Below are 60,948 nucleotides of genomic sequence, written 5' to 3'. Positions count from 1 at the left end.
GCGAAACTCGAGCAGGTAATACGCGTATTGCTGCAACTTTGAACATTCGAATTATCCCTTTAGGCACACGCAATCTCGATTCGAACGGAACAAAACGCCGTTGCCACACCGAGGACACACACACGCAATCTCTACGCTCTCAATATGTATATATGTACATATACATGATACACGTGCCCCCCCTTCCCCCGTTGGCTTTCGACTTCGTTCGTATGTACACTAATTTTTACAGGACACTTTTTATACACGCGTTCTGTTCAATATTACACCCCCCCACCCATCCCCCTTCCACGTCGTTCTATATATATATACACGATTCGAAAAAAACTGATGCGCGTCTGTGCGATCACCACCACACCTAATCAACGGTTCGCCTCGGCTCCCCTTAATTCACCGATCACCCACAGGACGGCAGTGTGTGTATGTTTTTCTTTTTTTTTGTTTCGTTAATTCGTTTACCTCGCGCCCGATGCTGAGCTTTGGAGAATTATATTCACAAAGGCTCGTACAAAGAATTTTCAAACGATCCCTGGCACGTGTATTTACAATTATCATATTTTAAAGACTAACGGGCGTTCTCACGCGGTTATTCCCCGTGTGGTATGCCTGAAGTATGATCGTTCACTGGACAAATACTGAAGCGCCTGTAGGCGGCCAAATAGAAAGAGGGACACACGCACCATCTGTCACGGACGAAACGCACGAAAAGTATATTACCGAAGAGAAAAGAAAAAAGGAGTGTTATCGATTATCGAGCAGCGTTTCTGGAAAGAATCGCTGAAAAAAAACACGTTACTCGGGATATTTTCCATCTGTAGACGACTCCACCCCCCTACCGTCCAGAGCAGAAACGATTGCGCAATGGTCCCCCGCCCCGTTGACGCCGATGGAACTGTTTACCCTTTCGTAAGATTCGAAAATAAACGCGGAAGCCAACAGAGAAAATCCCCGGGGGGGGGGGGGGTTAAGGTAATACGCATAGAAGTGTTCGAAAGAAATTACGCAAGAATTTAAAACGAAAGAAGGGAAGAAACAAATTAAGAAACGTACGACTATGAATAATCGAATTACGAAAGTGAGAGGAACGAAGACGCGGATGTTTTCTCTTTTTTCAATCCCCCCCACCCCCCTCGATAGAGTTTTGTTCTCCTGATCTTTTGGTGTGAACCGGTGCACGGCACCGACCGCCGATCGTGAAAAAAAAAAGGAGAACAAGAGAGATCGAGGGGCAGAGAGGAAAGATCGTATATGTGTGTGTCTGACAAGAGAACCGGTTGCCGATCGAGAGAAACCAATGGAAACTCTCGTCGGACTTCACATCAGAATTCCTATCGGCTATTTTCACGCGCGCATGGCACGACAACGACGATGACGTGCCGATGGTGGTCAGAGAGATGCTACAGATACACGATTTAAAAATTTCACCTTACAGGACTACAAATACAGAGAAAGTAATCGAAAGTTCGAAATTGCACGTTTTTGCTGTCTTTTTGTTCTTCTCCCTATCTCCTCCCATTCACTCCCACACGCAAACAGACAGACAGACAGGACATTCGCACAACATGCACACGGACGCACACTGGATGAGATCTGCATATCATACACCGACAACTTATCCTCGTAATTCGGCCTACAAACTAACTTACGCGAAAGAAAGAAAATAAGTATTTCTACGGGAAGAATAATACCGACGTAATTTAAAAAAAAAACTATCTGCTTCCGAATAAAACGAAAAAAAAAAATCCAACGTGTATCATGTTAAAACACCGATTCAAAAGTAATTTTGGTCAGTCGATGCGTTCAAATGGGGCTTGTGGTGCTCCGGGTCAAGAGAAAGGAAACGAAAATTTTTTGTGCAAAGAAATTAAACTATCGTTGTCAAGAGTTTAGTTTATAATGTGCACAGTCGAAACTAGGCGCGACATTGTTGGAACGAAAATAAAAAATAAAAATAAAAAGAAAATATACAATTCACTGTCGGCGTTAAACGAACGAGAATTTTCGTGTTCCAAATGTTAGCTACCTGTTCCATTTTGGACTGAACAAAAAACGAGGGGAAAAATTTGTCTGACTTCGCGTTGCTTGTCTAATATCGGATTAGAAAGAACCGTAGACGGTGTTTCCCCTTTCCAATGGAAACCACAAGTCCGTAGGTGAAGAAGAAGAGTCTTAGCGATAGTCTAACGACAAACTCTTTGTTATACCTTAATAGATTATGTAAAAATTAATTTCGAATTTGTCACGTGTAAGAATTCATCATAAAAATCTGTTAATTTAAGCGCAAGTTATTGCTCGATAATGAACTTTTCTGAAAGAAAGAAAAAAAAAAAAGAAATTATTACACATACATCAAACATACATATCAGATCATGTTCTTCATCACTTCATTCGCTCGATCACATATTTCACTCCTTCATCAATGAATTATTCTCGAATTCCAGAGAATTAATCTCATCTGTATACACATAGGAAAACTCGTCATTTATATCTTATCGTATTACTTTGCAGAAGTGTTGCAAAGCTGCGAAGAAAAAAAAAAAGAATAAGAACACCTTCGATAAAATAAGCAAGATAAATAGAAACGAAAAATTTCACTTGGAATCGATCTTGCGAGGACAAGTTGATTATGCCCCTAAGATTCTCAACGAACTTATGGATTACACCAAAAGCACTGAAACCTTAACAGAAACTGAGAACGACAAAATTAATTATCGATTAATAGTCATTAGTCAGAGACATACTGAACTGATACCTAGAGTTTATGCTAAAGAGCAGTAGATGAATATATGCGACACTTAATGTTTACCATCTATGTGTAAGTAATTAAAGTAATTCCTGGCAAATAAAGAAGTGATAGCATAAGTTCTATGACAAAACCATTGTAAAGATTTGTTAGAATTACTTTAGAAAGAATTCCGGACGTAATAGAAAAGAATAAAACCATATCTCAATGTTCGACGGCGCTACGTCGTAGCAATTTTGACCCGTATAAAATAAAAAAAACGAAGAAAAAAAAAGAGAAAACAAAATCGATTATAGCTATTGTCTCTAAAAATAGCTAATGCAGCTTTGCCTGTGTCTTCGTACCATTTCGTCAAACATATAATATTAAGTGTATATATGTGTGTATGTGTATGTGTGGTGTGTATTTTTTTTGTTGTATGTGTATACGTGTAATGCGTCTCTGCAAGTTAATCATATATAATAATAATCTAAAATACATACGTTTATATCCTCATAGACGGCGCATAATAGAATCGTTACAAGTTATCATATACTTGAATCACGGTTCGCGGCGACAGACGCACCTGCGTCAATTATCCCCTTAATGTTTTTTTCTTTCGTATGCTTTGTATAATAGCTTCAAAGAACAAATACAATGGTTCGTTTCTTTGTTTTTCCTTTTTTTTTTTCACTCAGCATCCCATACCGTGAAACCGAAGACACTGGTGCCCTGAACTAGTTGCATGTTTAATATACTCGTATCGTCTTTTGCTTGAAGATTGTGTTATCGCGCGTTTGTTCCTTGTGTTTAAACACTTTATCCTTTTGGTGTGGGGTTTTTTTTTCTTTATGTTGTATGTGTATTCCCGGAACGAGCAGCTTGATATATCACGTACAAGAGAAAAAATACATCCTTAAATCCAATTGGCGAAGGTACGACGACGATTATCGCGGGCCTGTCTCAAATTGTTTTTTGCTTTTTTTTAGGAGCTTGTTGTCACAGTGTGCAACGGTCCTCTGTTGGTCTTTGGGTATCAGGCTTGGACGTTTAATATCATCTTCAGATGATTCGAGATATCGCAACTCCTGTCGGCTTGCTGGCAACTGGTCATCATCAGTCTCGTGGTCCAATGGCTCGGCGGTTTCGGAAGGCTGGCCGGTGACGGTGGCTCGGAAAACTTTGCACCCGCGTAGAAGCTGTTCGTCGGGCTTCCCCGTGGACTGTACTCGTACCGTAGCGGTGAATTTCTTGTGCTCTTGGACGAACAGTGTGGACTGCAGTTCAATCGACCACTAGAATTCCTGCCGTACGATCGTCCGCCGTTGAAGAACGTCGACGACTTGATCGCGCCGGAGCGATGATGGTGCCGCTCGACACCGACGTTCGGTGACCCGTGCCGTTCAACCTTGTTGTTCAGTTTCGGCGCCGAATTCGTCATGGCTTCTCCGTCGTCGTTGATTTCGACCTTCCTTGTCACTCACAAAGTCAACCAACCCGTTCTGCAAAAAACGAATCATTTCGGTCTTAATCTCGTTTGCTTTTAAAAGGCTTCATTAAAACAGAAGTCCGACACCATTTGATAAAAACGATAAGGATCGTCAACGAAGTCAATTCATGTTTCTTATATCAACTTTGTCGCAACGTCGTATCTCGTGCCCAACCGAATTGGAATCACGGGGCCCAGAAATGATAAAAATTCTTTTTTTTTTTTGCGTCAAAGTCAAGAACGAAGTAAAATAAACGATTTTTTCATTGTAAATAAAAATATTTATACCTGCGACTTGTAAAATGGAATAACGTGAGCAAATTGACAAAGTTCAATAGAATCATTGTTTTACCGTTAACGTAGTGAAATCGATAAAAATAAATGTAAATCTTCATGTAGTTTTTGTTTCTAGACATTAGTCTATGAAGGCGTGAATAATGAACCGTATGATAATTGATTAAAGATTTTAGAAACACGAAAAATTTATTTTTGTTGGAACATTTGGCGTAGAAGAGTTGGTTTTTATTAATACTTATGTCCTCTTTAGTACCTAATCTTTTACAAAAACTTGGTTTTCTTCTAACTATGTATTATTATTTGAATGTATAATGAAATCCTGTTGTATTATTTTCGGTATTTTATTCTTGTTCTATTATGTTGATGTGCTATTAACAGCTCTTATAACACAGTATCGAGTGGCGACTTTCTTTACAGACTGCTGCCTACGGTCAACGTCATCACTGTCCATTTCAGGGAAAAAAGTTGCAAAAGTATTATTATATATTTATAATTGCGTGTAATGTTGAATACTTGGAATAAAGTTTCAAAAAATTTATGTCACGTCCGTGTTTACAAAAATTTTACTACGGACAAAGAGTCTAAAACATCTATTTTTAGACGATCAGCCGTTTACGAAAATTTTCATAATTACTTTTAATCGATCGTGTGATAAATTTCAAGTGATTTCACCATATTACCACCTTAAGAATTATTAGACTAAATGATAAAAAACTTTTATTTTTCTGTTGAAAATTCATTTCTATCAGACAGATCTGGTATAGTTTACTGATAAGATTATTTTACTAGATATTGGGTGTTATCATTGAGTGTAATATTTTTCATTAAATCTAAACAGATTAACTGTCACTATTATTTAATCTGTACTTATTAAATTGTTGCCATGTGTAATTTGTGTCTGGACACAATTTAATAAACAGAATTCTTGCAAATACAGTGATAGTCATAAGAAAGTTTAACACAAAAACAAGTTAACATTACAAAACCAAATATAAATTAACAGAAAAACAGACTTTACGATTACAATTGATTTCTAACAAAAATATACATTATGTAAAGTCAAAGCAATAGTACGAGTACATATAAAAATTATAAAGTATATATGTATTTTGTTTACAACCATAAGAATAAACATAAACAATGAATGCACTAAGTATGACTATATATATAGAGAGTATATTGAAACGTAGCCTCTTATACTATTTGTAAACAATTATTTAAATGTTAGTTACCATATGGTAGTCATACTAAATGAACGTTTACTTTCTCCAACTTCAAATATTGCTCACCTAGCTATTAATTGTTGAAAACATAGTTCACTACTTGAAAAAGTAGCTGTTATTCTAAAATATTTAAACACAAGAAATTTCTTTTGGAAGTTTGATCCTCTTCAGAATTGGAAAAGTATTTTAAAAATTCATTGCTCCTGTGTTGGGATCAAATTTTATTTACCAGTAGTGGTATTTTTCTGCAAACCTTACCAAGTAGATTTACTTATAACTTCTATTAACATTATTCGCTATCAGTGTTTGCATTCATGTGGATACTGCATTAGATGTGCTACTAACACAGATATATAAGAATAGTTTTATCAGATCTATTACTTTTACAATGTTATTAGCACAAAACAAACATAATTTTTCATTGTTTATAACGGAAGTATTTCACGACCAACTCAATAAGTACTACATATGTTAAAAATATGAATTTTAAACTTTGTTTTGACCGGCACTGTATAGGAAAACGGTACGTAATTAACCACAGTATATATACAATTAAGCTTACCGTATTATGTTCGCGGGCCACTTTTTAAAGATGAAACGAAAAAGTTATCGGTGGTATTTGTGTTCAGTGATTTTTCTAACTGCGCAATAATCTCGGGATCCAGGGCAAAAGGGTAGGGGGAACGCGGAGGAATAAACTTGGTGGGGTGCCCCCACGAACCTCCTCTGTGAGCGCAATGCTACCTCGCCCCGCTCGTTTCGAGTTCTCTCGCAGTCCTCCCTATTCCTGTTTTTTGCGAATTTGACCACATTCGGTGACCGTTGGCCACCTCTTACACTTTTTTTTTCGCCCCACGAAATGAAAACACACGCGTCGTCTGACTTCTCCCACTTCTTCTCAACGCAGCTGGAGAGGCGCAAGATGGCGGACACGAGTTGTTTGTTTTCGCTGCCTCCACGGACTCCTCACGCAACACGAATCACCGTTCGGCAACGAAGCTTCTCCAATTTTTTCCTTTCACCCACACGCACGCACGCGCACGTACACATATATTCGTAAACGTGAAATTTAACTTTGTATCGTAATATCGCGTACGTGACTGTACATGCACGCGCACTAAACAACGTTCATTCTATATGTATCCTTGGGCAAAAAGCTTATGGTCATTCTCTCTCATGAACAATCTCCGTGGACCTTCGCACCTTTTCGTTTTTCTCTCACTTTAACCTCTTCCTCTTCGCTTCGCCGACTCACACAACGCACTCTCTGAAACCGGATACTGCGATCGAACTCGTAAACTGTGTGCTCCTAAGCACGATCCTTCTCCAACACTGTCTCTTGCCTTTGTGAAGACGCAAGTCTATCTTAAGGGTTATGAACGGTCCCCTCTATTCAGGCTCGGCCAATGATCGACAGCGTTTTCATTCACGTGACCTATTCCGTCCAATCACGGCGCTTCTCTATCGACTATTCTCGGCTCGCTTCGTAGAATTGATTATAACACTTTAAAGATGTGTTGTAAATAAATTTTTGCAATGTCGGATATATCAGAAATTTGTTCAACTTTTTGTTGCTCGATACGCTGATTTACCGTGTTATTCTTGAATGAAATTATTGGAAAAACTGATGTTATGTATAACGATCGGAAGGTGGTGGGAAGCCGATTGGTGGGACGCAGTAAAGCACGACACCTCGTGACACTGGTCCGAATTTAAGAAATGGTTTTACATCCCTTATTGTTTCTTTTCTCGTTTGTAGTCTGCGAATGTTTATGCATGTTTAAATCTTTATATATTAAATGTCGTAACCCAACAATAAACAAAAATTTTATTTACTTTATCGATACGTCTACTAGGTTGGAAACCAATAACCAAACTTTCCATTTCATTGCAATATACATATACATATACGTTCAAAAATATTATAAATGCATTAAATCTGTGACGTATTTATCAGATTGGCTTCGTACAATGTAAATGAAAATATGTACACGTTATATAATGTTTTAATATATCAAATGCGTACGACAGAATACGTAATGGAACAAGAAACATTGTGACATGTATTGATCATGTCATTCAAGTTTGTTTCAGTATATCGAGTTTCGTTATTTAAATTCATATAGTTTCCAAGTCATTCGAATTCTAATTTCGAGAGTCGACACGGGATGACTCGTAAAAAGCAACGATGCAAGAACTAAAGGAGAAGTAGTCTATGGAGACATATGGTGGGGAAAATGACCTGCCTACCATTCTCCCACCGCGACGATCTTTTCAAACTCGTCGAGCTATACATGTGCAGCATACGCTGATGATGGGGAAACATGGTACGAGGTGGAAGCGCTTGAGCATCATCAACAAAGATAAAGAAATACGTTCTTCAATGCAAGATTGGGAAATTCGGTGTGAATTATCGTTTGTTGTTCGAGGAAAGCTTAAACAAGTAAAAATAAATTGAAAGGAAAATATTTCACAAGAAATTAAACATGGTGTCGACATTTTTCTCCGTCGATATCAGTGCAAAACAACGGTGACTATTGCGAGAAGCAAGCAAGTGGTGCCGCCATTAAGCTACGGCGAGATATCCGAAGTTCGCGAGAGGCTTGACGTCAGTAGCCAAGAACGCTGATAATCTTGCGACGCAGATATCGCTACGCGGAATATCAGGTGATATCCTCGGTGGTTTACGGTCGAAATTAATCAGATATATGAACGCATACGGTGGTTTATGGTTTAATATACGGCCTCGAGAATATTTGTAGGCCCACAATGGGCGGGGTCGTGGCTTGGGTCGAGTGAGAGACATGGAGCGACCTCAGTGTTCTCAGTGGTGAGTTGCACGGCCATCGCCGACCGTCGGTTTCGCCTAGCGCAACCAACGTTACTCTGCTATGACATCGCTCTGAAAATCCCAGATTATCCCAGTAAAAGGTAGGAGTTTTCCCACCGAAATTTGGATGCGCGCTATCTGTCTTTCTCTCTTTCTGTCTATCTATTTCTCTATCTCTCTCGCTCGCTCGACCCTGTCTTCATTTCACCCTGACACGGTGTTGAGCTGTCCCTCAACACTTCCACCATCGCTTTTATATACATACGTAGTAGATATCCCAAATGCGTTTTTCTGCTGACTGAACTTGAAATATTTTAATCATGCTACATCGTCGTCCTCGAAAATTTTCGTCTTCCCCACTTCCTTCTGCTTCGTTTTCCTTTCTACCTCCCTTTCTACCTCTCCCACCATTCCATACCTATTTTGCTCACCCTTCGTCTTTGTCCGTTCGGTTCGTCATTCGTACTTATATACTTGGCTTTCATTGTGGTAATTCCCACCTTCGATTTTTAATAAGTGTCTCATCGTAAACAGAGGATGCACAACGTGGCGAAATTCTTCTACGTGCACAGGGATGGTTTATTAGAATATGTTTAATCGCACTGGTGCATGTGCGTTGTACCTTATGGTTTTTATACCGATAACAACGCTGCTGCTCTTTAATTCATCCAGTATGTACATATATACCTTATCCTCTATCCTATTCGCATTGAGGTCCATGTATATAGGCACACATGTATGCGCGTAACATGGGTTTGTTTATATGACTGTTTCATAATGTGTGAGCGTGATTTCAGGAATGAATTGACTACACGGAAAGTAAAACAAAAAGTTTATATACCGAGTGATATGTCATAGTGAATACAGTGACACTTTCTTGTTATCGAAGCATTGCAACTTTCGACCTGGAGAAAAAGCTGTCAGGGTATTTGTCTCACTTCTGTTAATGACTGTATAGTACAAATATGTTATTTCATTTAATATAATTCTAATAATTCAGTAATATACAAAGATGTTATCGTCGAAGATTGTTTATTGTGCCGTCTATTGCTTTTCGTACTTGCCCTTGTTCTTGACATGGAAATGTGTTGTAACAAGCATGTTGTTATTTGGGAACCAGAACATTTTTATTTACGTTAATACAAACAGTGATTTTGAAATTATTTTGGTGTGCTTGATTCGTCTTTGAAAAAATGCTCTATATACTATATTGTATACAAAGCATCGTAGCAAAAGTTATATGATTTTAAGGTTAGGAGGAGTACATGTCACCATTATTTTTCATAGATTGCTTATGTACTTAGCTGGGAAGGTATTTTGAAATTTTTTAAACGTACACTGTATATTTTTTACGTAAAACAAATGAATGGAACATATTCTATTGTTTTGCTTTAAAAGGAAATTACTTTGAACTGTTACTACGCATATACAGATCTCAGCGCTGCGGAAACAGGGTGTTTACAAATTGTAACATTAAAACTTCGTTCTCGTAGTCTCGCAGGAACAAGTCGTAGGCAACAATCGCGATCTCCTTACCGTTCTATCAAGTCCGCACTCATAAATGCATAGAATTTTTCAAAAGTGGTTGTAGGACGCCTAGCTCATGCATAAAAGTTCATACGCCACCGCATAATACTAACAGGAATCCTTTATTTATAACTATAATGTTTGATTCACCATTGAACGTAATTGTATTAGATGTATCAATAAAAAGTCCACCATTTTTTATCAAATCTATATGCACTTACAAGAAAATCAGTGATCTATTCTGTTGTTACGATATCAGTCACTTTTCTTCAACACTTGATACCATATTATGTTCAGAAAATGGAGGGGACCTATTTGAATTTTATTTTTTCCTAACATTGATACATCTAATATTTTTATGCAGAATGAATAATTATGTTTATGCGTCATAGATAGATTATATAGTATAGTTTCTTTTCAAATACAAGCGGAAGATTTTATTGCGTGAACCGTTCGCTCCTACGAAGCCATCATTCCCTATAACCTCGAGCTCAACCCCAACGGTGGTGGTTGGAGCCTCTAAGTATCGGATAAAAGTTTCGTGAAAAATAGGTTCTCATCGCCGATGGAGCTGGGAAAAGTTAAATTAGAAAATTACATCCGCGACAGTCAGCATCGTCTCATCGTCTTGTGCATATCCTACGAAACGTGAACCACGATCAAGTGACTCCGCGTCTACCACTTAACGTAGTAATAATAATTTGAAAAGAATTATTAATGATTTGCTTCGGGAGAGAGAATCAGTTTTCTCAGTGTTCTATCTCTCAAAAGGCTGGTTACAATACACACCAGCCACGCAGTATTTCGATTCGATAGGTGAAAGGATCAAGAAGCCTGCAAAAAAAGAATGATTAATGCTAAACCAAACAGGGGTGCAATTTTACTCGAATAATAGGCGACGAATAGAAAACATTGTATGCATCAAATTTTATCCCGATGAATTCCGTTTTACGAGATTTTCTCCTCAGAAATAGCCTGTACAAGTTAACCCATGATTTGGGGATCAATGAAATGGAATTTTGGCCCAGGTTTTACGTGATTGTGAAGCGTTGTGGAGCGAGACCCGCAGTATGGGAACCGCATCGACGATAACGCGGGCGTCATGGCATTAGAGCCACAACGTTCTCTCGGGTTCTCGTGTCAACACATTCCCGACGCCCACGACGAGTGACGCATGCGCCCTAAGCGCCTTGTCGCTCTACCTCCTTCTTGCTCCTTCGGTCAACCCTCAATCCCTCTCCTCTTCTCTTTCGCTGATTCACTTGCCACTGTTCTCTCCTCGTTTCTCTCTCCCTCTCTTTCTCTTTGAGCGTCCACACAAAGGCTCCCTTCTATTCCTTGGATACGCCCCTGGCTTTTGTACGAAGCACCCTTCTCGCCAGCCCAGGCCTCTGGAAATGTCTAATTCTTACGAAGGGTGCATAGACAATGCAGATCGTTAAAATAATTTCTGACTTCACAGGATTTCCTCCTTGTACAACAAGGAACCTTCGAAAAGTTTGAAAATTCACCAGTGTTTCATGCACCTCCATTTCCAAAGACGACCGTCACGGGTTCAGATCCATGGATCGTGACGGCCCTGGCCGGTAAACCTAATCGTTCACCCTCCCCTCCATCGCTGAACGTAGCTGGGAGTCCCCTCCTCTTCCGCTCCCACTGCACACACCAATTTTCCAATTGATAAGGGTGCACAGTTGATACAGACTAACCCTATCCTTCCATCCTCTCTCTCTCTCTCTCTTGCTGTCACTCCGTCTTTGTCCCCGGGCCCCTCTTTTCTCCACTGTTAAAGTTAACATCGATAATGTCGGTTTGTTTTTCGAAAGCATGTCGAGAGCCCCAAGCCGCGCACCGTAGCGGTTTGCAGTTTCGAATGGAAACATTCTGCCCGAGGAGAGCGTGAGAACTTCTGTCGGGATATTTATGAAGTAGCGTTTTTTCTTTCTCTTTTTCTCTCTTCTCTCCCTCTCCATTTTCTCATTTTCGAGGGGAGGCTACTTCTTTCTCCTCTCCTTTCCTGTCGTCGATATCGGGAAACCCGAGAGAGAAAAGTTTCGCTCGATGTTCGGTATCGAGCGGAGATCCGGATAAACGAAAGGAGGGGAAACTTGTTCCTAGCGAGGCAGCCGGAGCCGTACGTTACGTAAAATTAACAATCATGTTCCGAAACTCACTTTCCCGTCTGGGATTTCGGGAGAGGGAAGCGGATGGCATGAGAACGTTCTGCGAGTCTGCGAGTCGACGTCGGGACGCCTCGAGAAACGAAACCCCGGGCCACGCAATGCCTGTCCTTTGACTCGCGATGGAAGTCTTCGGGACGAGCTAGTTCTTTTTCTTTTCTTTTTTTCTTTTACTGAAACCCGACGCAAAATGTAGTCGACGATGAACATGATATTATAATATTCAGCCGTGAATTCTTCGTTATTTTGTTATGTTCCTTTTTTGGAATTAAAAGTCAATGGGGATATCTCAGTTTTCCTAGATTTTCGAGTCGAGCAACCTTGTAACTGCTAAACTGCAGATGTTTATGCAATGTGTGAATACATTTCAGACCCTGGAAATCATTTGATTAATCTGTAGACAACTTGACAATTTTATGATTCCATTTGTATTAGTTTGTTTACAATATTTACAGGGGCCATAAATGTATAAAATCGGTCGTTTAATAATTACATACAAATTAGTTTTCTAGTAGATTTTGAGTGACCCGTTAACCGATCATTGTCCATGACAGCGTGTAACATTGAGGATAGCTTGTGCTACCTTAACCTCCTGCCAATGCCGGGTCACTTTTGACTCGTTGTGTCCTAAATATACGCATGATAGACACGCTGTAGAATGCAAGAAAATTTATTTAATACCTTTATGTTAGCAATATTTTATGTACATTGTGCATAAAAATAAAATAAAAAGTAAAATGTTTATGCTTTTCAGACATATTCAATTTTTCCACGTGTTAAAGCTATTACGTAATGTTACGTACTGACGGTTTAGATCTGGTTTCCAAAATATATATATATATATATATCGCACCCCTGCAAGAAAATTGTCACAAGTTGAAAACATGTAACTTTTGAGGACAGCGAAAAGAAACTGATTCATTCACGTAGCACTTCATATATTAAACAAAGTGACACTAGGGGTCCACATAATGTAACATTTTTCTGAATGATGGAACTACGTATTGGAAGACATTTTATGCAATGAAATGAAAATAGACAATTTTTTACTTGTGACACTTTTCTCGCCAGGATGCGATATATATATAATGAAAATTTTGGAGTGGGTCATAATCGGCCCTGTGTTGGCCTAAATGCGTTGTTATTAGGTGGTCGATTGTTGGTTATTACGAGGATCAGGTTAGTTCTCCAAATGTAGTACATTATTTTCCCCAAGGAAATCGGAAAGCCATTTCCAATTAGAATGATCCGGCTAGATTACAAAAAAAAGAATGAATTACTCATTGATACAACTAACGGACATAAAGTTCAGCAGCGATCGCATAAGTCCAGCGGTTCGTATATACCAGCCAGTAAAGAGACAGAATCCCTCGGCTCTTATAAAACACTTATGTAGAATAAGTTGAGCTTTGACTCGATGCGTGACGTGTATGACAGCTGTGTGCAGCGACGTTGCCACGTGTGTCGACTTTGGCTTGACCAAAGTGGCCAACTTTGCTGGCCAAGCCACGTGCATTCTGATTTTTCTCACCATTAGCCGCGTATTATTGTTATAATATACAAACCGTCATCGCGACGGTGCGCTTTTGCCTCAAAGGTGTCGCTCCGATTAAACGTCGTTGCGCGCAACTTCTTCGATATTGTGCAAGCATCGTGCGATCTGAGTATAACGTGACAATGCTCCGAGCAGCACGAGCTTCATCCGTCCGTTCGTCCCTTTGCACGCCCGCCTCGTGATACGACGGAATGAAACACCGCCACGAAGAGAACAAACTATCCAGACACTTCGCCCGTGTCGAATTTCGAAGGGTCTTGCTTACGTGTACTCATACGTTCCCATCCGAAGCCCCCGGGTATTATTATTAGGTCCAGTTAATAAGTTCGTTCGCCTCCCGACAACGTATATACGTCTACGGTTAGATCGAGGATTCGCAAGAACCGACCAGCCGCCATCTTGGATTGCTTTGCGTTTAATCGACGAAAAAAAAAGAAACTATGGTCTGATCTAACAATCACTAAGAACATTCGGAGTTGCAATTTCTGTATCAGATGTGTTGGTAATTTAGAAATGAATTAAACACTTTATAAAGCTTCATCAAACATAATTGTAGCTCTTGCACACACGTTCACTTCCGCCATTTTGTTTGGGCAACGGTGCCTCACAGATGAAGGTTAGGTTACCAACATTTCTGGTAGATACAGTGTACTTACCTCGTTGATATGACATTAAAAGATATAAGATAGAGATAGTAGTCACTATAAAGAATACTAAAAATGTGAGCATACTTCGTTAGAATGTCTGAAAATGTAAATATGGTAGAATTATAGCCGGCACACATGTATGACGATGGTCTTTCAGCTGTCGCTGGTAGCAAGCACGTTAAATTGTCCATGTTTACGTGATATCTGTTTTACGGTCACCGTGAGTAATGTACGCTCTTGAAGTTTCGTTCCCGTATTTTCGAAACACCCGGTATGGGGCGAGTGACCGTTCCGTGCTTCACGAGGGAGGGTATCCAACCTCGTGGAAAATGCTTCGTTCCACGTCGAAGTACCAGAACTTTGGTCTGTTTACTTACTCGCTCAGGGCTGTGCCAGCGGGGACCTAGTATGATCTTCAAGAACTGCGTGGGTGCGGCCTTTCCCCGGTCTCGAAAGAAGGGGGACCGGATTCTCTCGCCCCTCTCGCCCTCTATCTCTTTCTGTCTCTCTTTCTTTCTCTCTTACTGTCTCTTCCATTCTCGTTCGTTCGTTCGTTCGCTCGCTCGCTCGCTCAGTAGGTCCTACCTTTTTTTTTTTTATTTGAAGGTCCCTTCATGCTCGCGGCTTTAGCATCAGCACTCCCTCGCTTTAGGGTCGCCCCTATCTTCCTTCCTCTCGGCTACCCTTCACGATATTAAACCCTGTAGGACCCAGGGGTGTATGTATTTGGTTGGTGCAAACGAAACATTATTTTTCCCCAACAAACTGACAGATCACAACTATTCGTCCATATTATTATTCTTTTTTTTTCACGGTTTTTATTGGTAGAAAGTTAGCGGCATCTTTTGATGGTACCTTCGTAACGCCCCTCTGCCACGAAAAACTTACAGTGCAAACAATGGTTTGTATTTTAAAACCGAGATTAAAAGAGAGTAAACCGGATGCACGATACACTTTATGATCCGAGTCATTATCTTTTTTGTATTGTTAGTGCTCGAGGCATGTGGTTTCACGATATTTCAACTTAAAATACTGAAGCAATGGGTAGTAATGGTTAAACAATTGTAATGCATAAAAAAGAAAGATACGTTTTTACGTATTCGAATCTCTTGTAGTAAATATCGAATGGAAAATTTACTATCGTTTCAACTGGAGTAGTTCAGAATAAACGTCAATATGAAACCACTGTACGCTGTTTCTATTCGTTAACTGTCAATGGAATAAAATGGTGCCTATCCCAGTTGTTGACAAGGGGTTGATAAGAGTCAGCGTTATCCTTCTCTTTTTTTTGCGTTTAACTATCTGTGTGTTTATGGACAAAGGGGATTGTAATATTAAACACTGATAGAGATATCGTTCGATTTACTATCTGCGAAGGTTACGAGATCGTCTAGAAGTGTTCAGGGATTATGTTGTAAAGTACAACTGTTTCCTTTTGTAATAACTGACAGAAAATTATAGCTCCTGATGGTAATACCGCGTTATGTTAAACAATTATTTATAGATCGGTGGGAAGACAAAATGCGGTTATTGAGGTTCCTGTCCCACTCGAGTCATTAAAATTGATCCCGATTCAACGGAAGATATCGAAAAACTGTATATCGCAGTTACGAAACAGACGTGACACGTTCTGTTCAGTATCTCGCTATGTCCATTTTTCCTGTAGCAAAGAAACGTCATTTTTAATCGGAGGGAAAGTGAACAAGGTGTTTCAAATTGTAAATTTCATACCACGTAACCTATGCACTCCCCAATGTACATAATAATACCGAATGAAGTCGACTGTAAAAGTACAGAAGTATTAATACATAGACAACGTTTGATCGACGTCATGATACACTGTTATGTGGATTACTCTCTAGTGGAGAATCAAAAATACATTGTCTCTACTGTCTTGATGTATTTTTAGAAATGAATGTTCGCCCACATTAGACCGAGATGAGTAGAATTTGCATGCAAATAGGGAATAGCAAATGGAAATAGTTAAAAATTTTATTACAATAGTAACTGAGAAATAGGAACAATGTACTCGTGATCGGAGTGGAATTGGAAAAGGTTTCGCGAAATTCATCTTTTTATTAATTTTCTGTGGTTTTGGTCGTTTTTAAACGTTATTGGACAAATAATATATTTTATAAATAGTAAAAGACGTGTTTTTACGTTAAAGATCACGTTTCAATAGTCTCCCTTCAAGTCCTCTAGCACCACACGAACGCTGTATATTCGTTACTCAACATTTAAAATCAACTATTATGCCCGTAAAACGAATAAGAGACGTATAAATAGTACGTGACTAACGGAATATCGGTCAGTGTTTTATTAGAGTTCGGAAAGAGCGGACAATGTATTTTTACGAGTCAATTAAACTGCGTTGCACAATGAAATCTTTCAGAATGACTGGTTTTTGCTTCCTCACGTCGATTCGTTAAGGTTACGCTTTTTTTCTTTATCAATCGATGATCAACTTCATTTCAGCATGATTAAATACTGATATTGAGACTGAGTTTCCTCGGAATTTTATAAAGTCGAATTACATAATGAATTAAGAACTGAACTAGAATAAGGAAGATTCACGCGAAAACATCTATAAAAGAATATGAATAAATATATAAACAGAACATAGTTGAACACAGAATTTTAAAGACAACTTATTGGAATCAAGGTGAAACTTTACTACACCCTTTACTCACAATAGTTTAGCATTACCTGCAATATTTTCTATATCCAAACATCTATACCAAATGTGAAGAGGATTTAACGTAACAAAAAACATATTTACTACATCTCTTTTTTGTTCTATCTGGCTATGTATGAATGTATACCATTCGATAGCTATTAATGGAAGATTTTATATTTTTAGAAATGTGTCCGTTGTTTCCGCAAAAATGTTAAGCTTCCAGCATTGGGGGAAGTTCCCCTACGTATCGACCTATCCGTGGCGTAGGCGGCGCAGGGCTCCGTAATCTCATACTACGTTCCTGTGAGGGCTCTCCCCTCCACCGGAGCCACTTCACCCCCCACCACGCGGCCACCTCCCCTTCCAGTCTAGCGTACCGCGTTTCGTCTCAGTCTGTCGCGCGCCGCCATCGGGTGAGGTTCTGTGCCCTCGTGTGTATTGCACACGCGGTGGTGGTGTTCTTTCACGTACGCTCGTGGTGTCCGTCGTGCCGACGAGCGGACGCGCGTGTGTGTGGTGTGTGTGTGTGTGCTCTGTGCGCGCGTGCGTGCGTACGTACATGCGTGTGCCTTCCACGGTGTCACAGTGTGGTACGTGCGTCTGATACTATCCCACATCGTGGCCCTTTGCTTTCAACCGTTTGTGCACACACACAGAGACACGGTGTGTGACATCGAGGGGCATGACAGCGACGCGGGAGTGTTACCCCACACGGTAGGAAAAACTTCCTTCTGTCATACCTTTTTTTTTCTTTATTCTTGCGCCGTGGCGTATATACCTTATTAACATTAGCGTGGGGGAGGGGGGCAGAAAAGCCACTAACGAACGAGACGACGTAGTAGCCGTGTGTTGGACCGTGTTTCGAGAGAGAACGGGCACATTTGGCCACGAATGTTTTGCCCGAATCGATACGCCCTCCGGCGGGCATTTCGTATCGTGCGAAATTTACACCGGAAATGCTTGTCTTCGCGTAAATATACTTAAAGATAACGATATACTGAAACGGTCTACCCAGTGGGGCCATAAAGAAAAAAAGGCGTTAAGCTCCGACGATGAAAATCGAGAGTCGTAAAAGTAGGGGGAACCGACACCTTGTCTCTTAGTTTCCGGTTCAGACGAATTCTGAAAATGTTTGAAACGCTGAGAACGGTACACTGGCATCGAGGATCTTAGCGGGGCTGTGCTCACAAAAGGAGCTTTTACTTCTGACCCTACTGGGTTTAGTATACCTCACTGTATCGTTACTTCCAGGTATATACACCGGAAATGCTCGTCTTCGCATACGTACAGACGGTGGAAACTATATAGTATGGTTATAAAGTAGTCCCTTGACAAGCCGAGCCTATTAATGCCTCTATACATTATTCTGTTGTAGAACACCTCAAAAAGATAATATGTACCGGTAACTAACGACCATTTTTTTGTCCGTGGAAGTATACGGTTTATCTAGCATTTGCAATACGAGAGTTTATTTCTGTACTTAAATAGTCAGTGACGTTGAAACGGCTAGAGGAAAACGCATGAATTTGAAATTGAGTTCGAACAGTTTGTACGCCCCCGAATGACGTCCAAGAAATTTTTATCTAGCTAGCTTTTTGTTTTTCTCCCAACGCCCCAAAAAACTTTGCGATTCACGAGTATTTTCGCTCGTCAGTTATCGTTGCGTTCTATTCGTTCCACCAGGAGTACACGAACTCGAAACAGTTTGAACAATGAACATCGCCGCTAGAATCTGATAGGCAGTATACGCATATTCTCATTTTCTACGGTTATCTACCGATCGTTTCGCTCTCGGGTTCTCCTGTGTTTCGCCAGTTCGATGCTTCTCCCCGACTCATGCTCGTCACGCGTTCGGAACTCACGGAACAAACAGAGCTTCTCGCTAGGGGAAATCGTGTGCCTTGGTTCTATCGATAACTCGCACGGATACGTTATTGCGAGAGAGACCCCCTCTCGTATTTTTCTCTGTCAATGTCTGCCTGCTGCTGCTGTTGCCAGCGAATGTCTCGTCGGCTGTCCAAGGTCTTGTGCCTTGCGCTACGATAAAAACGGCACAGAGAGGCATCGATTCGAAAGAAACACGCCGTGTGTAAAGCTGACGTTGCCCGCGATACGTAGTTTGGTCTTTTTCTTTATAAACCGGGCGCGTTCGATGTCAAAATTTTTCCTGCGACGTAGTGCCTACATCTCACAAGTCACGCAGGGAACTCGCATACGCAGGGAACGTACACGGAATAGAGGAACTACACGTCTGTGTGTAAGTAACGTACCATATTTGAACGAGACAGGTTCTAATGTGTTAGATTATTGCCAGTGACGTCGTACAGTTTGTGTGTACATTTTATTCTTCGCGATCTTTTCTCTGGGACACACTGTTCGTTGTATCAAGTGTATTGACTTACGTATTCGAATAGTTTTTTTTTGTGCGTGTGTTCGACGATCAGCGTAGTACCGCTAGTGAACTTAGGCGCTATCGAACGGACGCGTGTGTGAAATATCAGCTAATATTTGTGATTCTGGCGCGATTTAAATTTCATTCGTTGTCCGGTTGACCTGACACATCGTTCTACCCGTGGAAGGAAAGATAGTCCTGTTAGGAAGCCGTTTGACACGGTATTTGCTATTCCTGTTTCCGCCGATAATGAAGCAAGAAATCGAACCGATGCACACTCGAGGTCTTATAAACGAATACATTGAGTAGAACGAAAAATCCATACCGACAAGAACACATACAAAAACTCTCCCTACACCTGAGCCTTTCAGGAACTATACTGATCATTAGACTGTTGATGTTTATGCATTTGTAGCAAATTTTCATGTGCAAAAGGTAGGTAAATAAAGATAACAATGAAACTTGATGATATTTACATATTATTATCAATGGAATAAGACATCTAGTGCAGGAAACGAAATTCTGTCTCATTTTTACGTTCACAAATTAATGCCTGAAATTGTTATTTTCCATAAGGATCCACAGTCTACCGATCACACATCCCCACGGTAATAACTACCAAAAACTAATAACATTTGACACATTTCACCATTGAATTTGAACTTCTCGATGACGAAACAAACAAAAATTATTCATTTGAAATACTCCGAGATAAATATGTTAAAGATGTTGATCACTCTCAGATAGGGTAAACGGATAGAAGTGTATCATACATAATCGAAAGATCTGTAAAACTATTTTAAAGTGGATGTGTACTTTTCTTTATCCGCTGTACACTTTTGCTCGATAATTCAGACTTAAAAATCGCTTCCTGCGAACATTTACCATAACCTTCTTTATATGCACGACGAAAAACATGCGTCACTAATTAGACCATCGATGAAAATTTAGCGCACGACTGTTGTCTCATGCGAAAGAGACTGAATAATGTAATTTTTGTCGTATACAGGTCTCTCTGGTCGGAGGACACATTTAAAAGACGCAAGGTGTGCGTACAGACGTGTCCCACTGTCCTCTCCGTCCTTATTCTTTTTTCTCTCCCTCGTTTCCCTTCCGCGGTTTCTCTTTCTCTTTGCTTTGTCAGACGGTTCCTACCCGGCGATCCATGGTTCGCCCATCCGGCCATCCAACGAGAGAAATGCGATACTGTCGCGATAAACAATGTGCTTCTTCTTTCTCGTAACGTCTCCTCCTCCTCTGTTTCACGCGTTGTCACGTTCACGGAATTTTTTTAGTTCTTCGCCTCCCTCCTCCGTTCTCGTAGAGTACCGAGATCAGAAGATTGCGTGGTTGATCTTAGCTTCAGGATCCTCGCTTTTGAGTATCGATTTATTTCGCGAGCATTACGCAAGGAGATTCAAGTACAAAAAGAATTGTCATTTAATATTTACATTTCAAATTTGCACCGTTGGAGTTGCGAAATTACAGGTTTAATATCGAGTAATTTGTAAGGAATTGGGATATGAAATATTAATTCATTTAGAGTTCAGTTTTACAATAAATACTCCGAAGGTAACTGTGCTGCACATCACTGTTATTATTCTTACGATTTTTGAACTGTAGCGTGTGCTTAGGTCTTGTAGAATAGGGTCTACGGTGTTATACGCAATTTTTGGTCAATGACGCTCCTAAATAATTTGTCGAAATTTTTCATGCCTGTTCCGTATCACCTAGTAAGCATTTGTAGTATGGGCTGAAATAATCAGAGGCTCGTGAGGTAATGGAATTTAGTTGTGTTGAATTGGAGGTGCCCCCTGGTAATTAAATTTTGGAGCGCAGTAAAGTTGAGGTTCACTGGCTTGATTGAGTTACTTATAATACTGGTTAATTCGACTACCGATGATGTATCAAGTCGGTCGAAATATAATACTCAAATAGTTGCACCGAATAGACAATGCACCATTCAAATAATAAACTGTACTGAGAATATTACTTTGGTATTAAATCGTTGTTCACGGTGCACGTTGAATACTATGTAGTTCTGGTAGTAATATTCGAGTATTTAAACGTTCGAAGTGCTGCTCGAGTACTCATCAGTGCTTAGAATATTTAGACATGGGGTAATGTCCTTTACTATAGTGGTAGTACAGAAACTTTAAGCACTCATATTTGCCTTAACATATTTATTTATTTTTCCTTACGAACCTTTTAGCATACAATACGTTTACATTAACGTTCGTCGTTACTCGCGACAATGGCTCCCCGATTACGACGAAGATAAGCTTCTACTGAAAAAGAAGTCTACTCTAGCCATATACAGGGTGGTTTATAAATTCACCAGATCAAGAATTCTACGGTTATTCGACCCATCTAACGACATTATTGTCGAGTAACAAAAAACCCAACCTCCTGTCGACAAAACCGAACATACACTTCCTCCTTCCAGCCTCAAAGTCAGTGAATACTTAAGAACCTTTAATCTTTTAAACGCATCCGTCTTAAAAACCGGTAAATTGTTGGCAGCTTAACGTTCGATGGCCCCAGTGTACATACACACTTTACACGCACACATACCCAGGCTTTGACAAGGTTTTATAAAAAGAGAACTGTCCATGTTCCGATCGTGGACTTCCCCCGCGAGCAGCAGCAGCCTACATCGAGACCCAGCTTCCATCAGACCCATTCTCCGCAATAATACGATCCCCTATTAGAGCCAGTTTAGCAATTACGCCCGGACAAGTATCGTCGATACATATTTCGTTACAGCTGCTAGCGTAGCGGGCGTGCACACCTTCTCAGAGTAGATACAGATGCAGTAAGAGTCAAAATCAAGTACAGTAAATACTCGATAAGTGTTCGATGACTCCCCGACACTCGCAACGAGAGATCGTCCAGGTGTAACGCTGCTTTCCTGATGAGGTTTAGCACATACGGCCATTTGTTTATGAAGTATTTAATGTTCCCGAGGAGCCATCGAACACTCATCGAGGATTGACTGTATAAACCTTATAAAGGTGAGGTTCTTGTAATAGTTCTGGAGCATTTCACCATTGTAAGATCATGGTAGTGTAATAACAGTTGGAAATTATTTCCATGACATTTTCGGGATGAATAGGCGGTTAAAGAAATTCGAAACTATATCCACAGAATTTTTGTAAATCAGTTGATCATGGTGAATGTACTATTATGGGTTTGGGACAGCATGGAAATCTCTGGTGTAGAACCAGTTGATTTTTATTCATGGTACTATGGACAAATTTGGATGTTCAAATATTTTCAAATCAAAATGTACAGCAGAGGTGGTTCAAAAATTGTTTCCTAGAGAACTACCTTCAGTCGGTTAGATCCCACTTCCACAATCAGCAGATCTGAATGTACTAGATCAATGGTTCCCAAAGTGTGGGTCCCCAAGTATGGTATCCAAGAATAGCTGCGAGGGGCCACGAAAGGTGTTACAAAATAAAACAAAGAAGCCTTATTAACATACATTTATTTTGCATTTAGAAAACAAAAACATTAACATTAGTTACGACCATCTGGAAGGTCGCAAGCAAAAATCCCAAAGACTTTGGGAACCACTCTAATAGAGTATCTATGTTAAATATTACGATTCTAAAAATGAATATACCCTGCACACATTCTATGTCTACACTCACTTTTGACTCTCACAGCATATACCTCTGAGATGTCGTATTCTTTCCGTAAAACGCGATGGGAATCGAAAGCATTTTCTTTATCGATCGACGGACATGGATGTGGTATACAGTTCACGCATTCTCGGTTTCGAAACGAGAGAGGCGGCCAACCAACCAACCAGCCGCCAGTCTCAGAATATATCCTCGACGGTGGTGGTAGAAACCTGGTGTTTGTGTGTGTGTACCGTCTGGCTGGTGAGAACGCGGCTTGTTGCGAGGGACAGAGAGGCAGGTGGTGGCCGAAGAAAGGAGGCGGCAGGTCCACCTGGGTTTTTCAGGAAGTGGTGGACATCCACAGAGGAACGGTAACTACGGGCTCCGTGAGTAGTGTCCATAGTTGGAAGGGTCCTGTGTCTGTCTGCCTGAGTTGTGTGCGATTCGACGCTGTGTATACACGTCTTTCCTTCACGGAACGCCATCAAACGGACGTCCTCGACTTTCTGACCTAGCCCAGACCTAACCTCTCCTCCCACCATCGAGGAACTTTTTCACCGTCCCTGTTTTTCGGGTCGTGTCCCCTTCGAACACAAGGAATTTCCTTGAACACGGTCGTTGGTCAAATATGATTGGGTGGAGGGGGTACAACGTGGGCCGTGACGGGCTTATTTTCGTTTTACAAGCGGGTCTCATCCGTGAAAGTGGCGCGCGCGATCGCGCTGACTCTCCGTTGAGACGTTTCCCGAACATTTGAAATACACTAGCAGAATTTTGAGGCGAACAAAAACTCGTTTCGTCGAAACAGGTATATATATTTTTATACCGTCGTTTGAGCAATAAATAGGGCCCCTGTAGGTGTGTGCTTGACACTGATGTGTATGTATATGTATACCTGGGGGCCTGTGGTAAAACTCCTGGGCCCCAGCGATTTATGTATTTATTGATCCCGAATAGGAATTAGAAATAAATAGGAAGATTTACGGGTTGAGAAGTGTATATGCACGGAAGACCCTGGGTTATAGGATAGATATGCTCCAATAAATCCTTGCCGTTCGAGATAGCGGGATGGTCAGGTATAAAAGGCAAGAATATTTTTCCAGCCGTGGCTGCGCTCGGCCGTCACGTTTCCACCTCTCCTGTACGGGGGTGTAAAAGGGGTTAGGTGTTGGTTCACTTGGGTGGAGGGGTAAGTTAAGGACAACGGTAAACATTGACGAATTTTCGATGCCATCGAAATCTGTTGATAATGGTCATTTATCCCGACCTGAATGCGCAGAATATGACGGGAATGAATATTTTAATGCTTTCAATGTCACCCACGTTGGGGTTACTTTTAGTTCAGGACTAGGATTTGAAATTTTTAGTTCAAGACTGGGATTTAAAATTTTTAGTCTGAGACTGGGATTTACATCTGAAAGAGTTAATAAACATTTATATTGAACATCTTAAAGCTCTGGACACCGATGATAAATTTCTGTTGGATTTCGAATTTTATAAAATAATCGAGCCTCAGTCCGTAGATCAGTTGTAAGAGTATAAATAGATTTGCATTCGATCGACAGGAAGTCTCTCGAGTGTCCTGCCAGCAGGACATCTGAGCTCACCGAATGCAGATGCTTCGAAATTTCGGAATATTCTCGTGTTTCTGGTTTTACTTATCGTCTCGAGATCGTATTGCCAGATCCGGCGTAAGAGCGATTGTCTTTTGTCGAAGCATCACGCTCGAAAATAAGTAGGCATATTTCCATTGCAAAGGGGGAGGAGAACCGTACCCTCGACGCTCTCTGAAGTTCACTGTCGTGTTCTCAGCATCTCTTTATGCAAGTTCGTCAAGACTCTCTGTCTTTCTCTCTGCGTCACTCCCGAGGCTGCTGTTGTGTTCCCAATGGTACTTGCAGTTTATTTATATCGTACCCGATGTCTCGCGTTGTTGCCACGCATAAAAATTCACGAAGTGTTTACGTTAATCTGCAATCCCCTCCCCCCATTCGAACACGCTAGCGTACCCAAAGTATCTGGTGACACTTGGCCCGATCTGATCGAAAGCCTTTTATCGTCACTTATAATCCGAACATCTTTAAATCGACGCTATTGACACGATGGAAGAACCATAATACATTAATTTAATAGTTGTAGAAGTGGATTTTTAACCGATAAATCACGCACGATCGCAATGTCATGCCGACTGTGGAGGATATAAACATTGTACCTGTTCTATGTTATACTATAAGAAACTAGATTTTATTGTAGAATTTATAATGCAATTAAGAATGGAATTAAGTACTTGTGTACACCACACGAAGTAAACATTAACATTGTTAACCACAATGTTTGACGTTTGTTTATACACTCCAAACTAGTTCTCTGTTTTTTCCAGTAGAGGGCAGGTCAATTTCTTCAGATCGCGAATAATCTCTGGGATTTATTCATACTGTTAAAACTGTTCAGAAGTTTTTGATACAGTCCACCCATTTGCTTCATCTATCGGCTGATGATCGTGGTCTTCAGGGGTACATCGAGCTTCGGAAAGCTTTCCCTGAAGAGTTTTTCCGAGTGTGCCCTTTAATTTTGTCCGTGTGGGTACACCTTCCCCTGGCCGGTCGCAACTGCTTGGTAGCAGGGCTGATTCATAAATCGGACTTTCTTCGCCGCTTTCCACAAGAGCTAGGCCGAGCCTTTCGGGCTGTTTGACTACTTGCCGATCCCCAGGCTAGACGGAGGCGCAATTCATCACCTTTGCCCTATTCGTAACAACAATGGGGACTTATTAAGCGCCTTGTAACCCTCTGTCCAGGAGGTCTCTACTTATTATTGTTATATACTATTTATTAGAATCAGTTACTCGCCTTATTCCGTTGAATAGTTTGAAACATTCCCCGAAGGGACCCTGCTTAGCTCTTTCAGAGGACATATAATGACTCCTAACATCGTTCAATGATTTCTCTGTAACTATGGAAAATTACTCGTAATGGCGTCATTTTTAAATCGCTAACTCAGACCTTTTTAATCGCTGTATCTTGTAATCGAACGAAAATTGGACATGCAGGTTCTTAATTTCAAAAGAAGTTTTCCTGAAATATGCAGAAATTGTTGGATACTCGTAGGGCCAATTCTGATTTTTAATAATGTCTCGTCGATCAGAAAATTCGACTTGGCAATCGAACGTGAAGCCTTGATAGCTCGTCCCATTGCGTTTCTGTGTTTATCGCGTTATTGACGAATGTAGTATCGTATCGCCGTGAAGCGATGATGCGGACATTTCTTGGCGGTGTGGATAGATTAACCTCTCAACGTAAACGTTCGACTTCGATACTAGCCGACACACAATCGGGTGTTTTTCGATCTGTGCTCGAACTTCGTTTTCAAACACGATACACAAACATACACAACGCTGCATAAGTATTCGTATTTTTCTTACACCTTCGTGGGAAAAACACGGATATAATAACAAGACAATCTTTTAACTCCAGCTATTGCTATTGTTTGCATTTCACACGACATCGTACAGTTGATACCGAATGATGGAATTCGTACACCAACGTTGAATAATATAAATAAAAACGTAGTAACTAAAGGTCGATGAAAATCGATTTTCTAGCGACTTCAGAGGTTCCTACACGTCCCGTAGCTGCATCTACTTCACTTTTCATGACAAGTTCCCATTATCGGTTGTGGAATCAATAAAGATGATTCTTCGTATAAAGATACGCACAAAACAGTGGAAGAAAATTTGTGCACTTTGGAAGAATTCATCGTCTACTGTGCTCAGTATACTAAATAGTCGCAGTGCGACCGAACGACGGGCTCCGGGTCCATTTAGACCCAAATCTAAATTCTGTTATTTGGCATTCCAGTGCAAGGTTTTCGATTGAGATTCTTGCATTATTTGTAAATGCTTTATTCACTATTATTGTTTATTTTTACAAGTTCATTTTCTTTTTTTATTATTGCTAGTATCTACTATAACAACGAATACACAAAATATCACATTTTTTTATCGAATATGTAGGTCCTTCTTTTTTTCCTTGTATGTTTTTGTGTATTCCATTGTTTCCTGTTCTATTCCTTTTCTATTTCCTCGTCATAGATCGACCTTGAAAATTCCTCTTTTCTTTTCTTCTCGAAAAAGCCACCCCCCCCCCCGAGTCGACAACGTCTCTAATAATGGATCACCCTGTATATAGGTAAATTAACGTGGTAACGCTCGAGCGTGTTCCCTTGGCCAAGGATTGTTGCGTCTCCGTTCAGACCTACGGATGAGAGAGGATCGAGAGCCTCCTACTCCCTCGAGGGGCTGCCCACAATATCCATCATTATACCGGTGGAAGGGAAACGTCGGGGATGGTTCCTCTCTGTAATTCGCTGCTGCGGTATGCGGGCACGATGACGCATACGGGCCCTCTCCTTTTCTCTCCCTTTTTTTTTCCTTTCTTGTTCGTCTTCCTCCGCACTCCATTGCCCGTGAAGTCCTACAACAGTTTGAAGAAAAACCACCGGGGGGAGGCGAAAAACGACTCGTAAAACTCGTGGGGCACCCTTGAGGTTGGTGGAAATTTGTCGTTCTTTTGTGGCGCGGGTATGCGGGCGGGTATGCACCAGGGCACATCCAGTTTATGGATAGATCCAGAGAGCGGCTAGAAATTTTCAGTGAGGGTCGGCGGCGTTCGTTTGAGTTAGATTGACGAAGGTTTGTTAATTGCTGTCATTGGAGAGAATTAGGGCTGCTGGTGCGGGCTATATTTCGGGGCTGTTACGGTAGAATTTTAGTCGAGTCGCTGATGTACAATGAAAACGGTGTATACAGGGTGTAACGAAAGTGTTGTCCCGGAAATGGGTCACTCGAGGGGTGGTTTGGAACAAATTATTTCCGTGGCAAAGATGTTGTTCAAGGCTTTGTTAACGAGATATTAACGAAAACGTCCGACCAATCAGAATAATACAGTTATATGGAGACTTCGGAATGTCCAATTAACGATCGAGTTAATTTTGTTCCTAGAGTTATGAACATAGGCGTAGACAGGTTATCAGTCTGGGGGGGGGGGCAAGATCCAATTTTTTTCTTCTAAGGGGGAGGGGCAAAATCCAATTTTTGGAGGGCTGGCTACGCCTATGACCACGACAATTCTGTCCAACACTGAACAACGCAGTGAATCCTCTTCCAATACTGACGAAAATCCAACGTTCATCGTGTGAAATTCCCAATTTTCTCGTTCTCTGAACCAGAAGTGCGTGCCTCCCCTTTGTAAAACAAGGTGTTGCGTAGAACGGTTGTACGAGTACATGTACGTTAAACGTACAAGGCTCGCCGGGTCGTGGGACTAATTTCCTAAAGGCAAACTGCATAAGAACTTGTTAATCATCGGCTGTGACCAAGGAACGCAGATGCACCGACAGGATGCGTTTTTCTACCCTCCTCTCGCCACCCGTTCCACGGCTGAAGGCAGACGCGTAAACAAACCGGGGGCTTTTCTCGCGGATGCGTACTGTACTTATAGGGAGAGAGCCAGGTTGTACCGTTTCCGGATTGTTGCTTCGGTCCGGTTCGTTTATTTCGTCAAACCAGTAGGTCCAGTTTAGCAGGGCTAAGTGAGTACCTGTTATACCATACGGTCGCATAAATTAAGCTCGATCATGGTTGATCTTGGCTGGACCGAGGGTATGTGTATACATTGGGTGATCAAATTGTTACGAACACTACGATTGTATCACTCGTTTGAATTTTAATCGCGAACGGGAATTCAAAATACAATAGTGGCTTCTTTATTACAGAACATATTGTTATGTTTTTACTGATGGGTCCAAGAAAAAATGTATCTCGGATGAGCTTTTTGAAGATTGCTATAGAGATTTCTTAAAATAAAATCTTTTTCTTGGATATTATTTTGAGTATTATTTCGTTTGCCGAATTTGCAATAGAAAAATAACAAAATAATTCATTGTTACAGTCATTGTCTTGTAGAGTTCAGAAATGTTAGAACGTCCGAGAGGATATATGATTTCTCCCCGAATTTCGGTTCAAACCGAACTGACCCAGCCACCGCCCAAGACCTAATAATGCAGGCGTTGCAGTTTCGGCGCCATTCGAACGTTATTAAGTGTCTCTTTAACGGGAGCGTTAACAGTTTTCCCTCGTTTCCGTGAAACGAACAATGGGGGTTCATTTCAATCCGTTTCACGGAGTTCTTTCCCTCCCTACCGAAGACAACTCGCGATCAGATCCACCCGAACAGTGGGGCAGAAGCCCAAAAATTAGCGAATGTTATTAAACTACTTTTTGATAAAAAATATTATAATTATGTAGTGATTTTTTTGCAAAAATATTCCTACCACAAAAAATTGAAACTTTATTAGCTCAAATTATGAATTTACAAGAAAATATGTGAAATAACGTAATCCCATGATTTTCAAATTTTTTCCTTTTTTTCCCTATTTCATGGGCACTGTGTGCGTCAAGGAGAGAAACGATTGCGTTGCGAGAGAGGCCTTCAGGTTGAAACGAGGATGCGTTGAAATATTCACGGTCCACTCGAACCGGAAGATGGCCGACAGGCTCTTGAAGGATTCTTTTGCCCGTAACTAGCTGCCGGCGAACACTTTCCCGCAACGAATAACATTTTCTCAACTTGCCTGTAGCCGGTATTAAGACAGAAATTGGACCTATTCGTTCGGACCTTTTCGATTGGTCTTATTCCTTTGGACATGATTCTTTCGACCTACTCATTTGGACCTTCCATGACTAGACCCTTAGATACCGAAGCTCCACAAATCTCTATAAATCTTCGATACAACCAATAAGTAATGAGTGATTTTAGATAATACTTCTTATTGACTCACCCTGTGTATCAGTATCATAATTTCAAATAACGTTTTAAATGGTCTGCCCGTTAAAGGGAGGAGGGATGGTTAACCATCATCGTCGTTGAAACGACTATCCCCTAAAATAAATACACACCAATCAACAATGTCCATCGGCTTCATGCGCAGCAACCGCATACTCAGGCAGCCATGGTGGGCAAACTCGGGGCGTAGAAAACAGAAAATCCATCGGTCCGACCGGAACATCCTTTGAGGAGACCAAAGTGGAAATTTCTCTGCCGTCTCTGTCTCTCTCTTCCACTCTCAATCTCCTCCTATTTCTCCGGTCGTGTCCCAGGTCTTGTTCCCTCCCTTGAGCTTCTCTGTCTCTCCTCCACTCATTCACTCTCCTTCTCTCTCTGGGGTGCCAGCCAGTTTCGTGATACGAAGCGGCTTGGATCGATAGAGTGCAGCTCCTTCGAGTTCTCTCTCCCCCTCTCTGCCTCTCTCCATCTTTCTCGAGCTGGTGATTCCTAGAGGATTCGAAGGAATCGATGTTGTATATTCGAAGAGAGGGACCTAGGGTCCGACGGGGACCTGTGCCCTGGCGTGTCGCATTGGGGACCCTGCCTTTTGTCGTTTCGGGGCTTTTAAGGGCTAGTCAAGTGGACGACACGAGAAAGTTTCTCTGACGGACCGCCACGTCCGTGAGACACGGCATCGCCGTGCGCAACCAGCTGTCGGAAAAATCGAAAATGCAGCTGCTCCGTCCACGACCGGCATAAATTCGGAGGGCCTTTGTGGGCCCGGGCGGTGGTGTTCCTTCAGGTCCAATTTGATGCCTGGGGCTCGGTGTCCACGGGAATTCAACGAACCCGCCAGCCCCCACACCCTTTGGAGGCCGTATACTCTTGATCAAATCCTTGGGTCAACCGAGCCTTGTTGGATCCACTATGGGACCAATGTTGAATTTCTGTTATACAGGGTGTCCCACCTAGTCTGAGCCAGACCTGGATAGATTTTATTTGAAATGAATACTAAATAATTATTTGAAATAATTTCTTTCAGAATAGTATTTTCAATACTGTTACATGGGAATGAAAATATTATCGATTCATTTGAAACAATGGGAATTTCGAATAATGAATTATTTTGTTGATTTTGTATTTCAAATTTTGGCAAATGAAATAATGCTGAATGTGATATGCAAGAAAATGATTTTCCTTTAAGAAACAGGGACAATCGAAAAGTGATTGTATTCTATGGCCGTTCTTGGGGTAGAACTATGGGTTCCCTCGGTCTCTTTGATGGGATTATCAAACTTCTCGGTGCATGAAGATCGTCTGGTGACCCCATTCGAGCCAGCTTTTGAACACATTGTTGTCTCGCGAACGGTGCAAATGTGTCTCTCTCTCTCTCTCTCTCTCTCTCTCTCTCTCTTGCCACTGCTACTTCGTCCTCGGTTCGACGGTTTTTGCGTTTGCTGCTGTTTGTGGTGGTGCTGGGTTCCCTTGTGAGAGCAGCAGCCCGCTACCACGAGAGAGGAGTTTAAAGGTAAACGGGTTTCTCGCGGACAGACCGTGCCGCCACATTATCGGAGGACTTCGTCAAGTCCGTTCTCTCTCGGTCACGTGTACGGCGGTGTCCCTAAACGATTCTTCTTGTTGCTAGAATGAAAAGTCCCTAGCTGTGTTTCTAGTGTGCAAAATCCCTCTGTGGTTCTTCTTCTTCTTATTCGTACAGAGGTCGTGGCAGTTTATAGCCTCATAGAGAGACCTCGTCACCCAGGGACCATAAACTGTTAGGTACTTCATCTTGGTAATTGAACGAATATATGATGATTGATGCATGGGTATCATAAGCGCTCGTATTCTCATAGAGAGGATCTGTCATCATTAGAGACTAGAAACCGCCCAGGGAATTCGTTCTGGTAAATGGAGGAGTTTATTACGATTATTATATGTATAGTGGCGTACGCCATCGTACTTAGGTACGTCATAGGTATCATACATTATTATAGATCGTTATATGGTGTTGTGAGCCATCACATATCATCGTCGAATATCATTAGGTATCGTGAGGCATCGTACACTATCGTAGAGTATCATACGGTATTATAAGCCATCATATAATAACGTAGAATATCATGAGGTATCATACGCCATCACACGCTCTCATAGAGTATCATAGGCCATTATATGGTATCGTGGGCCATCATAGACACACTATCGCAGAGTATCATAGGGTATCGTAAGCCACCATATCAAACCATTTTAAGATATATACTATCGTAAAGCGTCACACAATATCATGAATTAACAAACCATACCTGGTGATGCTGAAACATTAGTATACTATTTTAGAAGATCTCAGAATTATGAAGTGATCGCTACCACTAGGAAACACCTATTCCAGACGCTGTGGGTAATGAATGAGATAAAGTACGTGAGACTCTGGGGAACTGGGCGGATCTCTCTGTATAAAGCGGTAGTAAACTTCGGGTTTTGACCTGGAAAACATTAATGCACTTAACCCGGGTACTTACACAACTGTACAAAAGTCCCTAGACAAATGTGGGTGTGCCTTTTTTGAATAGAAGGAACCACAGAATCATGGAATTAACATATGGATTACCAACTAATATAATTCTTTAATGGGCACCCCACAATTTTATCTTTCGTTATATATGACCAAGAACATTGTGATAGCTGTAAAAATTATTTTTTATTTATTTAGTGAATTTTTTTCGTATATATATTTTTATTTTCTCTTTCTGTTCCTCGGGTCATTGAACATGAAATATTTCATAAACTAATGGTCATATGCACCGGAAAAAAACATCTGCTGAGGCTCTACTAAACCTCATTTAAAAAGTCAGCATTACACCTGGATATCTCTCCATGTCAGTTCCCAGGAGCCTTCGAATACTAATCGAGGATTTACTGTACTATCCCTGCTCCCGTGTATCAGCTTGCACACATCGAACAACACGTTCACCACGTCTCCATTTCAGTTTCGTAGGAAATTTAGTTACATGGTATTGCTACACCCCTATATGCAACCTTCCACCTTGCGAAAAGTCACTTCCTCACAGAAGTATCTCAACCATGAACGCACAAGTGGTCGTGTATAGTCACTTTCTGACATTTTACTCACACACATATATATTCTATGACAAAATTGCCTCCGCAGAAAAGTGTTTGGAGGCTCTCTGTTCAGGGAATAGTGAGCTAGGAGTATATATCGATGGATAATTTCGTTAAACGCGAAAAGCAGGACGGAGATAGAACCTTGTGGGTGCTGCCAGGCTCCTCCTCCCGCAGCTGAAACTACTCCCTCGAGAAAATCATGGCGGCCCAGCGCTACAAAGCCACCACCACGAGGTTTTTTATCATTGTAAACGAAGGGATGTACCTATCGGGCCGTTAAACAGCGTTTCATAGCACCTGCCGAGTTCACCTCGCGTCTCCCCCGTTAATGATATACAGCCCCGCGAAATACGTGGCAGCATATGGCGCACAGAGCTTGTACACACGTGCGCGTCTGTTGCGTTATCTTCGCCCGAAAGGAGTGAACGTCTGTCGGCCACGGTTTGATATCGTGAAAACTAGCGGACAGTTGGTGAATTTTTTTTTTTTTTTCTAGCGTCTCTTGTTAAGATAAACGTAATCGATACAGCAAGTATATCAGCTTTGATCTGATCCATAACGGTTTTCATATAAATATATCACTATCGACTTAAGTATTGTTGATCATAGGGGATACCCGACTTATTCTCATTAGTTTCATTTTCCGTCACTAGTTGGCGTATCGAAATTCTGACTTACCCTATACAAGGTATACCGGGTGGATATTGTAGAACAGAAAAAAAAATAGAAATACTTTGATTCGTTGGACAGACTAATTTCCACCACGTCCAAGTGAGACCACCGATCAGCGATCACCAGGGGTATAACGTCGTTGTTATACAGCCTTTCTGTTCCAACAAGATATATATTCGGCAACATCTGGCAGACAGTTTCGCGCATATAGCTGGGTTCGCTAGAACGTTTTCTGGGTCCTTTGTGTGTACCCAGATCGGGCGCCTCGTGGTTCCCCGATCCTTTTTTTTCATTTTTTCGGTCTGAAGCAGCCAGAGGAAGATAGAGGGAGAGAGAGAAAGAGAGTGGAGGCCTCGGCCACGATCTCAAGTCCGAAGAAACGATTAAGTGAACCGGAATATCCAGGCCCCGTTGCTTCGGGCCCCCAGTTTCTCTCTCTCTCTCTCTCTCTCTCTCTCTCTCTCTGGTTTTGTGCAGGCCGTGGCCCCATCAGAAGGAAAAAAAAAAACCACCAGGCCCGGGTAGCAATACACACGAGGCGCAGGGACCCCGATCGTAGCGAATTTTCGGGCCGGATCCTCGACGCTCTCTCGACCCTGACGGATTTGAAGAAAAAAAAAAAGAAGCTTACAGAACTGCGAGAAGACACGTTTCGCGAACAGACTTGAACTTCGTCGAGAGCCACGTCGGTTTGAAACACCGTAGTCTGCTTCATGCACATGGGTTGTTCAGTAGAAATATTTCCAGATGCAGATATTACGAAAAAATAGACTATTCTGATTCGTTGGGGGTATACTTGGTGTGTACAATTCGGAATCACAGTAAATCTCCGATTAACGCTCGATACTCGCTTTGGAACAGTTATCGCAGAGGGACACGATTTCTGCACTTTATCAACTGCATTTCAGGCCGAGCCTTCGGTGTTGAACCCCTTTCCTCAATAGTCGGGGTGAAGTAGAAGTATTTAACGTAGAGATCCTTCCGAGCAGTTATCGAGACTTTACTGTAATGGCCGAAAAAAGCGTTCGATCACCCACAGAACACGAGGGGTCAGTAGTTTTCTCTAAATTTTACCAATACCCCCCCCCCCAAATAACTAGTACAGTCCTGCTAAGAGGTCCAAACAACGATCATCGATATAGGTCGACAAGAATAATTCGTCATCTACCGCCTGATCGTGACCGAGTCACACACACGTTTTCCTTGAATAAAACGTTTCTGAAAGTTGTGCATGCTCGCGAATGGCAGACACGGTTCGAACGGTAGACGCGCGCGTCACTCGGCGAGTGACTCGTAGGAATTAACGATTACCAGCCCCGGTATATGTACATGGTGGCCTCTGTTTATTCATCTTTCGTAAACGGAAACGCGACTATGATGGGACTGTGTAGCAGGAGAGCGGTGTCGAACGAGCAATAGATGGCGGAGGGGGAGGTTTCTGTTAGCTGCCCGCGGTGTATGTAAATTCACGACGGCCATCGGTTGTGCAGTCGTATCGGAAGTAAACTGGGACACTTGGGCCGTTGGGAGTCTAGTCGCCAGGTGAACCACACGCGACATATGCCACGATAATACTGTTTGACAAAAGATAGACAACTGATATTACCGTGGCGGTGGCTCGTCTCGATGATTCGTTGCTTGCCCCTCCCCCGATAGAGGCGATGGATCATTCGAGACGCGTATAGGGTGGTTCTTTGACAAATATTACAATTCAGCAGCAAGCACAATTTCCCAAGTTTCCCCAAAATATCCCAATATTTTCTGTAATGATTCACGATCTACGTAGATATTTTACGTTTCGATTGGAACTGCAAGTATTCGGATATTCGAACTATTCGAATCATCGTAACAGCCTTAGTTTCTATTTGGTTTTGCATGTTGAATGACCTTGGTTCTTATTTATCCAGTCACACGATGACACCCTGTATAAAAAATTAACATGCATCCTCTGGTACTCCACTTTGCATGAAGCTTTTCTACCATATCATCTCGCACAACGTCTATCTTGCACATCCTCACCTATCGGTTTTTTGTGGGATCATTAAATTTTCGGTTGTCCAGAATGACTCTCAAAGACGCTTCTTTCAATTTCTCACACAGACACTCGCGCAACCAACCAAACCGCAGCCGCCCCCCCCCCCCAAACCGCCTTTCCGAGATCCACGCTGTGTCCAACGACCGTCTTGGATGTTCGCCAGTCTGTTTAACTCGCCACCCTGTTTTGTGCTTCTAGCTTCTAGCTAAAGTCACACACACTAAACGTCGCCGGGCGGCTTCTTCGCGTGACGGAGAGAGCCATCGAAGAGGAGCCGACGTTCCGTCGAATTCTTTATTTCCGAGGAGACCCGCTCCACATGCTAAGAAGACATCCGGTACTACTGCGGGATATCACACGCGTTTCGAGTTTTAAATCGACTTTGTTGTGTCCCTCGATGGCGCACGAATCAGTTGAGATCGATCGATCTTTAACGCGTTAACTGTGTGTGTGTCGAGCCAGAAGAATTCGGAATTTGAAACGAAACCAGAAATCTTATATTGGAAAGTCAGCACCAAAGTTTTGCTCGATAGAATCTGTAGATGACCGAAGAACATTATATAGTTGTTCCCTGTTGAGAATCGATGATTCGTAGAGGAAAATTAAACTGTATATACTTTTTGTTATTTAGTGTTGATATCTCACCCAGGACTAATATCTTGATTTTCTATGGTCGACACACAAACAGTAGTCAACCGGTTAAAGATTCGCGGTACAGTGAATCCTCGATGAATGTTCGAAGGCTCTTCGGCACTGAACATTAAATATTTCACGAACTAATGGCTATTGGACTTCCAGGCTCTATCGTCCTGCTAAATCTCATTAAAAATTCAGCGTCACACCTGGAGACCTCTCCTTGTCAGTGACGAGGATTCTTCGTACTCTCATCGAGGATTTACTGTATGCGTTCGTCGTCGAGCGTCTGTGTTGACACGCAAGAACCTCTTGTCTTTGTTTTTGCAATTTCTCGTGTAAATTCTTCAGTCTTTAGCCGAGAACGAGGAGAAAAACGGAATTGGTAAATAGAATTGTCCGGGCTCTGACAGGCCCGTGTTCTCTCTGATTTCATAAATATTCTCTCGGCATATTATCAACCCCCGCTCTCTACTGTTCGCGGGTTTCGCGAACGGGCGACAATGGCAAACGTAGTTTGCTAACAGCAAACAACAGAAATGAGGAACAACCAGACCCGTTGGGCAACGTGAATATACAGACCTACGGTATCGACAGACCGGAGGCTATACGACCGAGAGATTTTTTCATCGGAACACGCAAAATACGTCTCCTAGCTACAGTGGACTCTTACGATATTGCCGCGGCCGGGGCTGAAGGAAAGCAAATTTTTCAGAAACGGCAATGCGTTAAGAGACTCCTTTATGGCGACGGCGTATGCAACGTGGTTGGAGAGCGAATTTCTGTGCGAAAATGCCTCGTCTGGCAATAAGCCAAACGGCAATATCGTAAGAGTCCAGTGTATGTGGTCGCCATCCGCGTGCGGGACCATTTTAACTCCTTATACCTAACGGATCCTCTGTGTGTCGTTGTGTTTCAAGTTGCACAAGAGTCGAATGATAAGTAGAACCGTTTAGTAAAAATTACTTAAAACTATCGCACAAAAAAATTCAGATCATTCCTCGTAAAATAATAAATTTCAGCGTATCAGAGTTAATCGAGTCCGACATAGGTAAAACCGGTACGCGACAACGACAAGCGTCTGTCGAAACGAACGATTGAAATCACGATCTCTTGAACCACAAATAAAACTTGGACCGAAAGGGGTCTCAAGCGATAACCGGACGGGGCCCTCGAGATCGTCAGCGCCGTTCCTGGCGGTTAGCCGCGTGCGTCCAATATGGCGGCCACGGCGGTTCTCATTCGACATTCTCCCGGAAGAACGGCCGACGGCGGCGAAGCGCGCGCTCCGTTCGAAAAATCTCACTCGGAATCGTCGTCGTAGCCTCCGTCTTCGTCGTGGTCGTAACATCGTTCGTATAATCTTCGCCAGGTTTCGATAGCACGGAGGAGGACCGTTCGCGTGGGGCGTGCACGTAAACAGAGAGGGGCCATCGAGAATATACGAGCCGGCCGAAAAATTGCACGGTGAGCTTAACCTCGCCCCCGAGTGTACCTTCTGTGTTCGACGACGATAACACGTGGAACCGAGAAGAGGGAAAGACCATATATATATATATATATATATATACATATAAATACTATATGTATACACATACACAGGTGGCGTGAGAAAGATAGAGATAAAAGGTGAACAAAAGAAACAAGGGGGGATAGTAGAGGAAGAGGGTGTGTGTTGTGGTGGAATAGAGGACTCGAAAACACGAGACAGAACGAGGGGGAGGGAATGAACGGCCCCGGGAGTCATCAGCATCGCGGCTTGGGCATGCAGGGACGTTACAGGGCCGTGGTGGCCGGTGGTGCAACGGCCGGGCCCCATTCCCGGCCACCAGCGCCCCCTCACGCCCGCGGCGGATGGCATCCCCATAACCAGCATCCTCAGCATGCGCAGATACCGCAGCAATACTCCGGCAACAAGGAATACCCGTATCGGCAGTGTCCACCGCCGCCACGCTTCCATAACGGGTACATAAAAAAAAAAAGTTCTTGTGCACCATTTTCGGGCGCGCGTTAGGGATGCCCGATACACATTCAAAAGTATATCGATACTTTGTGTCGATACATACGATGTATCCGATAGAAAGTATCGATATCAATGCGTATCGATACGATGTTTGAAATATTTGAAATAATATCACGTTGTTGCCAATAGAAGAACGATCTCAACGACCTATAGCATGATGGTATTAAAACAAATATGCATTGACCTTGAGAAAAACCAAGGTCACCTTGACATCTACAAAAAAAAAATAATGATATCAAATTGTATTCAAACGTTTTTTGATACAACTAATAAGGTAACGAGTTATTTTAGATAGTAGTTCTTACCGAATCACCCTGTATAGTCAATTTTAATAGAAATTCTGTCAGAAACGCTACAGACTCATCTCGATTATCGTCCGGATTGTTCTACACGATTATTGTCCACGACTTATTCCCACCACTGAGGATAATGGGGATGTGGAACCTGTCAAGCGTATACTTTGCCTCTCTGTTTTTGTTACCGAGGTTCGGGTTGCGGGCAAAAAACGAATTCACGACGGTCCGAAGCATTTCTCCCTACAAGATTATTGTCTCGGCGTGGTCCCGAGTTCGGGACGATAATCGACAGGAGCCTGTATTATAATTTCAGTAATCGTGAAATAAGAAATCTGCAATCCGTCATTCTGACGGGTTTGGTAGTTCTACTAGTTAAGCTTGTAGCGACAACACTGTCCCCAGGCGAAGTCGGAAGTTTTCGCGCGTTCGCTTGTCACGCAGACTAATCGAAATAATTATCACTACGGGTTTCTTTCCATCTGGCCCGGAACTCGAAGTTGCGCAATCGTTCGTAACGTGTGAAACGCCTGGCATAATTCTGAAAAAAAAAAAAACGGTTTCTATAACGGTCAAGGTGTCTAAGTGTGCCGCTCACTTCCTCTTTCGTTGGGCCCGCGAAATTTGTCTCCCGAGCGTACATAGTTCGAATTCCTGATCGTGCGACACAAAAAGTACGTACGTATACTACCGGAGACTACTTTGGACTTTCACGGCCCAGCAACGTGTATCACAGTTATCACTGTTAAGGCCCCCTTTTTAGCGGCCCCCGATTTTTTGCGTAAAGAATGCAAAGATGATACGATAAAAAAAAACCTTCCTGGCCTTTGTTTATAATACATTCAAGCCGCCAGATGGTGCGTAGAGAAGCGAGAGCGTGGTTAGGAGCGCCGCGAAAGTGTTTCCCCGCTAAGCGACGCGTTCGGCCTGGCAAGTGTGTATTTAATTTTCAGCGTAACCGGCATTGAAGAGCCGACCATTCTAATCGACGATAATAAACGGGACGCGGGCACACTCGGGATGCACGCGCGTTTATGCAGCCGGTCTGCAACGTTCTGCAGACTTGTGTGTTTTCCCAGTGGCCGATCCTGTTCGCGTCGTCGCTCGTTTCGACCCTTCGTGGGGACGAGAAGATTTTTCTTGACCGTCGACGATACTGTCCGTATTAAACGTGATCCATACAGTGAGGGACACAAGTATTCAGGGTACAGTCACACGTGACAGGGATCATATAGTGGCTGAAGAGAAGCGTTCATTCGTTTTTATCCTTGTTACCTTCAGTGGACACTATTGGTTCTAAAAGATTTTCCACATACAGTCGGGGGTGTATTCCACATTACAGTACAAGAGAGAAATTATTTTAAATCATCCCAGGAATCTCTCATTTCCGGGAGTCGAAGCTATTTTGGGACACCCGGTAGATGGTAAAGAAACAACTAAACGGTACGAATCTGTTAATAACAGTGTCCGTGAATACTATTAGAACGTCGGTTGTCATATTTTGCTACAGTCTGAGAAATTATCATACAGTGTTCCAATGCTACAACAAATAGATGCTGTAACGAACAAGGTTTTACAACCGATTAGTTCGTTGTTAGCATTCGCCATTAACTTGTTGTGTCATTAACTTGTTATTACTAGCTTACGGACTTGATGCATTTACAACGTACGCGTCTGATACTCAGTATAGTGGAAAGTTAGATATAATGTTCACTGAAGTTTTCATTCCAAATTGTAACCCCATAAAAGCATTAAATCTGGAACGGTCGCGTAACGTCTCTGTCAGATGTCATTTATACGCGACCAACTGAGGTATATACACGCGATCTCTTCAGACTGTATGAAGTAAATTAATTTCCATTTAATTCCAGGTTCTATAAAATACGTACAATATAGAGCATTACTTCTTTAGAAGCTCCTAGCCTTTTTATAATATACATATACAGTATATCATCCCCACCCAGTGTCCTGAAGCTTTCGTTCTCCCTCCCTCGCTAATAACCATCGTTCTTTATCTCCGTCTACAAAGGACGGAGTATCCGGCTAATGAAACCATCGCAGTATCGTATACTCTGCTCCCTATAATCGCGTTACAGTGAACCCGTGTAGCGCGCCTATAGGAGGGGGAGTACACCATACAAGCGTCCGAGTATCTACAAGCTCCTCCCATATTTTTACAAAGGAGACCCATGTATTATATTCTAATATCTTATTTAACCCTTCAACCTAAAGATCACACTCGCCTAACGGACAAATTTGAATTTTTTTCTCACCAACACCACCTGGTGGAGAATTTCCGAAGCTTTAAGTGTTCGAGTACACTTGACGCGCCATTTCGAAAACGGTGACACGAAAAATACCATTCCAATAATTAAAAGTGTTATAAAATGATTGTTGTCGAATTATTCAATCTCTGAGACGTCTGTGGTCTGCGGTTAAGGGTTAAACAAGTGGAACTCATTCGTCACACGATAACGACGACGCTGTACGCAAAGAACCCGATTGTCGCTGGATTTTAATCGACGTTTGTCGGTTTCCTCGCCGGAAATCGCGCCACGCCGCTGACCGTTGAAAATTTGACCGTGACGAGATCCACGTTTACACACGCGTACATACACTGTCGCGTCGCTGCGTGCACAGAACCGGCAGACGTCAGCTTGCCTCGCGGGGTCGTTCCCATTCCTGTGTGGCTGCTGTACATGTGACACACGATACGCGATCTTACGTCGTAAATAGAAGTACACACGCGTGTCCACGAAACGGCATCGGTAAATATCGCCGCGAAAAAAAATAATAAAAAAACAAACGTTCCTCCCAGGTTTGACGACGCATCACCGCGGGACGCGCGCGAAATTCAAATGTATATCGCCATCGGAAGACAAGGCTACGGCAAAACCATGGAACCCCTAAACTACGAACCGTCTATCTATAAAATTAATATCATTCGATTCGATGCTCAAAGTTCTGTTAATACCGAAAAGATCCCCCGAAAAAAAAAAGAAAAACCAACATATCTCTGATATACCTCTTTTCGCGAGATCAGCAGCAATGCTCAGCATTCGTGACCGCGGTTTCCTGTTCTTTTACCACGAATGCTTGTACGTTTGTCTCCCCCCGTCATCCTCTAATTTCTCTGTTCTTTGGCGTATCATGTTTATCCGTTTCGACACTGGTTATCTTGTTTAGCATGCCACCGCATATATATGAGTATTTCTCCTTCTTCGTCTGTAATTTATTATTATCACCTTTCGTCATTTCGTGTAACATAAATCCTCCCACCCCCCACACACAAATTAACTCTGCCTCGTGGACTTTGGCGCCGAAAGTAGAGCCCCAATCCGCCGGTCGATCGAGCAGCCACGGGCCGGGGATAGATATTCGTTGTTTATTGTATCGCCAAACGATTCGTGTAAACACGACACCGGCTACATTTATTCAGCTGCCGCGAGGCTAGAAATAATACCGGGACCAGCTTCTTCGTTGACAACGATGTGTAACTAGTGCAACGCGCGCGGTTCGATTTAGTAACGAGTTTGGGGGAGAAGTGCAAGGGAACGGAAATCTTGTCGCTCCTGATGATTGTATTTCCCGTACGAGTTCTGTTTATAACCTAACACTTCGGACAGTATCGTCAAGTTGGACCGATATATGTATACCGTGGATAAACCGATTGTGACGAATAGATCGACGCACGCGAATGATCGATAGAATCTACGCGATGTGTCGAGTCCAGGGGGAAGAAAGCTTTTTTCGAATCGCGCGCCTGTTTGTGCTGCGGCGAAGGTCCTCAAAATGGTAGATGTTACCGTCAAGTAATGCGCTTTTTCTTTAATCAAATTCATATTTACTAGGGGTGGGTTGGAACCGAATATTTCCAATTCCTGAATCTCGATGCCGAAACTTTGCAAGACTTCGAAACTTTTGAAACTCGAAACTTTCTTGGGTGTTTCGCGGGTGTTTCCAGGTTTCGAGCAAACCCATCCCTAATATCTACTTTTGTGGGTATCAGGATCTTACTCTGACCTAGTAGAATTTTCTGAACAACGTCTTAGAACATCATTTTTGTCAAATCTCGAGATTTACTTGTTGGTACATCCCATAATCGGTGGTTCCCATGGGATACCGTGTATAATCATGGAGTTCGTGTCGATTGGCCAATTCACCACAAAGTATCGAGGACGTTCGCCGTGACAGTGTGGATATCCGGAGAATTTTTCTAACAACGCTACATTTCTGCCATACATTCAGGGACTGTCCGGGAGTTGGTACGTCTTCCGGACCGAACGGTAAGGAAGTATCGTATCACGGGAACGTAGGCGGATCCAGCGTGGGGTACAAACCGCCCCCGCAGCACAGCCCGCAGTCGAGAGGTCCACCGGCCCATTTCCCACAGGAGTCTGTGGGCCCGCCGGCCAACTCTCCGCCGTTGCACATCAACATCTGCGGTCAGGTAAGTGTCGTTTCCTACTGTCATCTCTCCCCCTTCCCTCCATCGACAGAGCAGCACTCTGTCACGTGTCGGATCAATTCGTCCGTTTCCTCGATAAAAATTGTACGCCACTCTTTCTGTTTCGCAGGAGAACACGATGCGCGGTCCATTATTGAACATGAGTTCAGGCCTCGGAGCTAGCGGCGTCGATATGGAGTACCGTAGGAGTTCCCAAGGTATATACAGAGTTTCGACACGGTCTATCGATCCTACCAGCCCGTACGTGTCGCCACGTTACAATTCTTCTGAAACTGTCGACACGTTTTCAGCCACCAATCAGCTACCTCTGAGCCCTGTACAAATCCAGCCATCGCCAGCATATTATAGACAGCCTAGTCAGGACGATGGCAGAAAGGTAAATTACGGTGTTATGTACAGCTGGTGGACTGGAGATACAGGGAACTTGTAAAATTGGTCCTCTGAGGACCTCTCACTAGTTTACTGACACGATACCTTCGGGAGGCTTTGTGGTGGCCTCACGGCTTGGTACAAGTTAGAACGGCAATGTCTGGAAGTTATAGTACACATATAATATTACAAAATCCTCATGGGTATCTTCAGAATGGGCCTTGGTTTTCGAGGTACTTTGATTTAAAGTTTTACACGTTGTCAACTTCCACATAGTGCCTTCCCTTTCTTAAACCAGTACTTAACATCACGTTCAGGTCCACTAAAATTAGAGTAGCAATTCGAGGTTTAGTCCATAAAGTATCGAAGTACACTTTTTCGTTTGCCTAGAAATAATGTCCCAGTTCGCTGTACCATGTCCACCAGCTGCGATAGGATCAACTGGTTTTCGTAATACTCTATCCCTGCCCCAGGGACATTTGGCAAGAGGGTGAACGGACACACCGTTGTTATTTTTCAGAGCGAGTCTCCGTCGAGAAAACGTCGTCGAATATCTCGCAACGGCGTCGTTTCCGGGATCGAGGTCCGTGAGACAACGCCCCCGTCGCTCACGTCCCCGTTACACACGAACCTGCCATCCGTACCGCCTCTGCCATCCCTGCCGAACCTGCCACCGTGGGATTTACCCCCGGCTCTCCAAATGCGATCGTCCCGCAACCATTATATAACCCGCCACAACTCGGCGATCCGTAATCGTTATCAACGGCACACCGAGTCGTTCGGTCTGTCCCATTCGTTCATGTCCGAGCAGAATCCCCATCCGACCATTCCGAACTCGATCCACGGGATTCACACCCCGCACAATCTGCACACCTCCCACCATAATATGCATAACGCGCATCAAACGCATTCCCATCATCCGGCCGGGACGGGACATCATCCAGCGCAGGAGTCGAACGGTCCGGTGGTGGTCGACGTCGGTCAGGTCGGTGTGTCCGGCCTGGGTGTGGCCGTGAGCGGGGAACCGATCTGGCATCCCCAAGCGACAGGTTACAGAATCCCGTGCCAGCTGCACGGCATATACCCGCCAATGGGGGCGCATCCGTTCACGCACTCGTGCCAGGTAAATAACCCAGATTCCTGTACAGGGGGTGGTGAGTCACGGGAACTCTGCGATAAGCCGGAATGATAATCTTAGATATTGCTGTTTTTCATTCTGTATTATTCGAATAAAATTGTGCCAAACCTCTGGGTTAGAAGACCTGCGAATGAAAATCATGCTTCTTTTTCATATTTGGACTTGTAACATCTAACGAGTTACTCACCCGTACATGTTAAAGAGAGAAATTCTGTTAGAATTAACCCGTAATAACTCGGTAGTGTTCGACGGACGTATTTTCAAATTGATTCACATGCAGAATCCATAGTGCTTAGGTCGTTTAAGGGTTAAATGTTTCAGGTAGGATAGATAGTAATACACGATTATATTTTTAGGTCACACACCAGAATCATTATTCACCAGCCCATCCGAACCAGCCAGGCCACAGCCTAGTCAGTTCGATAGTTGGCGCAGCATCCAGAGGATACCCAGCACCGGCCGGCGGTCCTGTCGCGGCCCTTCACCACGCTCACCCGCCTCCACCACCCGTCCATACTACTCACTACACTGCGCACCATCAACTCTCACAACAGGTAAGAAAATATACCGAAACGATTCCTGTATTTCGAGAATTCAAAAGAAGAAGAACCCTCTGAAAATTGTTACCATGGTTTCCCTGGTTCGTCCTATCGATTCCCCGCTAGAAGTATAATCCTCCGATACCTAACAGCCAACCTCTGATGGATAACCACGTTTACTCAAGTACTTCTCTTTTGTTGTATGTTACAGCGGGAGGTTGAATTAGAGTTAATAGAATCCCATCACCATCATCGTGTCGGAGCCGCCCCCGGTGCTCCATTACCGTTACCGCATTCGTACTCACCGCCGGCCCTCACTCAAGTCACGACACCGCCACCCATATTCATGTCCGAAACCAGAAACAGTCAATTGGAAATGCTGCAGTCCAGGAGCCGCCGGATAGTGTCGACCGCTCACGCGCTCCGACGATCAAGGCTGAGCAGATGGAGAGGTACACCGCCAATACCGCCAGCCACCTATCCAGGATTCTTGCTGCACTTCCTGTAAGTGGTGTCATCCTACGTCAAGACCATAGACGATCGACCATGTGTCCCTCGTTGCTGTACAGTCAATCCTCGATGAGCGTTCCAAGGCTCCCCGACACTGATTATTAAATATTTTATAAACTAATGGCCTCACGCGACTGAAACAAACATCATTGGCTTCGGAATTCCAAGCTCTATCACTGTATTAAGACTCCTTAAAAAGTCAGCGTTACAGCTGTGGGCCTTTCCTTTGTCAGTGCCGAGGAGCCTTCGTACACTCTACGAGGATTTACTGTATTCTCAGTTCCTCGCTCACGAACGACATCTCGGGGAATATTTCCAGGGCGATGTTCAGCAACCCGCCGTTATCACCGTACAACCAAGCGGAACTGTCTTCCCCGGATTCAGCCACCGAGAATTACGAGGCTTTGCTGTCGCTGGCGGAGAGGCTCGGCGAGGCCAAGCCACGGGGACTTACGCGGGCAGAGGTTGAGCAACTGCCCTCGTACAAATTTAACGCGGAGACGCATCAGGGAGACCAAACGAACTGCGTGGTTTGCATGTGTGACTTCGAGGCTCTGCAGTCACTCCGTGTTCTCCCGTGCTCGCACGAGTTCCACTCCAAGTGCATCGACAAGTGGCTCAAAGTAAGAGTCACTGTATTCCTCTACGTTTGCACTTAGATGACGCTCCGGTGCTAATGTGTATAGATGGGAACCTTATCTTTCGGTGTTAATCCTCAAAGACCGGATATTTCTAACGATTACATACCCAGGTAGATAGGTGTACGTATATATATGTATATACTTGGTACAGCAACAGGGTTTCCTGGATCTGTTTAGATTTCTACTCCATCCGTCCCTTTTTCTAGATACGGAATGTATTTCCTCCAGGCCCATTAATCTTCTAGTTACAGTTAACATAAGTCTTAGCATAAGCTTGTTACTTGGCTCGCTTGCCTATGCATTGGCCGTTTAAACGTCAGGCGAAAACAGACCGAGGCAGGTTCGAGGATTAAAGCGAAAGGCAGGATCAGAACCTGGAACACCCGCCATATTTTATCATGACTTCACGATATACAGACTCCTCTCGATTATCGTCCCAAACTCTGGTCCGCGTCGGGACAATAACCTGATAGGGAGAAATGCTTCAGTAACAAAAAGTGGCGGGGATAACGCCTGGACAATAATCGTGTAGAACAAGCCAGACGATAATCGAGATCAGTCAGTACCGTGTCTCCTAGGATCTCTTCCGTTCCCTCGAAAATTAATCACAACCTTTTTGCTTTGTTTACCTGTTACAGTCTAACCGAACGTGTCCAATCTGTCGCGGTGATGCAGGCGAGTATTTCGGGAACAGTGGGACCGGTAGCGACTGACGCCAGCCTGCTCAAGTGCACTAGCGCCAACTGTCACGAGTCTCAGGGACGCTACATCGCACAGAGCTGCCGGCGGCGGTCACGTTGCTGGTTTGTGCAAATTTCTGTTGATAACCCATGCAACAATGCGTGCGCCCCTTTTCTCATAGCCGAGAACCGACACCCGACGTTGTTGGGCCTCTCCGGGGGTCGTCGTCGTCGTCGTCGTGCTGTCACGTGATCCAGCCGTGTGTCGTCTTTGGTTCACCTGAACGGGAGGAGGAGAAGGTGAAGGAGGGAGCAACTTTCGGGGAAAGAGCGCGGGATATTCGATCACGGAGCGAGCGAACATGGAGGGGGAGAGAGAGAGAGAGAGAGAGAGAGAGAGAGAGAGAGAGAGGGAAAAATAAGAGCAAGAGAACGTGTTAAATTCAGGGTACGAGGAAGTGTGTGTGTGTATAGCTGTCGAGAAAAGAATCATTGCAACAGGGGTACGCGACTTTTCATTACAGCATGCAAACGAAAGCATAGAAAAAAGATTATGAACGATTTGCATACGAGCGAATAACGTGTAGCTGCGTTTGTTTTCTCGAGGGATATAGAAGAAGTCGGAGAGCGTGTGAATAAAAAAAAGAAAACGTTTAAACGAGCCGATTATCGACGGAAACCAGGATATCATGGAAATTGTGTGTCTGTGTCCATTGAATGATAATACATTTATGCACTCTACCCCCACACATTTCTCGTCGGGATCGTAAAGGACACATCGGTCCCCTGTTCGATCGTATCTCCTTCTGTTCCACCCCCCTTGGTTCTCTGTTTCGTCGTAGCGATTTCGAGATTCATCGGAAATCTCTAACGCTCGTTTGTTGGTTTGTGTTTACTATAATCGAATAAGTGTACATAATTCTCGCTGCGGCGGGACTAATTGCCACTTTCCATTAACGTTCCAAGTTTGTTTTTTTTTATTAGAGTTATTAATATTATTGTATAGTTGTCTTTCAATCCCACGAATTGTATATATTATTAACTCGCGTACAACACACTCTTCCTATACGTAATACGTGCGCGCGTATACAATCGACTGTGTGTAGATATCCGCGTTTTGTTTCCATTTTTTTGTTGTTTTTTGGAACTGGTGATTGCAGGGGAGGGGCACGTAACCAAAATATAGTCGTATGAATTTCGTTTTTTTTGTCCGTTTCCTTCGTTTGGTTCTCTTCTTGCGACAAAGAAAGAGAGAGAGAGGAGACACGTGTTAACCGAGCGAAAATAAAAAAAAACACGCGAAGGGGTCGGGTTCGAGGGAACTTCGTAACAAATGAAAAAGAGATTTCTTACCGTTCTTGTGATTCTTTTTATTAATTTCTTCTTTTGTCCTCCACACACTCATACACAGAGTATCCGTTCCTCTCGCGGCGGTGATTCGCGGCCAGCTTCTTTTTGTTTTCCATTGTTTTCTGTCGTTCTTTGGGGAACGAGGACGAAGGGAAATGTAAGCGTGTTCTGTCGGCGTTATTTAAAGGATCGATCACCACGCAAGTAGTACCGTAGAGATAGTAGACTTTCGGTGGATAAGAGAGAGAGAGAGAGAGAGAGAGAGAGAGAGAGAGAGAGAGAGAGAGAGAGAGAAAGAAAATTCGATTTGTGAGCGAGCGAGAGAGAGATTGAGAGAAAAAAAAGTCAGGCTCCTCGGCAAATTAGTTATTAATCTACATAAACAGGAAAAAAACGAAACGGCTACGTAAAAGAGATACAAAAACAAAATAATAATAATAATAATAATAATAATAATAATAACAGTAATAATGAAAGAGAGAGAAGAAAAACGAAGACGAACTAAAGCAAAGAGATGAGAATAACTGCTTCTGTTTCCTGCGTATCTACCTCTGATAGATGAAATGAAACGATTCATATTTTTTTATATACACACATCTCATAAACAATAAACGTACGTACGCTAAGAATACCAAAAAAAGAAAGATCGAGCGAAAGGGGTGAGAGAGTAGGGAATCGGGAGAATGAAAACCGACGGATAAACGAGAGTTCGCCCTGTGACTTGAGAATTCTTTGCTTATTCAAATCTAACACGTCCCAAAGCGAGAGATGCTAACCGAGGTAGCACGCGATTTATTCATTCGAGAGAATTTAGTGTACATTCCCAAGGTTTTTCGCAGTTAAAAATGGTTGCAACTATTCACGAAACGGAGAGTCCGAGTGAAACGTCGAAGTTGTCGGTAATTGGAAAACGTCGGTTATCCCGAGAAATTTGAACGCGCCGGTTAATTGGACGAGTTAAATGGATAATTTTAGCGTTTCACATCTGAAAGGACTCTTAATTCGAGGCTTTTACATCTCGACGGAATCTCGATAATTCACGGTTTCTCATTGGTCTAATTCGTTTTCCATGTTCACCAGCATAGAATATCGACTCTCGAGGTTGTTCATTGTCATTACCGCTTAGCACACACGTTCCACCTGGAGAACGATCCTCCACCTGGATCGACACGGTGTGAACACGGCCCCTATGATACTGGTAAGCGAAACTCGTCCGTACAATCGCATATATATATATATATATATATATACGTAAACAGAATATACTTCTTAGTAGAACGTCGTACGGGTGTCCGAGGCGTCTGCGTTCGCAACCGGCGAGACGAAAAAAGAATGAAAAAAATCCATACGAATTTGTTACCATAAATTACGCGATCCCGTGGAGATCGACCCCGAGACTCTTTCGATTCACACATCAAGTCACCTGCTGATAATAAATTTCTGTTCGATGTTACAGCTCTCGATTAAAAAAACTAAATGAACAAAAAGAACAAAAAACTACTGTGTCGTTTTCATAGGGTTCTTTGTGTCGCGAACGCAGTCGGAAACACACATACACACTCACACACACGAAGCAACGGGCCCCGTTGTCTAACCACAATATCAGAAGAAAAAAATTAAAAAAAAGAAAAACGAAAAAAAATAGAGTAACTCGTGTGCTTGGGGTGAGTAGAGAAACGCCGGCGAAATGTGTGTGTCTGTTGGTTTTGTTCCCCTAGATGCGTAAAAGAACACATATCACAAGTTTTCCCTAGCCCCTCGACTCGGTGTCAAACCGCGTATCGCACGCTCGCGCTCTTTTTGTCGGATTTTAACGACCTAGGGGACGGAGGAGAAAGGAAAAAGGCTCATTTTCTACTAGCTTAAGTGTCCGTGCGTGTGCAAGAAAGAGAGAGAGTGAGAAAGAATGAGTAGAGAGAGAGAGGGAGACAGATTGTCAAAAGGGACGAGCGTTCGATCGGTGGTAGCCGACGCCGAAGAAACGATATGAGGATGTCTTTTTGAGCATCGATGCGCTTGGAAACTCGAATTCTTTACCTAACCTCCCCTCCCGTTTTTCCCTGGTAACGTCGAATCAAACATTCTCTCGCGATATTAAATTTCCCAGTCTCTTTTTCTACGTTCGTCGTTTTCCGTGCTGTTGGTACAGAACGGATACGGTCGGTCGATATCGACAAACTCTACCTACTGGCGGTCGCGCGTGTGTCCGATGACGTCTGAGCTAAGGTAAACCGGCGGGGGGAGGGGCATTTATCAAGAAATTAAAAAAAAAAGAGAAATACTTCTGGAATCGTTGATAACCACTCGTGATAGGTGTTGTTTGCGGAAAGGGGGACGTGTTTTCTATTGTGGTTCGTTGATTCTTGACGCGGAGTACCATAAGTTTTCTTTTTCGGTTTTCTGATCATTGAAGTTTGGTGATGATCGAGGATTCTGGATGGTAGGACCTGTCTTCTGCGTACAATATACTGTTTTTCAGGCGACACTACGATACCGTAGTGGTAAAGTATACCTTATGATACTTTATGGTACCGTACGATACTGTATAATACCGCATAGTACCGTAGCATGCCATAAGGTACCGTATAGTATCGTGTTACCTTATGATACCATATCCTAGCTTCTGATACCGTATAGTATCGTATGTTAACTGATGGTATCGTGTGTTACCAAGGTATCGTATCTTATCTGATGGTATCGTATGTTACCTTATGGTATCGTATGCTACCTGATGGTATTGTAAATATGTTATCGTATGTTACTTTATGTTACCTTACGGTACCATATGGTACTGTATCGTGCTGTGTAACACTGTAAGATATCATATAAAGATTTGAAGCTGATATGTTCCAATAACGACTCAAATCATTTTCATGATTTGTACCAAATGTTACCCACGGCGACTCAAGACTGAATGATCCGCCGCGTCCTTTCACGAAAGAACAGAGTTGCTCAGCCAGAATCGTTGATCAGAATCAACAATAGGACGAACAACCGGGCCGTGTGTGAAAGCCTCGAATGCCTAAACCGAGGACGGTAGATATTCGGCTCTGGTTAACCTTGACCCGTCCAACGCTCCGTCCCTTGATTACGCTTAGGCTGTAAGGTAGCATAATTTTCGCCCGTAACGTGTACCTTATACACACCCCCGAAGCCTAGTGTGTGTACCAGTCTCGCAGCAGAGAGAAAGAAATGAAAACACAACGATCGGTTCTTGGAAGATCGCCGTTGTGGGGTGGTGGTTACAACCCCCGTCCATAGGAGGAGGCCAAACGATTTGCATACCCGGAGAATCGATACTTTCTCTCAGTTCTCCAAAAACGAAGGGATTGAACATACCGTTATTGTCGACAGCCCCTTGAACCCCGAAAGTGTGTGTGTGTGTATCTGTGTGTGTTTTGTCGTTAGTCGATTTCTCTTTTTTCTCTCTCTCCCTCCCTCTCTCTCTCTCTCTCTCTCTTGCTCTCATCCAGACGAAAAAATTAAACGTTATACGCGGTCTAGCACGCGTTCCAGGAACCGATCACCGAAACAGTACCAAAAGTAATTGTTCCGTTTGTGTATGAGTTCGCGCGAGTTGCTTCTATAGACGTAACGATAAGCCCGTATATAATTTGTACATAGGGGGAAAAAAAATATATATATATGTAAGAAAACATGTATCCGTTTGTATACACAGTGTACACGCAGTCGTACGTATATGTATGTGTGTATATATGTATATACACGTACATACCACGTACATGCATACCACACAGCAAACACACACACACTCGCCAACTGAGCTAACCGACCGAGGAGACGCGAAAGTAATGTTTAATTTTCGATCACTTAGGGGCGAAAGGTGGTTGCCCCCCTCCTCCCTCCCGCGCAACTGCAATATTGAACTTGCGCGTTACCTCGGAATGTCGTGTTAGCCGCGCCCGCGGATGCCAGCTGTGCGCGCGTTAAACTGATTTATGCATATCGAAGGCCATCGCTGAAGTATTCATCTCCTAAAAGCCCCGGCGCGAGCGAGCAACATGGACGCCGGCCACGAAGGCCTTATCGACTGAAATGAACGCCGATCCTCTCGCCCCCGGGTTTTTTCGACCGTTACGCTTTTCCCTCTCCGAGGATATGCGGCGTTAACACACATTGGAGGTCCATTCTCTGTATCGAAACTGTTTTCTGCTTCTGTCCGGATTGGTCTCGATGACAGGTTCGATACCTTCGATACCGGTGTCTCTAATATTGTCGTCGCGAAATATTTACCGAATTTTTACAGAAATGGCCAGAATGGAGTCTCTAAATGTCGGTTCCGTGCGTTATTATTTCGTATGATAACGTGCATTACTATTGTTTTCGAATCTTTCATCCCGAGGACCAAGCTCCCTCGAGCAAAAGCAATATATCCATGTTGGTCGTGAACGAATCGTGAACCTATTCCCTGGTGCCTGATAAGTAAGAGTGCGAATTGTTATGGCGAATATCAATCATCAAAGCTTTCTTTACAGAAACTAGGAACTATCAAATTTCTTACTAATACGGAATTTCGGATAATTGGATACACCATAAATGCATAAAATCCGCAGTCTACTGATAAGTGTAACAGTTTGACGGGCAGAGGTGTGTGTGTGTGTGTGTGTGTGGGACTGACTCGCGAATCAAACCTGGAGGGGCGTCGCTTCGTTGTTTAATCGTGAAAGCAACCATATCGCAATGACCCGACACTGTCTTTTTTGTTTTCTAAATTGTTCGAGGAGGCGTAGGATATCAGAGTCGTCGAGAAATCGTAAACATCATTGTTGGTCCGTTTGCGATACGCTGATTGGTCGAACACCGGTTCAGGCCTCTGCAAGATGGCGGCGAGTCTAATGCTTACTACCACGCGCGAAAGAGAAAGAAAACGGTAAACAGTTGTTTTTTACGGCGCGGTAGTCGGTGCTTCCTTATCGCCGCGCCGTTTTTCTTTCTTTCTTTACCTCCCCACGTCGGAACCAATCTCGAAGGCGTGTGTGCGTGCGACCGTTATCTGGCGGCAGAGATAATGCTTCGAGAAACGGGGTGGTCCGGTCAGATACGGAAAGAATACGCGACGAAAACTGGAATGCCAAGAGGTGTATCTCCTCTTTTGCGGCCAGTTTCTAAACAGGAATTCGACGAGTATAATAATAATTTCAGACGGGACGAATCGGTGCGCAGAGTGAAATTAATCAATTTTCTGTCGCGGACCGTGGTGATATATATGGATTTTCCATTTTTGAAGATTCCTAGAGTCACCTTGAACTTTATTGCCCTTCCACCCAGGGATCAAGGTGAATCGCCAATCGCGGGCTTTGAGAAAGATGAACTATTTTTTGGGCGATTCAAAAAGAAATTGATTGATTTTATGTACAGACACTTTGATCGTTGAATTCATCGTTTGTTCGTGGAACATCGTCGTAACGTCGTGTTAACCCTCAGAATTGTTTACCATCCTTGTACTTTTCTCCCTCTCGACGGCTGAAGCTAACTGCGTTGCTGTTGGCGAAAGAATTAGCGGAATATTGCCGGGGGCCATGGACGCTGTGTTCCCGGCAGACGAAAAAGAAGAAAAAAATTTCACTAACCGATTCTCTGTTTTGTAGTAAAAATTGAACACCGTTGCCGCCGCTGTCGCCTACTGCTGATACCACTGTTCTTTCTTTTTTTTTGTTTCGTGAAACATGTACCGGAAATTGCGTTAGACGTTTTTTTATACCACATTCGATCTAATGTTTTCTTTTTTTAGTTGTACTACGATATTTAATTTGTTCGTTAGTTATTGTTGTTATTATTATTATCATTGTATCATTACCATTATTATTATGTTAATTATTAACGTACGATGATATTGGTTCATTAAGTTTAGCTAGATTGTAATCGCTAGTATCGGGAATACAATTTGTTAACCACCGAAACAGTACGAGTGAGGAGATTCATTCTCGATCGTTTGAAATACCATCGGGGATTAAAGTCTCCGCGGTAGCAAAAAAAGGAACACCATTGTACAGACGCGAAGATAACGATGCCAAACATTATATATTATTAATATTGACACTACAGCTAACTACTACTACTACTACTACTGCTACTACTACTACTACTACAGCCGCTGCGATTATTCTCATTATCCTTATTATTATTATTATTATTATTTTTATCGCTATTATTAATATTATCATGATTATTATTATTATTATTACGATTATTATTAATGAAATATTATCAATCATTATTATTCTCTAATTACATAATTTTTTTCACGTTACACCACAAATGATTTTCTTTTCAGTTCACGATCACTTTACCGTCACACACATCCTTCGCCATCAGCTTCCATGGATTATTAAAGGGGCGTCTCCGTGCACTTGAAAACGAAACGAAACCATTTTTACCAGGATTCGTTCCGTCAAAGAAACTTACTAAATCCGAATTTCTTACTCACTCTATAACAATAGAGTTTACATTACTTTCTTTTTATAGAGATCTAGAATTGTAACGAAAATTGTTCTGATTAATAACAGCAAGGAACGAAGTCGATCGGTTCCATAATTTCCAAGATGGCGCGTCCGTCATGCACGAAAATACAATAAAATATTTCCTTTGGTAATTTTTAAATAATCTCGGAATGAAAGGGTTAAGTAATTAGGACTTGGGTCCGTAACGGTATCTATTATTATTCGAATGAAAATTCTGCGCAACACCGTTCCACGTTCCATCGACTGACAGGGACGCGGATGTTGACGTGGATACACCGCGTTCATCGATCCGCCTGGTGGACCGATCGATCGTTGACGCTACCGTGGTAACCCGGGGATCCCCTCGATCACGTCCCAGAATCCTCTCCGTTAACGTACATATATATGTATATACATACATGTATACATATACCGTGTACGCCAAAGCGGAGTTAGCCTCTAATTTCCAACGAGACGACGATGCTATTCGAATCGACGCGCGGCGGGGGAATCCCCAACATGTGCCCCTCTCGACACCCTCCGTCTCTCCACTCAGCGCGAATTGCCGCGCGTGTTGAGTAAAGCTGCGTCTACACTATGTAACATAACACGTTAGATAGCAAAGTTATAAAACTTGCTAAAAAAAGAGGAAGAAAAATGTTACATAACATGATGTTACGTAACATTTTTCATGTAATACGACAGTTATATCCATCCAATGTGACGTCATTATTAATAATGAGATGCGAAATGTTATAAAAACTTGTTATACACTTGTCCAAAAGGTATAATCATGTACCAAGTTATAAAAACATGTTGCATAACAAGATTATACAACAATTTGTTATATAACACTGTTATGCTATGTAGTGTAGACGCAGCTTAACGAATGGAACCGACGCGTAGCCAGCCAGAAAGCGGGTGAGTGAGGAGGGAAAAGGGCGGAAAATAAAAAGAGAATCAGGAGAAATCGCGTACAAAGGACGACGAGAGGGGGAACGGAGTAATCCGAATGGGGGATGGCCTAGGGGATGCGATAGAATTCGTGGCGCTTTAAATCGCGATATGCGCATATCGCGAGCATGGTACACAAGGGACGTGCCATCCCCTTTAATCTCCAGCTCGACAGAGGACACATTGTTGCGAAACCGGGCGTGTGGAGCTCCCCTTTAACGGAAACCCCTCCGGACAGCTAGAATTTATAAGGGAGGGTGGAGAGGCTTTAGAACATAAACCCACCTCCTCCCCTTGCCCCCTCTGCCTCTTTGTGTCTCCTCTTTCTTTCTCTCTCTCCACCACGCTGGTCTCTATCTATTCGTATTTTTCATTCCTTCGCTAGACCCCGGCTCTTCTCTTTACGTCTCTTTATTTTCCGATTTCAGGTATTTCTTCACCCCCTACGTCTGTTTTTATCCAACCCCCTCTCTAGGCTGAAACTCTCTACCCAGAGATCCCCTCCTCTCTTTCACCTCTTCCCGCTGGTCGTTTCTTTCTCTTCGTTTTCCCGTTCTCTCTTGCCGTTAAGCATTTCCCTCCCTCTTCATTCCTCCCAGGGGCTGATACTCTGTTCCAACCCCCTCTCGGTACCTTTTTTACCCTTTGAATCTATCCCCCCCCCCTCCTCCTCCTCGATGTTCTTGTTGCGTTCTGTCCTCGCCCACATGTGTCCCTTTTTATTCGTGTCCCGTTTCGACCTCTCTCCTGGGCGACCAACCCACCCCCTCTCGACGTTTTCTTCTCGTTGCCCTCAAAGCGTCCTCGTCCTCTGCTCGCCGTTTTTCTCTTAAGCCAGGGACCGACACGTTCCCTTTAAGCCCCCAGTATCTCTCGTCGTCGTCTCTGCTCGTTTCCCACCCTTACGGCCGGCGCTCGTTCTCTCCTCCACGCGCGCGTTGATCCTGGGGCGGTCTCTCCCTCGTGGCGGCGGCGACGGGTTCTCGCAGCTTCGATCTAACTCCGGGCAGGGAGAGTTAAGGTACGTTTCCACGTGACAGTAAATCGTCACTTTTACCACCGACGAGATATAAGAAACTTTCATCTTTTCGAAGTTGGTGATCCACCTAAATTGTAGTATTAATACCTTGACCCTAGTGTGGACAATCGGGCATATGCCCGGGTACCCATTTCTATATTTCCTTTCGCAATTTTTTATTTTCTTGTCTAAATGTTGTACAATCATCTGTTTATCTAACCTGTTAGAATAGGATGTTTGGGGTGCTTCGATTGCTGAATACCTCTGAACATTTTGGTTGCCCACACAAGGATTAAAAAGCCTGTGATTTTAGTGATCTCTATGTTATAGGAATGGTGAATCTACGGTGGGCAGTGATACAGAAATGGTAATGGGGCAACGTTGCCCCAGAAAGTGGGCTGAAGAATCCGTTGCATGAAAGGTCTATTATTATACGACGTTGGTGCTTTTAACACTAACTTGTTATGACTTTTGTCGTCCTGGAAAACCAGATACCGCGACGACGAAAGTCTTGACTTTCACTGTCACACGTGGAAACGTACCTTTAAACGCCAGGGAACGAACGAGTGGGCAGGGATGGCGAGCGAAACATCTCCAACGGGGGCTGGCAGCGGCGGCAGGGTCGAAATCAATTCACCCGGCGAAATTAACGCGCGCCACTCGAGGGCCGTGCGCGCGATAGCTGCATCATCGTGAATAGTCGCGAGTGTATGGTCACGATCAGTGTTATCAGATTTTTGGCACCTGCTGATGACATGTCATTATGTTCGGTTTTGCCGATCGGCTTAATGGGGACGCACCTTAAGAACCGGGACTTCTACCGAAACGTAAAATACCGGTATTTTCGGTTTAACCTTCGCCCTATATAACCCTATGTAACCCCTACCCTTATAGAAACCGAAAAAATACCGGTATTTATTTCGGTTTTCGGTAATATATCGGTTTCAGTATAGCTTCGATGGCATAATATCGGTATCAAAATCATACCGGTTTAAGTCCATGCTTAAGGATTCGTACGAACCACCCAAAAACGTGTGCCGTTCATTTTAGCCTTCGTTATTTGCCCGAACCCCTTCTATCCGAACGATCGATATGCAGTCCATCTCTGTTAATGCCGCGGTTCCATTCGAAGAGCATTCCAAAGCCTTGCTTTTTTTTTTTCCTTTGATCGTTCCTCAGTCGGTTGCTCCTTCCCCCCACCCCACCGCCGTTCAATTTTGAATCTTCGTTACGAACCATTTTCGCGTAAGTATATAACACCGCGCACAACGAGGGTAATCGATCCTTCGTGGAGGGAGACGAGTCGAGAGGAACAATAGCGACTAAAAGATTCACGCCTTTTTTTCTTCCTCCCTTTCGCTCCTGCTGTTGGCCCGCCGAAATGGGAATTTGCAATTCTATCGGGTGAACGTCGAGAGCACCGCCGCGCCCCGTGGTACCCCGGGCCAGATCGATGCACCGGGATATCCGACCTTCCATCGCCCACGCGTCATCCCGCAAGAGTATTACCTACACGCGTCCGCTTCGACCCCGTTCGATTCAGAGACCGGAGAAAACGCGATTTGCCCTGTATTGTACCTTACAAGCTTTTCCTGGGGGTACACCGTTCGAAAATACTTTGAAAAATATTTGCGATTTTTCAGGTATCTATGAAAATGAACCTGTTCCTCTTAAAAATGAAGATATTTTCACAATTATTGTTCGAGGACCGGGTATTCTTCACGTTGAATTTTATTAAACGTGCCCGAAACGCATTGTGTCCCAGTATATCCTGTAAATGGAGTCTGTTTAGCAAATTTTTGTTCAAGCTAACATCGTCTGTTTTTGATTACACGCAGAATGAACCGGAAGTTCCGTGGAACCTGACTTCAACAGGGTTTTCGTCGAAGTCGGCCGTGGACTTTCGAGGGAAGTGTCCATGTTTGCGCCGAAAGTGGGATTCCGTGTAGCAGGAAATAGGTGGCGGAACGTGATATTTTCGTGATGTCTCGACCACGGTAACATTACGCGCCGGAAAGTTCCATGATGGTACCCCGTCCCCTCCCCAAAACAGTTCCTTCCGGGAACATCCGCTGATGGCTACCGACGTTATGCATTTCCTCACCAAACTGATACTACCCTATTGTGTCGTGCTTATGAATCATTGTCAGGCGAACGAAGCATTTATCTCTGTTGTACAGCATGCGTCTGACCTGAGCGTATCGCCTGAATCAAATTTTGTTTTCCGACTTTGGATTACTTCAACGGAATCCCTTCTGTATAGTGCCCCACGGTGTCGTCAGAAGCACTGGTACACTGACGACACTTTTATTTCGAGAAGAATGAGGGTCAATCTGACTTTTTGTTTAAAAAATTTTAAATCATTGTATCTTGTAGACGATGTCTAACAAGGGAACTCCAACCGTACCACTTCGATTTTATCAATCTTTTGTGGGATAATAGTGATCCATTCGGCGGAAACAAAAGGTAGGACATATAGTCCGATGATGTACGCGTGTATACCACGATACAATGTACAAACAAAGCAATATCCACACTACGTGTATATATATATATACATATGTAATTATATATATATACACACACATACACGTATAAGGTACAGAGAGAGAGAGAGGCACATAGAGATTCACACGAGATACGTAAAAAAGTACACAAATACACCTCTACTTTCGATTAAATCCGCAAGTTTATTCGTAAATTTCGCCCGCTCGATTGTAAATTTCGGTAGTGCGCGCTTTGTAAGATTGTAAGTGCTGTGCATATATTGTATATACAGGGTGAAGAAAGACAAGAAAAAAATAAGAGAGAGAGAGAGAGAGAGAGAGAGAGAGTACGACGACGAGCAACGTCTAGAGAACAAAATTATTTGTCCGATGGAATAATGTGTCTTATATATTACGGCAGAAATAAAAAACGAAGAAAATGGCGGGGAACCGATAATTCCCCGGGCGAAACTCAAAAGGGATCGGGTCCGCGAATCATAGGTGTGTTCCTCTTTATTAGATGGAGTAAAAGTGTCATAGTTTCGTAATTACCTGACAAGGGAGAGAAGAAAAGAAAAATACTAAAAAGATATAGATTACAGAGTCACGAGAGGTCTGCTTTGTCTTGTTATAATCAAATACTTTATATTATGTAGTACAGGTTGTCATTAAACGTGTGAACAAACCTATATCATTAAAATCTTTTTAATTACTAACAAATGCCGGGTCGTGTGTAATTGATCTTCGTTCGCTTTCCATTTCTCTCCACGATTTTAGTTTGTCGACCGACCATGGAAAACAATGGGGTAAGTGGCAATTTTGTATATTAAAAACAATATACATGTGCTGTTGTTGATTTAGAAAAGAAAAAACCGAAATCTTTCTGCAATATTTTTTATACATATATTGGCATAAAATTTTTGTCCTTTTTTTTTTACAGTGGTTTACAATGTTTAGAGCATGTATAATAGACACAGATTTTAGATGGTACATTTTGCTTTTTGGTACTCATGCATTAATATGCGGGCGTTGTATATACATGAGATTGACGCAATATCAACAGAATCCTATTCCAAGAAATTTTTGTCACGGATTAAACGGTGTTAATGCAACGACTGGAATGTGCCTTTGAAACTGTATGTTTGTCAGATTAAGTAAACAGATTCCAATGTCTGTAAGACATAATTTGTAGTTTGTGTATAACTTTTCAACGGAACAATAAATTCAACAAATAACTCATCTTTTTGACTAGATATAATAGATGTGGTTTGTCTGTATAATGAAATACAGTTTTTATATAATATGTTTTATGTTCTGATAAAAGAATAATCATTAAACCTAAATAAACAATGTAAAAGAATATATAAAAAACTTACTATTCGTACTAAAAGAACTTTTCCACAAAATAATACATAACAACACAAATTACTATATATTAAACATAAGCTCGTGCATCGATAAGCAAAAGAGAGATAACCAGGAGTATGTTATACCTAGACACTTCTAACTTAAAAAAATACGTTATTACTTAAGTTACTATGAAGTGTTATCTCTTTTGAGGTA

At 42.8% G+C, this 60,948-nt stretch overlaps 2 protein-coding genes across 7 annotated transcripts; one reads left to right on the top strand and one right to left on the bottom strand.

Moving 5' to 3' along the window:
- Positions 1-2,920: 2,920 nt before the first annotated feature.
- Positions 2,921-7,064, bottom strand: LOC107191169 (proline-rich nuclear receptor coactivator 2-like). The gene is made up of 2 exons (XM_015580139.1): positions 6,294-7,064; positions 2,921-4,224 (listed from the first exon to the last, which is right to left on the bottom strand). The coding sequence occupies exon 2, from the start codon at positions 4,161-4,163 to the stop codon at positions 3,759-3,761; it is 405 nt and encodes a 134-aa protein (XP_015435625.1). The 5' UTR covers positions 4,164-4,224; positions 6,294-7,064; the 3' UTR covers positions 2,921-3,758.
- Positions 7,065-8,351: 1,287 nt separating this feature from the next.
- On the top strand, positions 8,352-47,524 carry LOC107191183 (RING finger protein 44). 6 transcript variants are annotated; one of them, XM_015580160.1, is made up of 12 exons: positions 17,813-17,861; positions 36,021-36,159; positions 37,828-37,922; positions 38,058-38,420; positions 43,020-43,221; positions 43,349-43,436; positions 43,530-43,615; positions 44,129-44,731; positions 45,103-45,300; positions 45,497-45,789; positions 46,115-46,418; positions 47,075-47,524. In XM_015580160.1, the coding sequence occupies exons 4-12, from the start codon at positions 38,182-38,184 to the stop codon at positions 47,147-47,149; spliced, it is 2,088 nt and encodes a 695-aa protein (XP_015435646.1). In that variant the 5' UTR covers positions 17,813-17,861; positions 36,021-36,159; positions 37,828-37,922; positions 38,058-38,181; the 3' UTR covers positions 47,150-47,524. The 6 variants fall into 6 exon arrangements, with proteins under 6 accessions (XP_015435643.1, XP_015435645.1, XP_015435642.1 ...); XM_015580157.1 differs by lacking the exon at positions 17,813-17,861 and adding an exon at positions 8,352-8,398 and having other exon boundaries at positions 43,349-43,615; XM_015580159.1 differs by lacking the exon at positions 17,813-17,861 and adding an exon at positions 8,469-8,561 and having other exon boundaries at positions 43,349-43,615.
- The last annotated feature ends 13,424 nt before the right edge of the window (positions 47,525-60,948 follow it).

Source organism: Dufourea novaeangliae, unplaced genomic scaffold (assembly GCF_001272555.1).
Source record: "Dufourea novaeangliae isolate 0120121106 unplaced genomic scaffold, ASM127255v1 scaffold241, whole genome shotgun sequence".
NCBI lineage: Eukaryota > Metazoa > Arthropoda > Insecta > Hymenoptera > Halictidae > Dufourea > Dufourea novaeangliae.
Note: the sequence above shows the minus strand (reverse complement) of the source record. Positions and strands in the feature narration are given on the sequence as shown.

Bases quoted from the DNA above. Each gene is read 5' to 3' on its own strand.
- LOC107191169 (XM_015580139.1), bottom strand. From the start codon at position 4,163: ATGACGAATTCGGCGCCGAAACTGAACAACAAGGTTGAACGGCACGGG.
- LOC107191183 (XM_015580157.1), top strand. From the start codon at position 38,182: ATGAACGGCCCCGGGAGTCATCAGCATCGCGGCTTGGGCATGCAGGGA. The intron at 44,732-45,102 runs GTAAATAACCCA...TTATATTTTTAG, and splicing joins CGTTCACGCACTCGTGCCAG to GTCACACACCAGAATCATTA. The intron at 45,301-45,496 runs GTAAGAAAATAT...TGTATGTTACAG, and splicing joins ACCATCAACTCTCACAACAG to CGGGAGGTTGAATTAGAGTT.